Source organism: Cavia porcellus, unplaced genomic scaffold, assembly GCF_034190915.1.
Source record: "Cavia porcellus strain 051 isolate PalLab524CR breed Dunkin Hartley unplaced genomic scaffold, mCavPor4.1 scaffold_24, whole genome shotgun sequence".
Classification (NCBI taxonomy): Eukaryota; Metazoa; Chordata; class Mammalia; order Rodentia; family Caviidae; genus Cavia; species Cavia porcellus.
The window spans coordinates 2,804,841-2,876,929 of record NW_026947507.1 but is presented as its reverse complement, the minus strand read 5'-3'; the positions used below and the strand labels follow the sequence as shown (position 1 = coordinate 2,876,929).

At 39.2% G+C, this 72,089-nt stretch overlaps 1 protein-coding gene across 1 annotated transcript; it reads left to right on the top strand.

The window, feature by feature from the left end:
• Positions 1–23,587: 23,587 nt before the first annotated feature.
• Positions 23,588–54,582, top strand: Lonrf1 (LON peptidase N-terminal domain and ring finger 1). Its single transcript, XM_063234572.1, has 12 exons — positions 23,588–24,523; positions 34,015–34,133; positions 35,598–35,720; positions 39,544–39,693; positions 40,212–40,452; positions 40,558–40,654; positions 41,972–42,086; positions 44,779–44,900; positions 47,160–47,318; positions 47,428–47,590; positions 50,442–50,594; positions 53,250–54,582. Exons 1-12 carry the CDS (start codon positions 23,695–23,697, stop codon positions 53,409–53,411), a joined length of 2,433 nt encoding a protein of 810 aa, XP_063090642.1. The 5' UTR covers positions 23,588–23,694; the 3' UTR covers positions 53,412–54,582.
• The last annotated feature ends 17,507 nt before the right edge of the window (positions 54,583–72,089 follow it).

The window sequence follows — 72,089 nt, the reverse complement described above, 5'->3', positions numbered from 1 at the left end:
GAAAGCATTCGCTTATAACTGTTTCATTTAAAATTTATTTTCCTGAATATAAAATAAGTTTATATCAGAAATGAAAAACCTCAAAGAAACTTAAAGAAAAACATTAAAATTAGGAGTAATCCCATCACCTCTCCACCTGCACTCTGTCGTGTAGCTGTGTAAACAAATGAGATCATGAGATTACCATAATGTGAATTACTCTATTCTGTGAATTGTTTTTTCGTTTTGATTCTTAATATGTAGGGGAAATTTCCTCACATTGTTTGACATTTTTCTTTAGTAACACGTTATTGATTTCATAATGTTACACAGTAAAGACTGAGCAGTTTATTATAGCTTTTTTGAAAATATAAACTGTCTCTAGATTTTCATAATAGAAAATGATGTAAGGAACATCCTCCTAGGGAAATTTCACACATCTACAGAGATGAATACTGTATCTGAATTTGAAGAGCCGCTCTAAGGTTGTATAGGTGGTAATGATAAGCTATTTCAAAAAGAATAAGAGGCCATATGGCATTATTGTTAGTTTATCTAGACACGTGAGTGAATTCAACTAACATTGGTTGTATGGATTTAGATATTCTTTAGTTCCTGAAACCTTGTATCTGAGGTCTTCTTGTATATACACCTATAAAATTTATTATTATGCTGTGATGTATGTCTGTTATCTAATTAACATATTCCTTCTTTTACCTTTATGAGTTCTTAAGAATATGCTGCTTCGGTTTATCATTTCAAGCTGAAATCATTTGAGGTACTGTAAGTTCAGGAAGGCCCATTTGTCTACCTTTTCAGCAGCAAGCTGCCAAATTCTTACAAAAGGAAAATCAAATTCATTTAATTCTATTTATTGCTTAATAACAAATATATTTAAATGTAAAAATTTAGAACTGTTTTAAGTTCGATTTGGTCACATGCCATAACCCTTAATAAATATTATCTGCATTGCCATTATTATCTTTTAATTAATCATTTATGTTTGCAGTCCTACTGGAGTTAATCAGGCCCCCATCACCTGAGCAAGGGTGTGATGAAAGCTAAAAAGGGAAGAGACAGTAATTTAGAATACAAAGGGGGTCTAGAGGGTCAGAGCTCTTTTCAGACCAAGACCAAGAATCTCTGAACTTGTCACTCTTTATTGCACGCACACAGCTTTCCCACGGGGCATGCAGGGAGATCCTGGGAACAGAGGCGTGGAGAACACTGATGCTAACAAGATCCAGTAAGAGGCAAAGCATTCTTGTATGAATAAGCCACTGGTTAATGGGAAATTTATTTCCCCCTTGAGTTAATATTTACTTCTATAGAATTTTGTGCAAGAGTCAGAGAGACCTCAGGTGAAATGTTATCTTGCCTTTGGAGACGTCACAGCGTCACGGGTCATAGACATCTCTCTGGAGACCAGCAGTATAGGGAGTGTTCTATCATGCAACTGCTGGCTCATTAGGCAAAACCTGTTGGCCAAGAACAGACTCAGATTTTTAATGCAGAAAGTCACTGTATAGATTGTACCCACTCAGAGTGGCCTCTACCACAGTGCTAGGGATCAAACTGCATGCTAGGCAAGCACTCTACTGTGTCCAGTGTGGTCACTAGTTTTGAAAGTAGAAACAACTGAAATTTTTATTTCATTCTTATATGTTTAGAATTTTTAAGGGAAATTAAAATTATATACTTACAGCTATAATTTCTGTATACATTGCCTATACATATAGGTGTGCATATATCTATTTATAAACACTTAATATTGTACTTGCTAGGTATATTGGTTAGGATTAAAGATTGTGGTCTGTGATTGCCACTGTGAAGATGATTGGTAAATAGGTGATAGAGAATTTCTTCACATTCTTATAGGGATTCAACTTTTGTAAATTTTCATCACTAAAAAAGAAATCATCTTCTCTGTATATAGAGAACAAAATTAGATGTATATACACATTCACACATAGGAATACATATATTCAAACATATTCTCATTTTTCTGTACTTGATGTGCCAAACACTAGAGAAGAATATTGCTTCTCACTGATATATTTCAGCTTATGTTTCTTATTTGCCAGTTTTTAAAAATAGTGTTTTGGCATTATAGTATTCAGTTCAAGAAGACTCATAAATATTCTATCATCTTTGTGTGTTTCATTTAGTGCATTTTGCCCACTACTCCCAGTTTTGTGTCATCTGGTGACATCCTTGTAACTTCCACTTGTTCTTTTTAAGCTTGCTTAATAAGTCTTTGCTCATCTGCTTTTTAAAAGACCTTCGTCTATCATTTCATATCAGTGTACCTTTCATATACAGGTTAAACTGGGTAGTTTGATCCATTTGAAAGTCATCATTTTTAACTTTATAATTTCTATTTGTTCTAGTTGTGGCCTGCATACCTCTGATAGTAATTTTAATTATCCTATTGCATTTTTAGCAGCTTTAGATCCTTTTCCATGTCATTAATAGCACTTCTTTCCCACTATTTCAAGATTCTTTCATAATGTATTATTAATTCCTTATGTTTAAAACCTTCATACCTTAAAAATTTGGTTATCTTATATATCTTACATATCTTATATATCTTATATATCTTACATCTTTCTACAGTAAAGGTTTCTACAAAAAGACATATTCAAAGACTTATTTTTAATTTGTCTTCTTATGGTATTTTCTTTTCCTCTAAGCATATTTTTATACGGTTTAATTTTTTTTCTGATTCTTAATTTTAATAAGTAAAGATTTATCAACTTATATTATAAATCTCTATTTTTACCTCTCTTTGCATGTTGTCTGCAACTAAGCTCATTTTTCAGACGTTTGGTTAAGAGATATTTCAACTTTTTAATATATACTCATCCACTACAAAACAATAAATTATTTTCTGCAATTCCAATTTCTTATTTTCTGTAACTGAGAAAATGAGTAAATAAAACACAATTTCCAATAGCCTGGCTTCCTGTTTTGTAATTTTTTTGTTTTTTGTTTGTTTATTTGTTTGTTTTGGTTTTTGAGACTGAGTCTTGCTATGTAGCTCAGGCTGACCTTGAACTCTCAGCAATCCTCCTGCCTCAACCTGCCAAGTACTGGGATTATAGGCATGTGCCACCATGCCCAATTTATTTTTTATTTTCTTAAATCTCTTGACACATGAGAATAACCACACCCTTATTGAGACTGAGATGGTGATTTTTAAACTGTTTCTTCTTCTAGGAAACATAGTCAGGCTACATGTTGCAATTCCCTTATAAGAAAAGAATGCAATTAGTTGAATGTGAATGGGAGAGATAAATCCCCTTATGTCACCAATGGATTAAGGGTTATTTTGCTTAATTCAGATAGAAAGTATGCACCCTCAGCTTTAAATATTATCAATTTTTAGTTCTTAATGCTAGTGACTGGCCCTCCACCATGTTCCGGAAAGTGAAACCAGCAAGCACCGGCAGGCCTCAGGACCCTCCAGTGGCTGGACATGGCCTCTCCCAGCAGCTCTCTGTTGCTCTTCATGGTCTCTGGCTGCTAGCCATCCTCAGTGTTACCAGCCCTAGCTGCTTCTGTCTTACTTACTAGCCATCTTCTATGTTACCACATCTTAATGTACCAACTCAACCAGCTCTCCTCAGTGGATTTATGAAAAGGTACTACTTGAAGGGAGCTTTATTAAGGCTTACGCTACAGCAGTCATCCAAAGACGCTGTGGTACGAGTTATCTTGGATGGACCTCTGACCATACTTGCTGCAGCCAAAACAAACGTCACCTTGAGTGGCATGGGGTGTTTGATGTGGCCTTGGCCAGCAGTAAGGCATTTGGGGTAGCTGGAAAGAAAGAAAAAAAATTAAAAATACTTCTTGGGGGAGTGTCAAGCCCTTCTCCTGTTTAACTTTCAGATCTGACCAAGTAAAAGTGACCATATGTTATCGCCTTTTCTTATATCTGCTTATTGGGAGTTGAAGCTCAGGTTAATTTTGGAAGCCACTCATTTACGAGGGTAGAGCCTATGCCAACTTGGATCCTTAAATGACTGTAAGAAACACGACTGCCTCATATCCTCGTCACCAACCTCACATTGGCTTTGAAACTTTGTGTGATGAATGAAGAAACTTCCACTCTGTTAACTAAAATGTTGGGAGCTGTTTGCTTTAACAGCCAACATACTTCAGCCAGTATATGCTGTTCTTTTTCCACATGCTTCCTTCTCAGTTATTTTTTGAGGGTTGTGGGACATGGTTATCCTGGGGAGGAATCTTTAAGCAGAGTGACAATGCTTAGTCTTCTTTCACATCACTATCCCAAGGGTAGGATAAGATCACGTATTCTAGTTGAGCTACACAACATGCAGTTATGAGTGCTTTCTTACCATCCGTTAGCTGGTAAAGACGAACCCTGAGGAGGCAGTGATGCAAAGAATGCCTCTGCAGTTTCTATGCGCGCACCTTTATTTTGTAGGGTAATGGGAATTTTACCTTCATTTTTGGTATGTTTGGTACCAGTCCTTGACTTTAGGTGGTGTGTTTTAATTTTTTTAGTATCAGAGGAGATACCTATTGGAGTATATAGTCCAGTTTAGAGATGTGTGCTCTCTCCAAGTACGTCCTTTTTGATCACAATAGATGATGCCCAGCAATCAGAGAAGAATCACATGTTTCAATTAAGGTGTAAAAGAAGGGCAATATCAACTTTCCTGGTAAGATAACAATCATTTAAGAACATCTTTTCATCCAATGTAATAATGTTTAGTGTTTTACAGTCTGATATTTAAGTAACAGATAGCAATCTATTACATATAAGCAATATTGGACAGATTGCAAAAAACATTGTTGTAATTTATGTCACTGGTAAAAAAAAAAATCCACTATGTTATTCAGAAAAAAGTACAAAGGAAAGAAAATTAAAGTGGTAGAATAAAAAAATCAATCAAGGAAATAGTTTAGATTCATATAAAGAAATTCACAAGGACTAATAGATATAATTTGCATCACTTATTGCATGTTAACTGAATCCTTGAATATCAAATATCAAGTCTAATATTTTTTAAGTAAAATTACATTTTAGAAGTATTGAGGGAAAGGGTTTGAATAGCTTCTTTTTATTCTTCCTGCCTCTACTATCTTCCTTCCCTTTTCTCTATGCTGCAGTCACAATTGTTTTTATTGCAATATGTTTGCAATACGTAATTGATCATGGAGAATCTTAATACATATATATTTAAATATTATACATATATATCACACATACACCCATATCACATGTTATGCATATATCACATATACACATATAGCACATGCTATACATATGTATCACATGTTAATACACATATCATGTGTTATACGTGTCACATATTGTACATATATACCACATGTATACATATAGATGTCTCTCTATTACACCTTGACCGTCACTTCTACCTTTTCTACCTCTTCTGGTCTCCTTCCAATCTCCACAGACTCTGCTCCCTGTTTCCTATCATCTCTCCTTTATCTAACTCTTTCATTTACTTTTATTTTGGGTTTCTCCAGTTAAAGAGACCACATAGAAGTTAACCTTCTTTGTCACATGATTACATTTATACCAATATCTTGTTTTTAAGATTTTCATTGGCTTTTAATGCATGCGTAATAAAATCCAAATCTCTTTTACTCAAGATCTGGAGCCTGACTTCTCTTCAGCTTCTCTTTGTTCCACCTCCCCCCACCATTCCACGGACCGACCTGCCTTCAGTTGCTCACTGAATCCTTTCCCACCTCATATCCTTGGCTCACCCAGATCTCTTTGGTTTGAAGCCCTTCCCTGAATGCTATAGATGGTGCAGCCCACCTCACCACCTCACCACATGGCAACATCACCCCCTGAGAGGGCCCCTCTGAGCTCCTATACCCAATTAGTTTCCTATCATTAGGCTGCCAGTCACAGCAAAATATCTTTTGTAGCTCTGTGCCATGTTTGCTAGGTTGCTAGGTTAGCTAACCAGTGAACAGGCAGAGCCATGACTGTAATCCCAGCACTTGGGAGACCAAAGCAGGAGGATCATTGCAAGTTTGAGACCAGCCTGGGCTACAAAGTGAGCTCAAGGCCAGTTTGAACTGCAAAGTAAGATCCTGTCTTAAAAAGGCCCCCCCCAAAAAAATCAAAACAAACACCAGTGGAGTAGTGGAGGAGGTAGTTTCTCCCACCACACACACTGCAAGTCTATGTGGAATGTGATGGTACCTGTCTCAGAGCCTTGGTCATAGCACCTAGCATAATGGCGCAGACACACAGAGATGCCCAATAACAGATATTTTTAAATTGTAGCAAAATGTCCAGAATATATAACTTATCTTTTAAGTATATAGTTCAGAAACATTAAGTACTTTCATATTTTTACACCACCATCCCCATCTAGCTATCTAGCCATCCCTAGAATTTATCTGGCCAACATGCTCAATAGTATTTTTTAAAGAAACAAGTCATCCCTTTTGTAAGCTGAAGAATCTTTTGTAGTGTAAAGTAATACCTCTCTCAATTTGCTAATAGGAAGCTCAGACTTTTATATGTCTCAATTTCTTAAATAGGAATCACCTGTAAGGTAAGTGACAGATCTAGAAATATGTGTACACACATACTGGAAAAATAAATGATTTTTAGATGAAATCTGAGTGAAAAAGCAGATGAAAAAGTGAATAAAAAGACTAATTGTTATAAACTAGAAATAAGATATATATTAAATTCTCCTTGGGTTTAGGTATAGTAAGATTTTCTAGAAATGCACACGATTAAGAAGTTGCTTTCATTTTTAACATGAATCTGTAATAAACAAGTGAAGGTATTTTACTCTTAAACTATTCAAGAGATTGTGTGCCCTGGGAAGGGCAGCCAAGGTTTGATTTCTATGAGATGCTTCCAAAACTAAAATATAGTGTTGCTGACTTGAAACTCTTGTCAAACAAAACCCTGTGCTTTAGAGGAGGGACATACGCTCAGAATGGTCAAAGCATTCTGCTATTAGTTTGGAGGCTTGTGTAGGTAAGATATACCTCCACTCCCGCCTCAAATAAAGTTTCAGTGTAATAAAAAGGAGTCAGAGCAAATTAAAGGCTACAAAGGTGACCACACATTTATATAGTGTACATAAATACTAATTATAGTAAGTGCTGCAAAGATGAAGGAGACTAAAATAATCTGGTCTTGCAGTGGGAAGGCTTAATGAAAGACAATGTCTTCAAAGCACAGTGATTTAATATAAATATAAACACTTTCTGAGCCACAATTAGTGTTGTAGTCAGGGGTTGTACAGAGAACAGTTAGGATTAGGACATGGAGTTTATAATATTTTTATAACAGTCATCGGGAGTTAACACAGGAAAATGCAGGAAATCTATTCACAACACCAAAGACATAGATTATTTGTTCAACAGCCTAAACCCTACAGCAATGTCCCACATGAGTCCAGATAAAAACCCAGAGCTCAGGACAATGCCTCCCACGAGTCCAACTGGAGGTCCAGAGCCCACAGGAAGGATTCATGCCAGTCTCTTTATGGATCCGTGCCAGGAAGACCCAAGGGTCAGCGGTGGAAGCCAGAAAGCCTATGCCAGCAGGATGAAGGAGCTGTGCTAGTGGGATGAGGGTTCTACGCTGGAGCTGATAAGTCACACTCACAACAAAGAGCGGGGCTGTCCTGAAAGGCACCACAGCTGTCCTCAGCGACACAGAGGCCCTGAGCTCCTCCAACAACAAGCACAGTTGGGTACATGCCAGGAAGCAGCGTGACAAGTTCATCCTGGAGACCAAGCAGCACATGTCTTCCCCTCCGGAGCCAGGAAACAATGCTCTATGTGAGGACCAAAGCTTCTCCAGAGAACCAACAGCTCAGACAGCAACTCATAGGAGAACCCACAATGCCTCCTTAAAGCCTCAACCCTCCACACCTCCCTTCTTCTCCACCTATTTATCTGGCAACTTTCCTCAGGTGGAGCATCTTCACTCAATGCCAGGCTGATGTAATTCAGCTGGCGTTAAGTTGACCACCAGTTCTTAACCCATAACAATTAGCCTGAAAGTAACTCAAATCTACATAATTTCTAAGCTATTCTTTCAGACTTAAATTAAGCTCTGTAAATGCCTTAGAAATCATTGTTGAAAATATCTCCAAACAGTGAATTTATACAAGAAACCTTGATGAAGGTCAGCAGGTATTCCTCTGTGTTAACTTCTCATACTTGGATTTTTTTCTTTTTTAAATACTAGGGCCTTTCCACTGAGATATATGCCCCCCCCCATCCTTTTTGGGGTCTTGCTATCACTAAGTTGCAAGGATTTAAAATGTAATTCCTTACATCAAAACCTAACAAATGAATGAGGATTAACATAGGTTGTAATCAAAGCAAAAGACTGTGAGAGTAAATGAACTGATTACAGAGCTGCAGGAGGCGTGTTCTCAAGGTGAGCAGCTTCTTCTTAGGAAGGAAGCACTGTGGCAAGTGCTGAGCTCTGCAGTCCTCTTGTGTTCTCAACAGTTAGTGCAACATCCTTGGGCTCTTGCTTTGGGCATTGATGTTATGTAATACAAACATACTTATGTAAGGGGAACCATGCTGGTTGCTGATCAATGCCTTCAGAGTATGCATGGTTTGGACTTGGCTTTCTGTACTAAATACTGCTTCAGTTTGTACAACCACTTGAAAACTGCCTAAAAAGTAGCATGAAAGATCATAGCGTGGATATGTGTTTGTTTCATGTTCTTTTAACTGCACTTCCTCTTCCTGTTACATGTATCTATCTACGTCATGATGAGAATCTAATGGTGGATGATTATGGGGCACTTAGTTGATTTTTTTCCTCTGTCTAAAACAAAGTTATCTATCATGTTATTAAAGGTATAACCTATTTCTTTATTACTGTTGTATTTGGAGTTGATTGTCCCAGGTAGCCCCCGATCTCTAGTCTTTTCTTCCAAAAATTCTGACACATCTAAGTTGCTGTTAAAAATCTTGACTGGCTGGGCATGGTAGCACATGCCTATAATCTCTGCTTCTCAGGAAGCTAAGGCAAGAGAATAGGAAATTTGAGTTCAACCTAACCAGTTTACTGAGATCCTGTCTCAAAATATAAATAAAAAATGCTTAAGATTTTGTTCAGTGGTAGACTGCATCTTTATTCACTCCCCAGTACTTAAAAAAAAAATGGTTGGCTAAGGATTTGAATCTTAAAGTTCCCTTTTTTGCTGACTTTGTAACTTAGATTAAATTACTTAATACTGTTTTCTCCTATGTAAAATGCAGATAATAGTACCTATCTCAAAAAATTAAGTGAATTAACAAGCTACACCTGACCACTAACAATAGCTTGTTACTTATATTTTCTATTACCAGTTTACTACACAGACAGGTTTAATAACATACTCAAGTAGATCACACTGCTGGCTGTCTTGATATTGATGAGAAAATATTTTATTTCTAATGCTTCTTAAAAGTTACATACTAACTTAATTAAGCATGTAATTGTTTTACCAAATGTCTTATTTCAGTGGACAAAACATGCTGATTTAATTACATCTTCTTCATTATGTTGATGAGATTAGACTGTGGTGACCCACCCACACTGGACAGAGGAGATCCTCAGTGGTATGCATGTTACACACACTGTACCTCCCAGGTACACATCACTCAGGGTTGTACACAGGAGCACAGGGAACCAGTAGGAGCTGTGGAAGGCAGACTTTGGATTATCAAGAGGACTTGGTGTCTGCTGGCTGCTGTAGAGGATGTGACTGGCTGCCTTGAATAATTCTGCAAGCTAGCCAGGATCAGGAACTGCCTGTAGTGCCCTCGATAAGGGAGATTATTGGTCTAACAGACCTTATCCATGAAAGCAGCACTGAAATGGAAAAGTACAGTTAGAACATTTAAGGCTCTCCAACGTTCCCCATGTGAAGGCAGCACACAATACTGTCCAAATTCTAAGACTTACACTGTGCATGTCAACATAATGGTCTACTCATTCCCTTGCGTGCAAACCAGAGCATAGGAATGTCCCAAAGGTGACCATATGTCTTAGTTACTTTCTTGACACAATACCCAATATCCATAGCATTAGGGAGGAGAGTTGATTTTGGCTCACAGGTTATAGAGGTTTCAGTGTATAGTAACTGCTCTAAGGCAGGACAACGTTGCAGTGGAGAAACAGCTCATGCTATGGCAAGCAGGGAATAAAAAGAGAGATCAAGGGAGAAGGGAAGGAGATACACTCTTCCAGACTAAGCCTTCAGTGACCCACTTCCTCTAACTAGGCTTCAACTCCCAAGCCACAGTTAGCTATGAATTAATCAGTGGATTGATTCATTTGTAAGTATCATGCCACCACAATCCAGTCAATCCAAAAGCCCACCACAATCCAATCAATCCAAAAGCCCACCATAATGCAATCAATCCAAAAGCCTCAGGTCTTCATACCTGAGGTCTTAAGGGGCATCTAAGTGTAGGACATAAAACCGTAGGACATAAAAAAAAAACTAATATATTACACACAAGGCTGAAACTAGGTACAATAGGGGAAGAAGCAGTTATATGATACTTTAAGCCAATAAAGCTTGTGGTTTTATTCCTAAAATATGTGTGTCATTCTACACCTACAATCTACTTCCCAGTTTTGTGGTGTGTTACTGTGGATATGATCATTAATTAAGATGAAAAGATAGACATCTCTCACTCGGTGTAGACCCCTGGTCTATACAGAAAGATTTGTAATTTGTAATTCACCTACTGTTTCACAACCTTCCCTCTTTTGTTGTGGAAAACCGATTTTGTTTTCTTACATATTTTTAGCATATATATATTTGTTTTTATTTTTTGCACTAATAAAAAGCATTAGAAAATCAGCAGAAGCTCTACACATTGCAAAACGTGTCATCAGAAGACTAAGAATGAATAGGCCTTCTCTCTTCTGTAATCCATTTCCTCTCCTTCTGGAAAAAAAGGTTATTAGGAGACTCAGTCTCCTAATACTAGTAGTAGTGCTGTGATTTAGATCTAAAATGTTCCCAAAATCCTCATGTATGTGAAAGACGGTAGGATAACAAGGGTGCTCTACTCATCAGTGAGTTCCTCTGTTGATGAGTGGCTAAATGTGTTATTAGGAGGTAAGGCCTTGATGGAAGAGGCCATTTGGGCTGTGACTCTGGAAGGGTATGTTCTTATCTCCAGCTCCTCCTTTCTCTCTCTCATTCCTGGGTGCCATGGATGAAGCACCGTTGTCTCTGCCATGTTCTTCTGAGGTCCTGTTTCTGCCTTGAAGCTTGTTTACCATGGACTGAAGCCGTGCGCCAAAATAAACTTGTCCTGTAAGTTGTAGGTACCAGAAACCACTAAGTGACTAAAACAATTAGATAGAAATACTAAGGTAAATCTCTATGTAACATTATCAAAACCACGTGTGTATGAAATGGAAAGGTTTGACTAACAGGCCCAATGAAATAATATCTGGCATATAGTAAACACTTACTTAGATATTTGCTGATGAATTTAAGCCTACTATAGTAAATGTGATTACAACGAACCTGTACATAGACCCCAGAGATGAGCATGCTTTCTTTCTGACCATAAAGTCAGTTCTTCAGTTGGACCCCGATCAGTGTTAGACATGGATCATCTCCATTGCTGTTACTTGAGATGGTTCTGCTCTGTGACTTCCTCCTGCTCCAGTTTGCCCAGGTCCAGGAGTTGGTATTTTAGAAATGCACTTCAGTTGTTTCTTAGACCTAACTATGGTTTAAGAATCACCAGGCTAAACAACAAAACATGTGCACTTTGGAGAAATGAAAGGGAAATTAGTTCTGCTTAGTAGCAGAGGCCCACTGAGTCACTCAGCAGCTTCTCTTGCTACCACAGACCACTTTTCTCACTGATGTGTATGGGTGGACTTCATCATGAAGAGACCTGTTCCTGTGAATTGTGTTTTACAGGCTTGTTTCATTTTATTTTTTCTTTTATCCTTAGAATGCATTGTGCTTATTTTTATTTACTTAAATGTAAGGGCAGCTAAACTTGCTACACACCATAGGTTTCAAAGGTACGTCCCTCTTGTCTTTGATATGATACCCATGAACCCCCAACACCCTGCAACACTCTGATGACCACAAAGTGATCCTCTGAGGAGTGACCAGCAGCTCTTGCTGACACACTGTACATGCTGGGGAACAAGGACTTGCTTGCAAACACATGCTGCACCTATGTGCATAACCTTTGCCATGAACTTGCTGGTTCTGTTCCCTCCTGGACCCACTAAGGCTGCTTCTGCTGCTGCTGTGTTTACTGGCCCTGTGTCTGCAGGTCCCTGCAGTCATCTTGATTGTCATAGGGGATAAACAACATTTCCCATGAGGTAAAACATCTTTTTTAGCATCTGAAGGGGACAGAGCTGAAAGTGATGGATGAACAGAGTGAGTGGCCAGAGCCAAGGTGGATATGTTTACTCATCAGTATAGATGCCTGGCTTCACAAACTTCCAGAAAAGTTTTAAAGGTTACTGTGGCCTCTTCTCTGGGTGTTTCCATCATTTTTGACCAGGCCAACAACGTGGCACCAAACAGCGCCAGACAAAGCCCACAATCACCATGCACATGGCACATATGTGAATCATGTTCCCTCTCTTGCAAATCTCTATCAACTTACTTTCAGATATCCCTCTGTGCTTGCATATGGTATGCCTTTTGCACAGTTGTCATTGCAGTGTCTCTAGGAAGGCATTTACTGAGCATACCAATTGTATGCATTTCCTCACATGCTCCTGACTGCCTTTTATTAAGACAGCACTTCGTGGCTCTTCTACACCTCGCAAATCACATCTCACAGGCTGTCCCACACCCCCCAAGCCTCTCTAGTACTGTGAGGGAGCTGAGATCTCTCCTTGTTCCCCTGGTTGTGCCCAAGCACCGCAGGGGGCAGTGGGGAGGGGATAGGGGTGCTACTTACCCATCACTCATCCCTCGATGCCAGCTGGAGTGATCAGGGCTCAGAGATGAGGGGCTTGGCAGAAATCCTGAGATCCCATCTGCTTTTCCATTCTCAATCTTATCTGAAATATCAAACTACTCCTCTTTGGAGCCACCACCCACACCACCTCTCCGATGCCCATTGTGATCTATTGTCAACACACTGCTTTTTGTTTGTATCACCCAGTAACTGGCCCTCAGGCAGGGACAACACAGCAACCCTTCAAAGGAGGCTGACCACCCAATAGAGGGCTGGGTAGGAAGAGCACGTGTGCATATACACCCGCTCCACAAGGAATTAATCACCCCTTTGGGAAAACTACCAAAAGGCAGGGAAGTGTTTGTTCAGATTATAATTTCTCTAAAATGAAAAAGGCCTTAAAAATAATCTATACAAGTCCTCATCATACATGGTCTTGGCAAAATTCTCCCATGGAGTACAGAATCAGGGTGTCCTATCAAGCAGGTAATCTGATTTGTGATATTACTGCATAAACAGTGTTCAACTCGAAATCTTGACAGTTGCTAATTTTTCTGTGCCTTTAAAGGACTGTTTTTTTCATATAAACACCAAACAAGTTTGACTAATAATATAAAGATTCCCAAATGATCTTTTAAGCAAGTTGTTATGTAAATATACCAAGAGGAAAACTTCCTAACTCAGCTATTGCTGGCTGTATTTGAGCTATCAAGTTATATTTGGAGTCGGATGGCTGGCCTACATCAAATTTAGGAGGAGCAAAATTACAGATCTTTAGTTAAAATGCCTGGTGCTGCTCAGAATGGTTCGATGTAAATCTGGAAACCATTTTCCATGGGAGAGGCTTTAGTTGATGTAATAGGGAGCAATGGGAGAGTAACAAACGGATTCATAAATCCTAAGGCCAAAGGACATTTGAAGCAAAATTAGCTTGGGAATAAATGTGTTCATGCCATTCTTTGCCTTCTTTCCCCACTACTGGTTTAGAAGATAAGAATCAGAATCAGAAGTTTTAGGTCCAGAATTTTCACTATGACTAGATTTAGAATCCAATTACAGTAATGCCCAGAATTCTGGGGGTTCCTATGAACTGGTTAGAGAGGAAAAGTCTTTAAAACTTACACATGTACTAGGATACATTCCTTCGTTTCACATTGTGCTTAAACCTCCCTGGTCAAGCTATTTCTGTTGTATGACATTTTATTTACTTTGTGTTTGGTATCTTAAGAGAGTTGATGGGATTAAGCAGAAATATAAGGAAATTTAAAAAATCCTACTGGGTTACTTCAAGTGCAAGTTCAATTGCTGACACACACGCACCCGCCACCCCATCCACAAATTACCATTTTACTGTGTTAATTCTTGGAACCAGTTACCATAGTGTTATCTTATTGACTGAAATGTCAAAGGGTGTATCATGGAAAAGCATCATTGTCTTTCTTGACTAATTTAAACTTCAGCAAACCTTTCTTCTCTTTGCAGTGATTGTATTTTTCATGCTTAAATTTGCCCAAAGTCCCACAATATGTTTTATTAATTTTGTAACAAAAAGTTGTTATGGTCTGAGTATGATTACTCCCCTATTTTTATGTTGAAACCTACATATGTAATAGTATTAAAAAACTGGACCTTTAGGAGGTGATTAAGTCATGGATGGAGCTCTTATAAATGGAATTAGTGCACTTACAAGAGAAGCTTGGAAGAGGCTCTGCTTATCTTCCACCATGTGAGGATAGAACAACAAAGAGCCATATATAAAGAGAGTCCTCTACAGATAACACTTTGAATCGTATTTTTCCACTTCTAGAACAGTGAACAATACATCTCTGCTGTTTATAAATCATGCAGATAGCTAAAGCATTTTTGCTATAACAGTCTGAAAGGTCTGAGATATTAGTGTTCCATTCTAGATGAAAGAGTCCATTTTGTTGCTTACTTGATTTTACCTAAGTTTGAAAGAATATCACTCATCCAGCCACTTCAGAATTGGAAAAGAGATATGTGTGTTTCTCTCTGGTCTAAGGTCCTAAACAAGCCTGGTCTGAAGCATGCACTATATATTGAATGAAAATTATCTGTATTAGTTGACTTGGAGCATTCTGTATGTTGCTTGTGCTCCATTCTCAACTTTCTCAGTCACTAACCTAGTTGCTTATTCTATCATTTTGCCCTTTTCTTGATGCTCTGATCTGGACATTTTCATTTCACTAGGAACTGTTATAATACGGGTCTTGAGCATTCCCCAGAGACTCCGTTAAAGATTTGGCTGCTGGAGTGGTGGAAGCTTTGTGAGGCTGAGCCTGGCAGGAGGCTTTGACTGGACTCCACATGTGCCCTTGAAGAGAACCGTGGGATCCCAGGCCCCTTGTTTTCCTCTTTTGATTTTTTATAGCCCATGAGATGAGTATTTTTGCTTTGTCACATGCTGTAGTCATGAATGACATGCTGCCTGGGCACAGAACTAATACAACACAGCCAACCTATCAGGAACTAGAACCCCCCAAACTGAGCCTAAATACAACTTTTCTCTTTATAAGATGATTATCTTAGGTACCTGTCAATAGTGGCAGAAAGCTAACACATGCACTCTTCTATGATATGGAGCCCCCAGAGCAGTCCACCAGAGCATCTCTACTCCCAAGTCATAGTTGGCTTCCTACTTAATGTGCTTGATCTTCTTCATCAAATCCTCTCCTCACTCAATTAAACAACTCTACTCTTTCAGAGAAAACTGTAGAAATGTTCACCTTACTCCCATGCCATTCATTATTTTATAAATTGCAATCCTGAATTCTTTATGATTTATCTAACAGCTCAGATTCTTAAAAATTATACAGAGGTTGAAAATGTTTCAGGTAAAATTGTACTGTGTGCCCTTATCTTCTAAACTAGGAGACAGATCAAGTTGCATGATCTTGGGATGCACAAATGAGACAAAACCCTGTGTGGCTGGAAGACAGTGGCAGGGTTTTCCTTATGGATCTGAGGAAGCTGAATAGATTCCCATTCCTTGTGACATAGTGACCACAGCCATCATCAGCAGAAGTTGAGTGTATTAATCAGGTATCTAATTGCTGCACACAATACCTGACATTTACAATTTAAAGAAAGAGAGGTTTAATTTGGATCGTATTTTAAGGGGATTCCATCCATGTTCAACTGGTGCCAAGGCAGAAACATCGTGAAGGAACGATGTCATGGAGCAAAGCGGCTTAATATATGGCAGCCAGGAAGCCGAGCAGGGGAATATCACCAAAAAGAAGAGGCCCGGACCACAGAGAGGGCCCAGGGTCACCCCCCAAGACACACCTGGAAGTGGGCTCCACCCTTCTCCTGGAGGGCTCCCAAGTCAATCAGACTGAATCGATCAAGCTTAACTGCCACACTGAGCAGCCAAGCAAACATGTTTCTTCTGGATGTAGCACCATGGTCTCAATCTTTATTCAGTAGCCTTGGTCTTTAGTTCACAATTTTTTAATTGAGAACCTGCAGTGTTCTTGTGGAATGTATATTCTTTGGGAGAGACAAATGAGATAATATAAATAAAAACACAGCATTTCAGTGAGAGGTGCTAAAGATAAAAAGGGGGAGGAGACAAGGAGACCAGGCTGGTCACATGTGCAGGTCACAGAGGAGGAAACGTGTTAAAAAAAAAACCTCAAAAAAAAAAAAAAAATGAGGACGGTAGTCATGAGGCTGTCAATTGGAAAAACATTCAAGAGAAGAAGGATAGAAAGAACAAAAGCTTGAGTGGGCCAGTATCCCTCGAAAGGAGTGAAGAACAGGAATATGAGCTAGAGATGAGGTCAAAGAGGTTGGGGTGGGGAGCCTGCCAAGTTCTGATGGGATTTTCTTCTGAGCGAGTAGGAAGGAAAGGCTGTGTTTAGAGGAGCAGGTGGTTTATGCTCAAAGATGACACTTCTGATTCTGTGCAGAGGACAGAGGAGGGACTGTAAGGACAGACATAGTGGCTGGTGGAGGCTGTTGTAATCCAGGTGAGAGATGCTGGCGGTGAGGTCAGGGTGGTGGCGGGGAAAAGATGATTAGGGATCAGATTCTGATTTTTTTTTTAATGCAGCACCAAAAAGATTTCTTGCAGACCAGATGGGAGGTGAAAGAAAGAGAGGCGTTTGAGGATGACTCCATGATAGTTTAAGCCAACTGGGCTGGGGGAAAGGAAAAAAGAAGGAAGAGAAAAAGAAAAATAAATATGTACTTACATACAAGATAGTTAAGATAAATTATATTACTAATTTCTATTAGTTCATTGAAAAGATTTGTGCCTATATTGGTCAGTTTTTAATTCCTGTATCTTGTAATATGAGCAACTACTTTGAAGATAACAGCATGCAGTATATTAATCATTGTTACTTTCCTACTAACTTGTTTTGAAACTTTGTATCACTATTTATATTGTTTTTCTCTTTACAAAAGATATTTTAACCCAGTCAATGGTCTCAAATCTTAAAGGCTGTTTAAGAAATATTTTACTTGTGGGAAAATGGATGTACCTTTATGCTATGATGTTAAGTAAAATAGATCAGTCACACAAGTTTGAATATCACGTTTCCTCTTATATGAGAAACCCAAATTATAAATAAAGAGCAAAATAAAAGATAGATAATAAGAATTAGGGAGATAGATCTTTCTCAAATGGGAAGGGGATCAAGAGCTGGAGGGAGTAGGGAGAAAAACGAGGGTCAGGGGATGAAGAAAGAATTAAAATGTGTTATGCACATGTACCAACTCCACACAGGGAATATAAACACACATGCACTATGAACACATGCTCTAATAAAAATAAAAATTTAAGAAAGCATGCCAATAATAATCTACGTCTCTTCAAATTGCTAATGCTTTATTTACTTTTCTTAGCTTACATAAACACATATACAGATACTGTTTTCCAAATGTAATTTTTATACTTGTTCCACTTGCAAAGTTACTTCTTTTACCCAAATAATACCAAAGCTGCTTGAATTTTAGGACTGGGATGCTAATGGCTTGGGCCAGGTCGTAGTTGGAGCTGTGGGGTAAAAAGACAGTAAGAAGAGTCCCTTCTTTGTATTCTTAAAAGTAGATCCCAAAGGTTCCCCCGAATTACAGACAGAAAGTACAAAAGGCAAAGCAACTGCCTTTGTCCATTTAGCTGCTACTTCAAAGTATCACAGACCAGGAAGACAACCAATAGAAATTAATTTCTCGTGGTTATGGCTGCCCTCTGAGATCACGGTCAGGCTCTGCTACCAGCTTTCTTCAGGAATGCAGATTGCCATCTTTTTGATTTCTGGAAGACTGAGCTAGCTCCCTCATATAAAAGGACCAATCTGTTATGGATTAAGAACTGGTGGTCAACTTAACGCCAGCTGGATTACAACAGCATGGTGCAGAGCGTAGATGCTCCACATGAGGAAAGTTGCCAGCACAAATAGAGAGGTAGAGAAGGAGAAGGGGGGCGTTAATGTATTATTGCACTGAGGCAGTGTGGGTTCTCCTACAAGCTGCTGGTTGAGCCGTTAGATTCTCCTGGAGAAGCAGTGATTCTCACATCAAGCATTGCTTCCTGGCTCCGGAGGGGAAGACATGTGCTGCTTGGTCTCCAGGATGAACTCATCACGCTGCTTCCTGGCATGTGCTCAAATGTGCTTGTCATTGGAGGAGCTCAGGGCCTCCGTGTCATTAAGGATGGCTGTGGCGCCTTTCAAGACAGTCCTGTTCTTTGATGTGAGTGTGACTTCTCAGCTCCAGCATAGAACCCTCATCCCACTAGCACAGCTCCTTCATCCTCCTGGCATAGACTTTCTGGCTTCCACCGCTGACCCTTGGGTCTTCCCAGCATGGATCTGTAAAGAGACTGGTGTGAGTCCTTCTTGTGGGCTCTGAACCTCCAGTTGACTCACGGGAGGCCTTGTCATGAGTTCTGGGTTTTTATCTGGACTCATGTGGGACATGCTGTGGGATTTAGGCCCTTGACTAAATATTCTATGTCTTTGGTGTTGTGGATAGATTTCCTGCATCTTCTTGTGTTAACTCCAGGTGACTATAATAAAAATATTATAAACTCCTTGTCCTGATTCTAATTGTTCTCTGCACAACCCCTAACTACAACACAGTCCCACTTACGAAGGTTCTACACTTCTGATCCTATTACCTCCCCAAAACTCCACCTCTTCCTAATTCCATCACATGGGAGATTTGATTTCAAAATATGAATTTTGGGAGAATGTAAACATTCGACCCATCACAGAGGAGAAACAGAGAAAATAAACTGTTCTAGTGTGTTAATAGTGAATGGGTTTTTTTGTCACTAACAAGAATAAAAAACATTAAGTGACATCTTTACTTTGTGGGTGGGCTCACGCAGTAATGAGTGCCGAATGCCTTCATTAATGCCTTGGAAAAAGATGCAGTGATACCCCCAGATCTCTCAAAGAGCTCCTGTCCTAGAGGACGGAGACACATTACGGACAACCACACTTACGTATGCATAATATGTAAGACAGTACTGAGTGCTGAAGAAAGAGGGCAAGGGAAGAGGGTGGAGAAGTAGTACGTGGTAGTAGTGTCTGAGTTTATCCTGAGCTGATTTCTTCTAACAGCTTGATGCTGAGAAATGCATTCATTTTATCAAATGGACTACTAATAAAATATCAGTTAGATACTCAGAATTTCTAGACTCTTCAGAATATTAGAAAAGAACTTTTATGACTGGTGCCCTGAGTAAGTCTCTTAACCACTTTGGCATTTTCTTCATAGGGATAATAGAATATTTTAGTGGTGAGTAGCAAACTGTACTTGGCTGGAAAATAGTCATTGCAGGAAACTTGGGTTTTGTTTTTTTAAAGCAAAACAGAAAAAAGGATAGAAGTAATACAGAATTAAAAAAAACAGTAAAAAATCAACATTAGTTAATATATTGCATATTGTTATCTTAGTTGTCCAGCCTACAAGATGTAGGCATAAAAAATGATCAATCAAGCAATGACAAAATAAACTGTTCTTTTTGATGAAGTAACAGAGAATTAGTAGTATAGTTATCTACTCATAAGTGGAATAAATCAGACTCACATTTGTAAATATCATATTGTCTCCCTAGTGTACAAATAAATGATAAAATAAACAGAAAGAGTAATAAGATCCAAAATGTATAATCGATATTGTAATAATGAAGGGGAAAGGACAACCACTGGGGTAGGGGAAAGGAGAAATGGAGAAAGGAAAAGATTATATGTATGTAGGTATACACACACAACTGCTTGTATGTATGTGTAGGCAACTTGGTTTTGATGCTACTTAGATCACCTTTATTTAATTTACACAGGTTGTCCTCATTAGGGCTTTCACTTAGAACTGTATTAGAGCACTCGTGTGCTTTATTTTTAGCATCTTATATAAACTTCCCCACAAATGCCAATGCCCATTATATAACCATCCCCACAAAGGCTTCCCTCCAGCCTCTCAGGAATTTATGGAAAGGGCACAGCAGCGTGCATGGGCTAGGGGGCCCTCTCCAATGACCGCAAAAGTTCACGTCCTGAGGGTCGGTTCCTCTGCCTCTGGACAGGGCTAGGTGCACACCTCCAGAGGGTGCTCCCCAAATCTTCCTCTCCCACTCCCAGACTTCCCCTTTTGCTCCTACATTTTCATCAGGTGTTGCATGGCTGTGACCATGCCTAGGAGACTCTCTGCCTCTTTTTATTGTGTGCAAATCAACTCCTGGGACTTAGTGCCAGAAGCAAAAAACACCTTAGAGTTGGTTCTGGTTTCCCTGTTTTATAGATGGCCAAGGAGGCTCAAAGAAAGCCGGTGACTTCTTCCCAGTCAGGGTCATAAATACACTGAAGACTCCCTTTGCAGAATTGCTTCTATTGAACAAGCAGATCTATTCTGTTTCTCAGAACTATTCTATTAAACACTATAAAGTCAGAAGTATGAGAGGGTGGTCTTCAAAGCCATCCATGTGTCATGTGTAGAAATGCTGTTAGGTATGTGCTTATTACATGAAACTTTATGGCTTACTGTTTCCAATGTAGTGAATAGAATGTTACCAACCTGAAATGAATCAGGAAGTGGACATGATTTTGCTTGGCTATTTATTTACTTGTGAAGGTACTAAATATCGAACCCAGGGCACCAATAAGCACACACTACCACTGAACTACAAACACACAGCCCTGCTTAGTTCTCTAAAGTTTACATGTAATCTCTCCTTTTAAGTAAGAATGCAAAGAAATAGATAGTAAAGTCCCACATCGCCCCCCCCAAGGACGTTCAAATACACATTTTCAGCTGATTTGTGTACAAGAAAAGTGCTGTTCTGTTATTCTTTAAAGGGAGTTTACCTAACTATATCAGGAAAAGTCTTATGGTGGCATCGGGAGGGAGGGATAAGCAGGTGATAAGCGTTTTCCAAATTAGGAAACAGATATGCTTTTCTTTCACTCTCTTACATAACTGGTCTATTTTAGAAGCCAACATTAAAAAAAACTGAAGTGAAATACAAATCTCATGATTTTACTACTTTGCTAGCAAAGAATGACACAAACAAGTAATGCTCAAAGGGGAAAAAAAAGAAGAAGAAAAAGAAGAAGAGAGCTCTTGGAAGCATCACATTCCTCCTGGCACAGAGGCTGTGTGGCAGGATTCCCCCTCTTCATCATAGCCTGCTCTCTGTGAGTCAGAGACCAAAGTCTAAATTTTAGAAAATGAATGAAGACGCTCATTTTTCTCTCCTTTGAATTTAAGAAGCAGTTGCATCCGAGTGCATATCCCTTTTCGGCGGCACAGAATGACTGAAGAGTGTGACCTGTACAGGGTGGTGATTGGTACACCCAGACTTCCTGATTCCGAGGGAAACTGTGCAGCACACAAAGGCCACACTGGCAGCACAGCTCTTACATAAATAAGTTACATAAATGAGAACAAGTTATGTAAATGTATAAACCAGCAAACAGGAATTATAACCATTCACAAATGCCAAGGAAGGTAGGGAAGATTCCTCCTACAGCACCCCCGAGCCCCAGATTATTCTAATTATGCCATTTTAATTTCACATCGGAATCAGCGGAGGCTATTTCTCATAACAGGGAAAGAAAATCCAAAGGACAAATCATCCTTTATACTGTTTTCTGAACCACACATTTTACTGTTAGGGGAAATTCCATAATAAAACCTGATTTAAAGTAATTTGAAAAGAAATACATACATTGTCACTAATTCATTACACTTCCTATATAATTCCGTGCACATTCATTAAATATTTATTGTTGTACATTTTGCAAGCTACTAAGCACACGAATGCATCACGAAAGTTAAAGTGCATATGGGTATTAGTTACCCTGGTTATCATTTTCAAGTCTCAAGTATGTAGGCAGGTTTCTGAGTCATTTTTCATGCAGCTTGAGGAAAAGTAGTAATTTAGGGTTAGGGTTAGATTTGAAGTTGTGCTCATGAATTGATCCCAGGCTCCCCGCTCCCAATGATTAGGAGCTGCTTCTTGGCTAGCATTGCACTTTGCTTTAGATGCACTGTGAATAACAAATCTGTATTTTTTCTGGTTATGAAATTTGCTCATTGCGTAGTAAAAACATAGGTAACAACAGTTTTGAGCCTTGTTCTGCTTAAACAGGAATATTACTCAGTTTTAGACAGAATACGAAGGCTCACATTCCATGTAACCTTTATTTCCTTTATTTTGAAGCTCTCATGTAAAATATTTCAAAGAAATTTGACATTTTATGTAACATCATATGTTGTTTCCGGCATTGTAACCTAATAGTAGAAGGCTAGAGATTTTTAAAACTTTTGCAAAATATCGGCTGTGTGATTTTGGACAAGTAATTTTCCCTTGCTGTTTCCAAACATTTGAAAAAGAACCAAAAGGTTTTTTCAAGTCACTTCCTACATTAACAGTCCACCATCCTATAATCAAATATATAAACACTGTATTTTGAACCTAAAGGCGATGTAACCCATTACGTATAAACCCAGTCATTTTCTTTCTAGTCTGTTGGTAAAACTGCAGACCCTGCTTGGATTGCAGTGACCTGCTAGGACGAAACGTCGACGTCCTAGTTTCCCGCGGGCAGTCTTGCAGGGTGCAGAGCGCCCGAGGACGCTGAGGGCTTCCTTCCCGAGGTGAAGGAGGGAAGAGTCACACACCACACGCTGCACTAACTTGGCCCCAGGAAAAATCTCTAGCTCTCCGGAGGGAATCGCCCTCGGGATGGGCTTTTGAGTCTAAAGTTGACCGACTCCAGAGAGGTGAGTCACGGAGTCTCCACACTGCGCATTCCCGGTCCCTCTGGGCCGCCAGAGCCCACCTGACAACCCGGACGCGTCCCTGCGGAGACGGCGCAGGCCCCGGGCAGGCGGCGGATGCAGCAGGAGGGGCGGACGGCCCGGGCCTCCCTCCGGCAGGGCGGGCAGCGCGGCAGCGCTGGGGCGGGCGTCCGGCCGGCGGGCGGCGTCCCGCGGGGAGGCGCCCGGAGAAAAGGAGTTCCGGGCGCTCTCGGGCTTTGTTCAGCACCAAGCCGAGCCCTCTTTCGTGGGAAGCCAATGGCGTCCCCGCTGGGGGATCATCTGACCTCGCGTCCCTCGCCGGGAGGGGTCGAAGGGGCGGGGCGGGGCTCGGCTTCTCTGGAACTAGACCGCGGGCTGCGTCGGGGAGCCCCGGGCGCTGCGCCAGGCCCCGCCCGCCCGGCAAGCCCCGCCCCCGACAGGCCCCGCCCCCGGGGCTTCCCGGGTGCGCGCCGCCCCGCCATGTCCGCGCGCCACGCCCCCCTGCTCGCGGGCCGCGTGCGGAGCCGCGCGCCCCGGACGCTCCGGGACCGTGGCGGCGGGCGGCGGCGGAGGAGCGGCCCCCCGCGGGCCACGTCTTCCCCGGCCGTGGCGAGGACTCCCCCACTGGGGCGTCGGGCGATGGCCCCGGAGCCGCGGGGCAGGGGCCGCTTCTGGGAAGTGGGCGGCGGCGGCGGAGACCAACTGGAGCGCGCGGCCGCGGAGTCCGAGCGCTGTGAGCGGCTGCTCTGCCGCGGCGAGCTGCGGGCCCTGGGCGGCCACCTGAAGGGCGCGCTGGAGGCGTTGGCGGCGGCGCTGCGCCGCGGGGCCGCGGCCAGGCCCGAGTGCCTCGGCGCGCTGGTGGACTGCTTGGTGTTCAACTACCGGCTCCGCCACGGGCTGGGCTGGAGCGCGGCCCCGGCCGCGGGCGCCGGCGGGCTCCTCAGCTGCCTGGGCTGCCGCGGCTTCCTGAGCGAGCCGGTGACCGTGCCCTGCGGCCACAGCTACTGCCGCCGCTGCCTGCGGAGGGAGCTCCGCGCGCGCTGCCGCCTCTGCCGGGACCGCCTGCCTCCCGCCGCCGCCACCGCCGCGAGAGCCGCCGACGCTGGAGCCGCCGGCCCGCGCCCGCCGCCCCTGGCCACCACCCTGGGCGCCTCGGACTTCAGGACCAGCGTCGTGCTCAACCACCTGGCCGAGAAGTGGTTCCCGGGCCAGCGCGAGCGTGCGCGTGCGGCCGGCCGCCTCGGGGAGCTGCTGCTCCAGGGCCGCTACCGGGAGGCCCTGGCCGCCGCCTGTGAGGCGCTGCGAGCAGGTGACCGCTCGGGGATGCGGCGCGGGCCGGCCCAGCCCCACCCTCGGTCCCCCGACGGCCGGCCCGGGCTTGGGTGGGAGGGGGCGGCGCCCCGGGATGCTTCGGTCACAATGGGGATCGCCCTCGGAGCCGGCGGTGACGCGGCGCGGGGAGGGGCGCGGGGTTCCCTCGGCCGCGGCGGGCGCGCGCGGGGCGCGGGGCGGGTGACCCGGAGCGAGGCGGCCTGGGCGCGGGGTGGATGGGACTGAGAGAGTGTGAGCGGCCACGGGTGTTGCCGCGCATTTCCCAGTAATGGACAGCTCGAGTCCGGCCCAGAGGACAACAGCCCGGGAGGGATCTGGGTCCCCAGCTGAGGCCAGGCGAACAGTTTTTACCTTCCTGTCGCAAAAAGTCACCAGGGCAATTGGAAGCCGCGGGAGGGCAGAATTGCATAAGTGTGGGGGGGGGGGTGGCGTTGTGTAACGAGTGACGTCCGGTGGGCGTGGCGGGAGCTCGGCGCGGGCACCTCGCACTCGGAGGCCCGGCCAGCCCTGAGATCCAGCGTATGTTAGAGCTGCCCGAGTGGTCAGCTCTTGCCAAAAATGCCCGCAGATTTGGTTTCTCGCGAAAGTTTCAGTTTGCGGGTTACAAATCATATTTAAGTATAGACATTTACTTTCAAATGCACCTAGTTTTACAAGATGTAGAGGTAGAGTTTGTGCTGCACTTTTTTCTCTTTTTCTTTCTTTTTTTCCTCCCCTTAACATAAGCTATGGGGGAAAGGTTTTATAGGTCTTCTGTTTGTTTCTTCTCCAAGAAGCAAAGCAGCAACTTTGGCCTCTTGACCCTACGTTTGCACTTTTCTTAAAATGGTTTAAGATGCAAAGGAGAGAAGTCAAATTTAGGTAAACTGAAGCGTTCTTTAAAGCAGTAGTTTTCTACCAAGTTGGGATTTCAGCACTCCTCTCAGGGGACGTTGTGTAAGGCAGTATCTGAAGCAGTTTCTGTCGGTTAAGGGGGTGGCGCTGGTACTGACATCTAGTGGTTTGGCCAGGGGTCCTGTGGAAACATCCCACGAAGCACAAGACAGCTCCAACAGCACGGAGTTACCAGACACAAAAAGTCAGTAGTGTCACTGCTGATAAATCTGTTACGCATATTGGAATAATGTGGTGCTTGTGTATTGTCATTAAATAGTACTTAAGGGAGAAATCCTCTGGAAAATAAGTGGCTATCTAAATACAGTATGCACTGTTATTAGGCAAAACAGTAATTCAAAGTATATTTTGGGTCTTTCACGCTTGAGTGCTTAGTCATGCTAAACTAGTGACAGTACTTTGAGTTAATACCTTTAGAGTTCAAATTCAAACCTGACATATGTTCAGTTTTGTTTCAGTATTTTATGGAGAATAGGCAGCTACAAAATAGAACTATGGACCAAGAACAAAATGAAACTATTTGGTATTCAGAATTCTAGCGCGGATAACTCTTACCAGTCTCAGTCCGTGAAGTCAGAGTGGGGAACTGAACTTGAATGTGGTACCTGGCATGACCTCCACGAAATGAGGAAGCACAAGTCAGAGCATCACTGTCACACAGCTTGGTTTTGTACGAGCCTCTCTGTATGCTCCATTTCTCCTAAATGCTGACCCAGGGCTCGTCCAGCCTTTACACCTCATCCAAGAAATACATCAATTTCTAAGGAAGTTTTTTTGCTCATCAGTAGTGTATAATAAGAATGACACTAATAGCACTGTTAGGTACATTTATAGATGTTCTTATTTGATTTTCCCTTCAATCACCTCATTAGCTTATTTTTTTCATTTGTAGGTCTTTTCAAATAAATCACTAATTCCAATTTTATTTTTATTTTTTATTTTTGGTAGTGATTGAACTTGTGACCTTGTGCTTACCAGGCAGATGCTTGAGCCGCTGAATTAAATCCCCAGCCCAAAATCATTAATTTCATATATGAAAGTGTCTCAGTGGCACTAATGAAGCTGTGTTTTTGTTTTTGTTTTTTAACTTTTTGGATTCCCAATGTATGGTAGAAAAACCTATAGCTAAACAAACTGTAGTGGGTAAAGAAAGACGAGTATATAGCTCAGTGTTAGGAACCTTGCCTGGCAGTCCTCAGAACCACAGACAAATAGAACCATAATTTATGAGCATAAATAGAAATGTTAGGTAATAGGGGCTATTTGTACATTTTCAGGTTTTAACTTTGGTGTTACCAAGGTAGCTACATGGCATTTTAAATATATTTATACAGTTGTACAGTTTTAGTTATAAATACTGTCATTAATATTGAAAAAGATCTTCCTGTAATTTCTTCATATATTTCTTATAATGAAACAAATACTATTAGCTAGAAAAAAGGAAAAAAACCACCTCATTTACAGTTAGCCCACACAAATTGAGACTTATCTCTGTCAGCAGAAAAGGAAAGCTTGAAAACCATTGCCAAAACCAGAAGTTCCCATTGAGATTACATAAGTTTCTGTTGCATTGAAATATATTTAGATAACATTTAATCCATTGATCTCTTGGTATTAACTCTCAGATGTTTCATAACTTTCTTTTTAGTATTCAAAGGTATTATGTAAAAGTCTTTTCTGCATTGAGGCTTTATATGCCAGTCTATTGAAAATGATCCCCATATGGAATGTCCTGTTTTGTTCGAAATGATTTTTTACATGGACTTGCTTCCCTTCTTTGTTCCTGCCTTTGTTCAGCCTTCTTCTCCGAAGAAGACAATTGTATCATTTACAATTTGAATTGATTTTAAAAAATAATAAAAGTTATAATGGAGATGGCGTTTTAAATTTAAACTATTTGGGAAGGCATTGTCTTTCATATTAGTTGTGTAGTCTTTGAAACTTGTTGCCCAGTATTTTGTGTTATCTGTATCAGTTAAGCATTAGAGAGAATCCAGTAAAGTCCTATTGTCCTCTGGGAGGAAATGGAGGCCACTGGACACAGAGATACAGTGATGGCCTGGGACTAAAGCTCTGCATCCTGGAAGCAGACACCCCAGGGAGGAACGGGGTGCAGCCCTCTGTCCACCGTGACTTCAGGCCTGCTGCCTAACCAGGGTCTCAGTCTCTCTCTATAAAGTGAGCGTAGGCTCTGTTTTTTGGTCGTTGTGAGATCTGAATGAGTCAAAACATGGAAAGTACTTCAGAAAAATACCTTGGTGAATTTCTGTAACATATTAAAATATTTTTACAGTATTAAGGTTGTGTTATGGCTAGAAGATGACTTAGCTGAATCTAAACCTTGTTTTTGATTCTTAATCTTTTTTCTTTGCCTTACTACTACCAGAATAAAGGTTAAATTCTCATTCAAGTTTATACATGTTAATTAGCAGTTAAGGTTTTAGGGTATATCAATGACATAAATGCTGCAAAACTGTAATTAGAAAAAGATTGGTCAAATCATAGGTAAATATTAAATTCATTTAAAGAAAATATGAAGTTTATAATGTCTTCAGCAGCCCAGCAGGTTAAAATGAAGATATTTGAATTTAAAGAATCACTGATTTATGTCCCTTACTATGCAAGGGATTTGAAACATTGACTGTTATAATGGTGCTTTATAGCTCATAAAATATTTTCACTTCCATTATTGTAATTCACCTTATAGAATATCATGGGAGATAAAAGACAAATATTAATATCCATAACTCAGTAAAAGCCCCAAGAATTTCAGGTGGCTTTTATTAAGGCAATTAAGTGACCAAGTTAAAACTAAAAGCAGCGATTGTTTCTGACTGTGAAGTGGATTTAAAAAATTACCATATAAACCCCTAAGTATTATTATTCATTAACAAGTATTTACTGAGTACCTACTTTGTGCCAGGCATTGTTTCAGGTTCTAGAAATATAGAAGCGAGCAAAAATGAAATCCCTGCTCCTACACAATTTATATTTTTTCTTTTGTAATTGCAGCAAATTGGTATCTATTGCAAAACAAAAAGAAATACAAAAAAACAAAAGCAAAAAAAAAAAAAAGGAAAGAAAGTCAACCAGGGTTTGTTGCTTAAATGACTTCTAGTTAAACAAGCTTACATGCAGTGTATCTCTGATTTGTTTCTTTAATTCATAAAGTACTTTAAGAGTCTTTATAATGCCTCAGAGTTACTAAAAAGATCTGTTATGATGGCATATTATTACTGATGTGGAAGATTTAAAAATGTTATAAATAACCATGACATACCCTATTTTAAGTTAATTTTCATTTTACTTGTTTTTATTCATCAAATAATATCAAATATCCCAAAACGTAGTTATCTTATATTTCTGTTTATAAATTAACTTTTGTTCAGCATTGTTTTTGTGAGAGGGTTGAAAATACTCAAAATTAGGTAAATTTGTATAGTATTCTAAATGCATTTTTCAAAATTGGAATTGTGTATTATTACAGAAGACAGTTGACTTCAGAGAACTTTAAAATACAAGGCAGTCACTTGTGTGTACCCCTCTGCCTGCACCTAATGTCAGTCTTTGGTTTTCTTTCCTTGGGCCCTACTACACTGCTGATCCCTAAAGGTGTTTGCTATCTAATGTTTATGAGGTAAAGCACCAAAATAGAATGTATTCTTAGATGTCTTGTTTCAAGAGCTAGGCTAATTTTTAAATCACTGTGTTCTGTAATATTTTTAATGTTATCAACTATTATTATTGATAACAGTTGTGTAGCAGGTAGTGTGTTACATATTTGTATGGATTATTTTATTCATTCCTTACAACAGTCTTAAGATGTGTTTTATAGGGGAGGAGACTAAGATTCAAAGCATTAAATAAATTTCCCAAGGGGGATTGGAATTCAGATTTTTTTAATTCAGTGTCTATGATCTTAATCATTATGTCAAACTCTTATTCTTGAATATTATTAATCATTTATAACATCAGCATCTCTCATATTGCCTATGATAACAAATTGCTACCATACTGCACCTAATAAAGTAACTGAAGAAAAAATTTGACATTTTGGTTGACCATTGAAAATTTGGATAGCTTCATATAATAAGGTACTCAAAAGAATAAAAGTATATGAATGGGGCATTTTGTGCAGTATTATCCAGATACCTAAAAACAGTGTAATGCATCATTTAATAATAGAAATGCATTCTGAGAAATGTGTGAATCATTTTCTTAACATTTTGTATACTTAGCATACAAATCAACGTGATGCACGATAGCCCTTTGCATACCTCATCTATGTTATATTTTCTGGGCCCACCATCATAAATTTGTTCTCTTGCTGACAGAAATGGTATTATGTATTGTGCAACTGTATATGGTTTTAAAGATCAAACTTGCTGAAGAAATACATGCTAAAATAATGCTATTTTCGTTGTATTTTTCTAGTAAACAAATGAACAAAAAATACAGCTAGCTGGAATATCAAATGAAGTTCTTAGAACAGAAGTGTATTGAAAATTTTGTTGTACTTTTTCTATTAGCAAAACATTGGAGGTAACTTACATGCACATTAGGGAATTTTTAAGTGGATTGTGTGTGTATATATATATATATATATATACACTAGAATATTCTGTAGCAATTAAAATCGTGTGAACTAGTGACATATTAGATGGTATAATAAAAATACACACCACAGATGTAATTTACACACATACATGAATGCACAAAGTACAAGCTATATGCTATTAAATGAATTTTGCTATTAAATGAATTTAAATGATCAAACCTGCATGGAGTCATTTGTAGCAAGTATCATGCAGCCCCCCCAAAAAATGAAATTCATCAACTTGTCAGTGTAAAGAATCCCTTTATCTTTTAACCCTATAAGGAAAGTAACTTTGAAACAGCCAAACTTTTTGTCCCATTTTCTGAATTCTTTAGCTCTTTTGTGTATTCAACCATCAGACTATTTTGTAGAATTATTTGTTGCCCAATTTTAGATTTGCAGATAAAACCCAGTTATATATTTAAACTGATAACTTTATCTCTTGATAATATCAGGGCTAGTTATTTCTTTGTGATTGGAAAAGGATATTTTTAATTATGTCTTATGATTTTCAATTTTATGAGTAGACATTCTGGAACTTTGCAATCTGGGGAAAATCAATTTCTTGAATGCACACTAAAGAACAGCTTTACACCTATTGAGTGGTGCAAAACTAGGGAGCTGTGATAGGGAACCATGACTGGAAACTCACTTCGGGGCCCCAAAAGCCCTGGGTAGCTGCAGGCTAGTTTCTTGAGATAAGCTGAGTTTTGTTTGCTTAATGACTTACAATTACAAATACTCTCTTAACAAGTGAAAAAGGGAACTTTGAGACCTGAGGTGCTTAAAGAAGTTAGATTTCAGTATATTCAGGAAATTTGAACTGGGATTTGATACAGTGACAGGAAGGGTGGAAACTCAAAAACAGATTTTAGAATCGTACTATAAAATGCTATGCATACATGCAATGGAGGAACATAATAATAGCAGACAAATAGTGCTTTTGGTGTTCCAAACCCTATTCTAAGTACATTGCTCATAGGAACTTACTGTTAGGAATAACCTTGCCTTGAGAGGTAGATGCTGCTGTTAAAAGGTAGTGTAGATGAAACAGCCAGAGCTCTGAAGTTGGAATCTTAAAGCCCTCATTTATCAGCTCACCCTCAGCAAGCTATTTGAGCTCTCAGTGCTCAGTTTCCTTATCCACAAAAATGTAAACAAAGCTAGATCCACATAGGATTGTTTTGAAGAGTATAAATCATTTAGAAAAGAACCTGGCAAGTGGTGTTTCTTAAAAAGTAAAACTCAAAAAACCCTTTGACTTTATAACTGAGGAAAGAGCCAGATGACTTGTGATGTCCCCCGCACACAATTTGTGAGCACACCTCGCGCTGAAGGTAGGCACCCTGACATTCAGTCTCCCACTCTTGATCTGTGGAAGCCAATGAAAGCATTTTAGGAGGCAACTAAATCCTGTTGGATAGAAAAGGCCTCCAAAAAGTTATCCAAAGAAGGGAGCACTGAGTAGCGGATAATGATAAGGGGCTCTGTGAGCAAGGTAAGGAGGCATACTGCAGTTAGCTCAAGCCAGCCAACTTTGTTTTTTCCACTTCTTTAACAAACCGGAAATGTGCATTGTGTCAGGTCCTTGGCGCCATAGCTGGGCACCAGAGGTACCTGTCGTAGTGCACTACACCGATCCTCCCTGCTGACCTAGTCAGTGAAGGGCATTGTGCACCCCACAGCCCTCAAGGTCAGGTGGAGGCAGGGGGCAAGTATTGTTGACTAAAACTTAATGACACAGCCGGGGCTGACTGCTCTTGTAGAGGAAGTTGAGGGGTCTCACCTTTCTTAAAAGTTTCTGTGGGTGGCAGGTACCCTGTGTGCTTAGATTATTTAAAGGGCTTCAATTAATACATTGTGCTCCTTTTCAGAATTAAAGGTTTGAAGTAAATGAGGTTGGCCTGATCGCTTACACACTATTTATCTGATAGAGTCATGCAGGATAATTATTCCATTCTCGTTTGAATCTTTCAGTAAAAGCATTACCTATAAGGAGTTGAACGAGTGTTTTAAAATCTGCGTTTCTTTTCATCTCATTGTAGGGTATGCATCTCTTCTGACCCCAATAAATGACTTTTAAGGACATGCTTTAAAATATGTCAGTAGCTTGAGTGTTTCTACGTAGAGAAGAAAACCCCCTTTCTGCTTTGGTTAAAATGAAGAATGCTTTTTTCCCCCTTTTTATTGTGTTCACTAATGGAAGTACTGATAAAGTAGTTGTGATATTCTTATGTCTGTATTGTACAGTGATTGAATCAGGGTAATAAGTACATTCATCAATTTTATATTTTTTTTTCCAAAGTAAGTTTTTTCACTGAAGACCAATCTTCCCAGGCACCTTACAGAGCTGACTGAACAGTAAAGGCACAGAAAAAGACAGCTATTGAGCAGTTCTGAATGTGCACTGTGTCAGGTGTAGAACAACAGTAACTTGTTGCAAGAAGAAAAATAGTTGAAGTAAAGATGACCAGTCAGGGGTTGGGCTGCTTGTTTCCACAGTGAACTCCCTGTTGGTAGAGTAGAGCTCATGTCTCAGAGATGTCATAGAAGCCCTTGAACTGAGGGTGGAAAAATGCATGTCTGCCCCAGAGTTTGGTGCTGAAGCTTTCCCACTCATTCTTTGACTGTGTTCATGTACCACTGTGGTGGTGTTCTCCAGTTGTGCTAAATCAGTATTACATGGTACTATTTCACATAAAATTTCCTGCCTAGATTGTAAGCTCCTCAAAGGCAGGAATAATGTAATATAAGATAATTTTGGGCACCTACCAGGTCTGGCTTTGTGCTAGGAACTCTTTAATTCATTCCCTATGTTAAGGTCTTCATTTTTATGTGTTTTATTCAGAATGATTTTCATTTTAACAAACATGCCGTTTCTAGGCCTGTCTTTTTACTGAAGACGTGAAATGGTCTCATGAAATATCAATTGCATTGTTTTTAAAATCTTTTCTTTGGTGTAAAATTGAGCAAATAATATAATTCCAGTCCTCAGGTACTGACAACTAAAAACTAATTTATTGATAAAACCAGGATTTTTCTGTAGAAAACTAGTCATTTAAAAACTACTACACATTTAATTTTATTAAATTTATTTTTAGAAGCATTAAGGGTCTTTATGTCTTTGTTACAATGAATAAACAAGATTATAAACAAGATTTTTTGAAAAATTCAAAGATAAACATTTAAAAGAAGATTCAAGTTACTATTATCTGTAGATACGTTGAAAATTGATATTTTGGTTAGGTTTCACTGGTAGGATCATTGTACTTATTGAAATTGATGACAGTAATATAATTGAACAATCTAAGTGTCTTAAACTCTTAATGTCATTGGACAATAATTTAGTTTCTCAAGTACAGATGTAAAGATAGTGAAATTAACAGCTAAACTGTTTTCCCAAGAGCATTTGAAAATAAATATACTTTGAGATAGTCTAATGCTATTCCTGCTAATAGCAAGAATTAAATTTTTGACTTCTTATAAGCTGACTCTGATTAGCCGATTTCCTTGAGAGTCAGGACCATGTACCTTCATAAGATTGAGGCTTGTCAGTCCATTGTCACTATGAGATTTCCAGGTCAATAGAGGCCATTTTTGTAAATGTCAGAAATAGGATATAAAGCATAATATTTACCTTGAAAACTGAGAAGTCTTATAAACATACATGACTTTAAAATTTTTATAGACTACTCTTTTTAAAAAACATTATTTTTCACAAGGGTATTCGTATTATAAACATATTTCCGGTATTCTTAAAAAACAACAGTTCCCTCCAGTAAAATATTCTGCTTATGATAATTTGATAAGACTTACAGGTCAACATGTAAAAGGGCTGTACCAATCGGTACTTAGTTTATAAACTTTAGCTTGGCTGTTAACTCTGGAATCGCAACTCGTTTCTCAACCTACTATAATGTTTTGTGGATTATATAATCTTTCTAAAATAATCATATTCTTGCAAAATATTATTTCAGAGCCCAGTGACCTGACTCTGAAAATTTACAGAGCAGAATCTTATGCTGGTCTTCAGGAATTTAAAGCAGCCATTGAAGATTTAAATGCAGTTCTCTTTCAACTTCCACATTGGCCTGAGGTAAAACTACTGTCTGTAAATTGCATACATTTTAAGATGTCATCCATAGGGAATGTCCGTCCTGGTTATTGATTTTAACAACATGAATGGTTGGCTCTGAATAACATACAGCTTTCTAGAAATCTAGGATCAGTATTTTGAATAGATAATATCATCTGACAGTTTGTCAAATTATTAAAAAGCTTTGTTCCATAACCAAAGAACAAGCTGAATTCATGATACGAGGGAAAAACAAAGATACTATTATACAGAATTTTTACAAAGAAGCAAAGCTTGCCATATTGTGAAATTGGATTTCAAATGGACTTCACTGAAGAAGGCCTGTTAACGGAGAGCTGTGTCCTTGAGGCTGGCAAATGTTTGAGGTCTTTTAAGACAGTGAAGTGGCGAACGGTGATTGTACACAGTAGATGTAGGTATGCAACATACAATTTTCCCTAATTCTCCTTTGTATCAAATTGTGAAAGCAAATCAGTCTGATGCCTGTACATATTCTTTATGTGACATTTTCCCTTCCGTTCAAAAATGTGTCTCTGAGGACAGTGTAGAAAGATGGTCTAAGAAGTATGCATTGATGAGAAAAATGATACAAACATCCCATGATGGCATGGCATGGTTAATACAAAGCAAATTAAGAGGGCACTGGTTGGTTTGCAAGATTTAAGACTGTTGAAAAGGAAAGAATTCTCTTGATTTCTCATTGAAGTAGTGTAACTGTTTCCATTCCTCTTTGGCCATTTCAATGGTAGCTAAAAAAAAACTGTTTAAACTGAACATTCTTTGGGTTCCTCCAATGTTTTTTAATACTGATAATTCTGTGTATATAGAAAAAACTTTCAGTCCAATCACATAACAAAGATCTGTTTAAAGCTTACAGTTGACACTGTGTTGGACTGACCTCCAAAGTGAATTTTTGGCTTGTCCATGATAATTAGTAAAGTTCCAACTTTTGTCTTAGAACTTGCTGAGCTCATATTAAGAAGAGAAAAAGAAAAGGATTTATGAAAGTGCCTTATGTCTATGAATAATTTCTTGAGGAACACTTTGCCAAACATACATTCCCTAATGACCTGGAATGCATTTATCATACGCCTTGATATTGTAGAGAATGTCTTTTTCATATTTTAATGTTTTTTTAATCCTAATTAATATATTCTAAAGTCAGTACAATTTTGCGTATTATTTCCTTCAAACCTTGAAGTAGTTAACAAGGGGCGAGCATGGTGTTTCTGGTCTTGACAAGCTCTAACTTGTCATGAACTTTGATCAAGCCATTTTCTGGTTCTTGCTTCCCTGGGGATTCATTAGTGCTCATTCAGGAGAGTGTGTAGAGAAAGCTCTGAAATGCTTTGGCCTCCTTAATGTCACTCAGTTTCAGAATCAGCACTTTGTTTTCCTTACGTGATCATGATTCTGTTAAGCAGTTCCACCGGTAGAAGTTTTGTGTGTGTGCTTTTGTTGCAGGTCTACTTCAGGAAAGGGAAAGTGCTCCAAGATGCTGGCTTCTTAGGTGACGCCCTGCAGCTCTTTCTTCAGTGCTTAGCCCTTGATGAAGATTTTGCACCTGCAAAGCTACAAGTAGAAAAGGTAATAATTTTTTACTAACTGTAATAGTTCATGGTAAGACCAAGACCCAGGCCTTTAAAAAAAAAAAAAATGCTAATTAGAAAGTTTATAAAGGATCGTAACTGGTGAGTAATCAAGGAACAAGTTTGTTACTGTCCAGGGGTAGGTTGTTGGTGTTGCCAACAAAGAATTGATGTAAGTGCTAGAGTTAGATCATGATAGCAGAACTTTTCTGAAAGCAAATGTAGGCCTAGGAGACTGAGTAGATTGGTACCAATGCAAAAGCGAGGCAAGGCCAAGAGGCTTTTAGGGCAGTGTGATTCCATTGACTGCTTATTTGCTCCTCCCCCTGTGGTCTGATCTTAGGCCCTGTGGCGAGAGAAGTGAACAGCTCTCTCTTAACATGTGGGGTTCTGCGAATGTTTCTTTGCATGATGCCTCTGTTTTTAATTAGATTCATTTTTAATTAGATGCAGCCCCGGAACATGAAGGCTTAATTGCCCCAGAGTCTAAGTGAGGTCACTGTAGTGCTACACTGTGCCCACATTGGAGGTCTTTCCCTGCTCTAGGAACCTTGGTTTTGTCTTCCAGCTTTCAACCACAGAAGCAGAGTGCAGAGGTGGGCTAGAGGGAAGTTTTAGGGTAGAACTTGGTTGGTGAATGTATTTTACTTTAGCTAGTTTCCTGTGCCCTCAGTGACCTCCAAATCTGGCTCAGAGTTAATTTGACAAGTGATTTTTGAGGTCAGTAAATTTAGTATATTGAATTTTTAGTGAGATCAAAAAATTTCATTTACAAGTATTTTATTTTGCTTGATTTAGATATCCTATAATACACATTGAATATCCCCAGTAGTTTTGCTTAATTTAGATAATTCCTAACAAAGTAGGCATCCCTAATTTGGAAATAGAAATGCTTGCAAAATCTGAAACTTTCTTAGGGCAGCATGATGCCACAAATGGAAAAATGCCCCCACCATCCTCAGGTGACAGGTCATACTCAAAACATAACAGCAGTAAAAGTATTGTATAAAATTATCAGGCTAGGCGTAAAACAGATGAATTGTGTTCAAACCTGTGTGCCAACCCTAAGATACCATTATATTTATGCAAATGCCCCTCAAGGAAACGAATCCATAGTAGCACTTCTGATCCCGAGCATTTCAGAAGGATACTCAACCTCAGCGTTTGCTGGCATGATGTTCCGGTTCAGGAATCGTTATCGGCCCGCTTGCCTTTCACTGCAGCTGTAAACTTCGCTTACTTTTGATGATAGTGATGGTGAATAATATTGCCCCGGTCGACTTGTTTTGCCTTGCTTTTCTCAGTACTCCATGTATCACTTTCCATAGTTTGTTTTGTGGTGTGTTAGTAGCTATTAATGTTAAAAAGAGAAGGAAAGAAGGAAAGAAAGGAGAAGAAAGAGAAAAGGGTTCCCTGACTTTGGAAGAAATACTGGTTAAACGAGGTTAAGCAAGTTTCTTTACAATTTTATCAGCATTTTTAATATGCCGTAGTTTTAAAAAATGAACTCAGTTCTGGACAGATTTTTTTCACAGAGCATCTGAAAGGAAAAAGGTCTTTGAAAAATTCTTTGAGAAGACTCTACCCTAGTACAAATTCATAGTCTCAGGCATGATGCTCTCAGTGTTGCTCTAAAGACCACATTTGTCACCATCATAGAGTGGCTTTTTAAAAGAATCATTTGGAGAAGCTCTTAAACATAAAGATTACTGGGCCCACCTGACAAAGGTTTTTAGAATAAGAATATTCAGAACTGGGGCAGTAGTTTTAAAGCATCTTTGGAGCTCCTCATGTGAAAGCTCCTCTCTGTGAAAGATGAGAACTTAGGTATTTTTCACAGATCTCACCTCCCTTAATCTGCTAACGGATGCATTCTCACAGAGATTTATGTACATACACCTTTCAATTTTAGCCAAAAATTGTTTACTGTTGTCCATCTCTGACTGTCCTGTGTTTATTAGCATTATCTTCTTAGTAAGATTGTAAACTTTTAATGAGTTTATAATTTTACATTTTTTGTGCTGCTAAACATCTTACTGTTATTGTAACTAGTTGTTAGCTGGTTAGTAAAATTAGATGAATGTAAAAGAAATGGTACTTTAAAGTATTTTTTCTCTAATGTAGTGTTTTAAAATTGTGTATATACATATTACATAAGTATATATCTATATCTATATCCAAATATAGACATATAGATATATACCACCATGTAGTTATTTAATAAGAAAATGCATGAATTTTATAGTTTAGCATAAGTTTATATGTACACTTTGAGAAATGTATACAGCAACACGACAGCAGCCCATCAAAACAGGGACTATTTCCACCAGTCTCGAGTCATTCCTTCATCTTCTTATCAGTAAATACTCCGTGAAGCGCTGCTAGAGGTGTGTACTATTCGGGTTTCTGTCACCACAGAGGAGTCTGACTTACTCTAAGACTTCGTTGTGGAGTCATACAACGAATCCTCTGCCTTTTTTATCTCAGCTTACTATTTTGTGATACAGCCAGGAATTTTTCTGTTTTTTGTTACTGACCAAAAAGTCTATTAAAGGACACATCAGTTTATAGTATTCAGTAACAGTGACTTTCATTTGGATTGTTCCTGGTTTTTGCTTGTTTTGTTTTTTACTGCAATAAATGAGGCTACTGTGAACATTCTTGTACAAGTCATTTCATAAACGTGTTTTTACAGCTATTTGGCAAATACCTAAGGAGTGGAGTTGCGTGTTTAATACAGTTTTAAACCAGAGAAAATAAAAGAAATTGTGCAGCTTTTAAGTGTTACTTTATCACCTTTTGTGGTACCAAGGATCAAGCCTTATAAACACTAGGTAGTGTCTTACCACTGAGCTAGGAATAGGATATTGCTTGAGCATCCACTAAGCATGCATATTTTTATTTATAGTGTTTATATTTTCATGTACTGATTTGAAGATTATTCTGATTTCTGTGTATTGGAGAGAAGGTACAGCTGAAAAACTGAGCTCCCAAATACAGGTTTTAAGAAATGTTCTGACATACATATAAAATACAGCTTGTTAGATACCTGGGGCAGGGGGAAGTTGATTCAAACCTCTCTCCATTTGTTTGTTTGTTTTTCGAGACAGAGTCTCACTATGTCGTTCAGACTGGCCTTGAACTTTGAGTGATCCTTCTGCCTCTGCCTTCCAAATGCTGGGATTACAGCTGCCGTGCCCAGCTTCACATTCAGTTTGAGAATTTTAGATTTATTTCTTACATAAGCACTCAAAGTTTTGATTGTCTTTGTTTAATTTCTGGTATTATAGGGAAGCTGCTATTCAGTGCTCCTTGCCAAATGCTGCTGCACAGGTTAGGTGTTCAGTGATACACTAGATTTGGTATAAATACAGGGAAGTTTGGAATTTTATATTTCAACATACAAGTTCTTTAGTTCATACAAACATTCCAGTACTCCGAGTCCAACTTGAAAATACACATTGGTATGAGCCATGACCAGTTTTGAGGGGATAGGGCTCAGTAATATTTAGAGATACATATTTTCTACTTTTCTTAAGGACTCTTCTCTTTAGAATTTTTATTAAAAAGCAAACCTACCTTGGATACTTTCTCAGGTCATTTCATATTTCTCAAAATTCTAAGTTTTTTTTTGTAAGGGTGTAATTTGACCTCTTGAGTCCCATGTTGGTTTTTATAAGACTAGATTGTTGTTGTTCTTCTGCTAGTTAAAAATAATGTCTGCTGCAAACTTCTAAAAATTCCTAAATGTTGGATGAATTTAAATTGTTATTCGTATCCGATACTATGTATTTTTTATTATTTTTGTAATACTTCTACAGATTTTATGTGATTTATTATCACATGAAAACTTAAAAGAAGGCTTGAAGGAATCCTCCTGGAGTTCATTACCATGTATTAAAAGCAAACCTTTTGGTTTTCCATCAATAATGGATGAGTGTTACTCTCCCGGGGAGCTTAGCTCAAAGCAGGTAAGGGCTGAGGAGAGATCATCATTTTGGAAGAGCTATTTCTTTATAAAGGAGGACCTTTACTTTCCTCATGTGAACTATTGGGACCCACTTAAGTACTGATATCCTGTCTAGTTGTCTTAACAGGAGTTTGTCTACAGTCTTGCATTTATGCTAAAACTTCTTATGTAAAATATTTGCTCATTAATCACACAGTGTTATGTCACTTAAATATTAGAACACTTCTAGTCACTTGGAATATGTAGAACATTATTTTTATTTTAGCTTATTCAGTGTGTGAACAACTATATTAGCATGATTATTTCAAACCTCCTTTTTATATAAGTCAACTTGATTTCTAAGGCCCTGTAAGTATGGTTATAAAAGCACGAGGGTTCTAAAATTAAAAGTGAATGGTGTTACATGAACATGAAAATCAATATTATGAAATATTTGCATTTCACTTCAGTTTGATTCTTGATGAGAGGAATAAAGAATAGTGAAAAACAGGGTTGCCTTTGTTTCTTGTATTTCTGTAGGTGGAAGAGGTACCAGAGGACCCTTCAGAGGCTGTTAAAGGAAACTTAAACCGTGCTCAGTCCACACAGGCTATAAACTCTATGGAAATTCCTGCCAGAGAGGACCATCTTAAAAGGGTGTCCTCAGAACCTTTACTCTCTGCTCAGGAAAAAGGTGTTCTGCTGAAAAGAAAGTTGTCTTTCTTAGAACAGGATGTGATTGTAAACGGAGATGGAAGAAATAAGCTGAAAAAACAAGGAGGTAAAAATTGTATTTTATTCTCATATAATATAAATTTATTTCTTCAGAGTGGCCTTTCAACTTTTTTCTTAAATAAGAAACTCCTATTTATGTTTGTTTGAATAGAAAACTCCAGTGAAGTGTGTATGTTTTCATTTGCTTATGGCGACATCCCAGAAGAATTAATAGATGTATCAGATTTTGAATGTTCTCTGTGCATGAGGTAGGTATTTAAAATCTAATAGAAAATGAACATTTTTAAATATGTTGTAGCATAGGTAAAGATATTAATTAATAGCTTCCGTATAATACCAGTAATTAATTAAAGGTAACCATTTTGGCCTAAATAACAAAAGAGATGAATTTTGGTTCTAGGTTTATCTTTTACCCCTTAGAAAATAACAATCTCTGAACTTCAGTTTTTCTTGTTTAGAAAATAGGGTCAATATTTGCATAACCTGTATTACTGTGTTGTGAGAATCAAGTGGCTTTTAGTATAAACAGAACTTGGAGTGCTAGAAAGTACTACCAAAGTTACCGGTATTACTAAAACTTAGTTGTATCTGTGGTTTTAGATTTGAGTAAGAATTCTAATTATGTGTTTTATCTATTTTATATTTTATCTGTGTTTATATTAATCATAACCCTTTTCCTGTGCTCACTTCAGCAACATATATACTAATCATAAACCTTTTAACATTGGACAAGTTTTCCATTATATAGAATATCTTTGAATTTAAAAGACTTTCGAAAGAAAATTTCTCATTTATATAAGTTAAGGTAGGGTTAAGAATTCTTGGAAGAGTTTAGGAGGTCTGGGGCTGGTTGCAATTAGGCTGGGGTAATTAGCTGTATTCCTGATCAAGTTGTTTAATTTTCAGCCTTGATTTCATCCATGAGGCAAGGGGATTAGACCTTGATTTAAAGTACCCATAGACCTTCAAGGTTTCTAGGGAATGCCAAAGTGTCATATTTCAGGAAATAATTACAAAGTTAATGGAATCAGTTTTTCTGCCTTAAGTATTATATCTATTATTAAGCCTACTGGTTCTTTTAGGGTTCAAGAGTAGTAATTAGGTTATTCTTTTGATGATTTTTATATAGTAAGGCTTGCATAAACCTATTAAAAGAATCAAGTTGATAAAGTGGGAGTCTGGAGGCTACACATGAACTACTAATTATTAGTGACACATTTTACATCATTTATTTTGCACTAAGTTCTTGAAGTTTGGTGTGTTTTTACATTTGCTACATGTCTCATTTGCTGCATTTCAAGTGCTTAGTAGGCACATGTACCCAGCGGCTGTTACAGTCAGTGCAAGTCCAGGCCCTGGGCTGGGTGCCCTTGTTGATTGAGAACTTTGAAAAGGTCCAGGAGGGTTTCATATCCTTACCAGTGCCCCTTCCCATCTCTCCTGCCCACTAGCTTGCCTTCTTCCTTCACTAAGTAGTAATCAGTGTCATGTTTCCATTATTAGTGGAAGCTTTTCCCAGTGAATAGTTTAATTTGAAAACTAACATTTATTTTTGTTGATTTCAGATTGTTTTTTGAGCCAGTGACAACACCTTGTGGACATTCATTCTGTAAGAATTGTCTTGAGCGTTGTTTAGATCATGCACCATATTGTCCCCTGTGCAAAGAAAGCTTAAAAGAGGTAAATATTGTATTAGTACCTGTTTATTGGCTTTCAGTTTGGCAATATGACTTGATTTCTGTTCAGCCATAGAAATAATAATTATCATGTTCAGAATCAGTTAAATAATATGGGCTGATATTTTATTATCTGTATGTCAGTGTTGGAGAAAAGTGAAACAGAAAATAGGAAAAAGGAGATAAGTACTAGAGACCAAACCCTTTTGTACCTAATTTTTTGACAAGAAGAGTATGATCAGTTACCGGGTCAGGAGTAGCTTCCCCTTTAACGTCGAAATGTTGGGCAGGCTCTCAGGAGTGGCTCTTGCTCACAAGTGTGAATTAGAGGATTCCAGCTCCTTTAACACCTGCAGCACTGTTCAGCAGAACTTTCCACACTGATGGAAATGTTCCATTTCTTTGTTACCTAATACAGTAGCCACTGTGAATGACTATTCAAGCCCTTGAATTGTGTCTAAGCTGATGTGACTGAGAAACTGTGGTTTTGATTTCATTTAATTAATTTAAATTGAAGTAGGCACATACTACTAGTGGCTACCACAGTCCCAAGCACAATGCTGGAAGTGGTAGGTTGGCAGGAAGAGAAGAGGCCCTTCGTACAGTCAGGGATCAGCACCGATAACCTGTGACAGGGAAATCGCTAGGTCTCAGTGGTGTCTCCTGTCTGAGGGAGGACAGCACCCTTTCAATCATGCTTCAGTGAGCAGAGAGCAACTAGGTGCTGGCAGCCCTTGCAGTACTGAGTGGCAATTGCAGAGGGAGCATTGAAGGAGAAAGTGATTCTGTCTGTGGTGGTGGATCCAGATTGGTTACAGGTCACCCAAATAGAATAAAAGATTAATAAACCCATTTTAACAGTGATTTTTTATAGAGAGAACACAACTCTGCAGGTAGCATCCAGCTAGGGATACTGTTACATTTGGCATGTGTCATACATGCACACCAATGTGATATGTAAAACAAAGCACATACAGTATGTTTGCAGCCAGCAAACAAAGCTATTCTTGAAGAGTTTTCTATTTACTTTTTCAGCTAATATATTTGGTGTTTGCAGATAATGTTTATCCCATATGCAGTTTAAAGACACTGTATAATTTGTAAATTCTAAGTACTTATAATATGCAGTTTTTAAAATAATATTAGTATGTTCTATAGTTTTATATTTTTCCTGCTTGTCATTTTATTTTGCTTACTTTTTCATTTAAATAATTTCTAGAGCAGCAAAATAGTACAGTGATTTAACATTTTCCTATTGTTACATATATGCTATTCATTTTTAATGCTTTTATGAACATTTTAAATTAACTATATGCATCTTTTACTGTTGCCTTCTATTAAATTCTTGGGAAGTAAATTGCCAGAAACAGGGGCTGTACATAAAGCTTTTAAATTCAATTGCCAGGTTGCCTGCTTCTTCTCTTACCTCAACCCCAAAATGTTATGCAGACTTAGACTCCAGTCAGTAGTGTAAAGGAGGTCATATTTCCCCAACTTTAATTGTATGGGCATTAAATTTCCAACTTTATTTAATAGCAGATGGTTAGTGGGCTGCTTTATGATATCTGTATTTGATTAACCTTATGACAAACTCTGTTCTGTGTGCACCCTGTGCACTCTTCTGAAGAATATGTCTCCCAAGTCTGTTTTACCTGGTGATTCTTAAAATACATCCCTCTTACAGATCGCATCTGCACCACCTGAGAACTTGTTAGCAGTACAATCCCAGACCCTAGTACAGGTCCACCACATCAGAGTCTCTGGGGTGGCATTCAGCCATCAGCGTTGTAATGCACCTTGACTCTTCTCAGATTTGAAAACCACTTTTGTAATCACTCCCTCAAACTCTTGCATTTCATAGGCTGTTCTTCATTGGATAGCAGCAGAACTCTTACTGTTGATCTGCAGATTAACTGATGGCTTCTCTGTCTTGTGATTGTCTCCCAAGAGTTTTTCCTTACTATTTGTTTTTAATATATGTTGGGCATTTTTTGTGCACTTACTCTGCCCTGGGCACTGGCCCTAAGCAGTTTCTAGTTTAACAAAAATATCTAGTTACTCATATTTATGTGTTAACAGTACAGAGGGATGGTAAGTGCCTTTCATCTGATAAAGGCAATGAAACGAGAGTATTTAAGGAATAGCACGAGGGCCATTTTATGTACAGTGAGGACTGGATCATAAAGGTAAAGCAGTATCTTTGTGGGACTGATTGCTGGTGAGTGGCAGTAAAAGGACAGCTTGCTTAGAGAGTTGCTTCTAAAAATGGGGACCAAAAAATTGTTTTGCTTTTCTTAAATAAAGCAAATGCACTATCGTCTTCGTCTGTACCTTCTTTTTGTTTCTTGGTTAAGATGATAGTTTCAGTATTGAGGCGTGCTAGGTGGAAACTGACCTCTGTTGCGGGAAATGGCAGGGGCAGGGCTGCCTACTGACCATAAAGAATTTTTGATCATAGCAGGACATACTTTCATCTACAGTGCTTGGTTCAGGTTGCACCTATCTTTTACGCTCTTGGGTTCCTCAGACAGACTGTCTTGAATAGTATCATCATTCTAATGTTCCCTCTCACTCATTAAACTTACTCAGAATCGACTATGTAAGTATAAAATTGAAGCTTTCCTATATCAGTTAAACTCTTTTGCCTGTTTTATACTAAACTACTACTGGAGTGTAAAGTAATATTTTTTTTTTAGTATCTAGCAGATAGGAGGTACTGTGTCACACAACTGTTGGAAGAATTAATAGTGAAGTATCTGCCTGATGAACTGTCCGAGAGAAAAAAAATATATGATGAAGAAACTGCTGAACTCTCACAGTAAGTTTCTTCTCATGAAAATTAATTAAACTGTGAACTACGACTCCTGAAAATAGCAATTCCCACAGTAAGCTGGATCCTGTCAGTTCAACCTAATCTAGCAAAGACACATTTTAAACAAATACTGGCTAGCTTCCCCTGTCCCCAACAGACAGTTCTTTGAAGAATTTGTTTGGAAGCATCTAGAGCTTCAGATGGTCGGGTGATGCAGTGTTTGAGGGAGCGGAGAAACTTCCTGAACTGACCTCAGGCATTGGAGTGGGGTGGAGAAGGGAGCAGGTAACAGTAACGCAGGTGCTGACAGCAGCTGTCAGGTGTCAGGCCTGTGGAGGTGGAAGGTTGAGAATAAATGGACGCTGTTAGCAGGGGGTGTTTGGCCAACTGGAGGTTTGGAAGTGGGGATGAAGACTTGGAATTTGGAGGAATGACTGGGGTGAATTGTCCTTGAAGATACCCACTGGTAGCAGAGCTGCATTAAGGTAAGGTATTGAGGCACCCAGGGAGGACTCGGATGTAGCAGTGTGTGCCGCAGGCTCTTAGGAACACTGGACTTGGCTTTTCTTAGCCTCTATGTTTTTCTCTCGTGCTTTTCTCCACTAATGTCTTCTCTCAATTACCAATCACATGGATCTCTGAATTTATTTCTCAGGTTTTTAATTTCTTAACTTTGTTTCACTATCTTTTAACCCAATACAATAAGAGCAATATTGTAATCTTATGTGCTATTTTTAACTTTTTGTTTCTGTTATTTTTCAAAACATAAATTGGGCGTTTTATATGTCTTACTTTATTAGTCAGTTGTACCTGTAGACTTTTCTTTTCCACTGTGTGCTCATCAGAGGTCTTCACTAAAAGCTACTCTTAGACTTTTGAAATCTTCAGCACAGTAATAGAACCAGATCGCCCACAGCAGAGCAGAAAAGTGGAGAGCTGGGTGTGCTGGAGAGAGGCTGGGGCAACCTTGCTGCTTCTGAAAGGGGCTGTTTTTAACATATATTTTAAACATTTTATTAAATATATTTTAAAAATATATTTTAACATTTAATAAAATGTTATTAAATATATTTGCATAGCTAATTCATAGTAATTTTAAAATTAAAAATCAAGCAGAAGAAAGGCTATATTATGTAAAGGGAATCACCACTGGTATTTTGGCTTATATTGCATTCTTAATACTATATATAAGAAACATTTTAAACAAGATGGGGTCATAGTATTCATTTCGTTCTATAGCCTTCTCATTATTACAGTTATTTTTAAGTTAATGTCATATACAACTTCATTTAATGGAAAGTATACTATTCCATTTTAGGGATGTACCATACTTTTATTAGTCTCCTCTTTTTGTTTTTTAGTTTAGATTACTGTGCATGGTTCATATAGTTCATTAGGATTATTTCTAAAGGGAAGCCTTTTAGTTTCAAGAACATCTCCGATCAAAAGCATAAAATTTCCAATATATAATGCCACATACTTTTAGGCTGCTTGTACTATTTCAAACTGCCCCCACATGGGCAATATTTCCCATACTCTTGCCAAAACTAGGCATTGCTTCTTTTCTTCTATTACTATGTACCAACCTGCTAGTAAAAAATGTTGCATCATTTTTAGTTACCTGGAAAAAATATCTTCTTGAATTATGTTTTTTGATAGTTTGAGAATATCTTAATACCTACGAATTTTTTGGCCAGGCATGGTGACACACAACTGTAATCGCAACACTTGGGAAGTGAGGCAGGAGGATCACTACAAGTTCAAGGCCAGTCTGGGCTACAAAATGAGTTTAAGGCCAAGCCTAAACTGCATGGTGAAACCCGGTCTCAAAAAGACCAAAAATAACCCCCCCAAAACACAAAACAAACAAACAACAACAATAAGAAAAATCTCTGTGTATTGTAGGAGTTCATTTTTTCTTACTTTACCTAAGAGTAACTGTTAGTTTTCTTGTGTGTAAAAGCCATTAACTTTGTGCAGTATTTACAAATATTTTAAATAGATCTTTAATACAAAGTACTAGTTATGATAAATTTTCTTTTGATTTGTAAAGGAGATTAACTGTATAATAACCTGGTATCTCAAAATTCAGACTTACTCTTACAAATGAGAGAATCACAAACAAATTTTTAGAATATTGTAGCAATATGAGCTTACTAAAGGGGATGCTGCTTCTTGTTTTTGCCAGGAATTAAAACCACTTGAGAACTGATTTATTTTATTTTTATGTCTTGACCTGTAATAATGAAAATTCTTTTCCTTCAGCTTGACCAAGAATGTTCCAATATTTGTTTGCACTATGGCCTATCCCACTGTGCCTTGCCCTCTTCATGTATTTGAGCCAAGATACAGGTTGATGATTCGAAGAAGTATACAGACTGGAACAAAGCAGTTTGGAATGTGTGTCAGTGATACACAAAACAGGTATGATTTTTGAGAACTTAGATGTATGTACCTTGGAATTTTGTAAGTATGGATGAAAACATGCATTTGTATGCTTAAACTCTCATACTAACCAGAGTTTTTCTTTTAGCTTTGCAGATTATGGTTGTATGTTACAAATCAGAAATGTGCACTTCTTACCTGATGGAAGGTCTGTGGTTGATACAGTTGGAGGAAAGCGCTTTAGGGTTTTAAAAAGAGGGATGAAAGATGGATATTGCACTGCAGACATTGAGTATCTGGAAGACGTTAAGGTATTTAAGGTTTTTATCGCCTATCATACTCTACTCTGTCTTGGGAATTGGTGCAAGCATACAAGCTGTTATTTTCAAACATATGAACCAGTTCTTATCAAAGACCCTCATCAGTGCTACTTAGGAGGGTTAGCTTTGGTTTACAGTTTTCTTACCTTGCATTTGCATCACACATTTAGGAGAACTTGGGGAGACTAAAGCTAACAACTTCTCTGTTTCTGCACCTTTACCCACCAGCACAGTACCTAGGTTGTATGTCTGTGTCTGCATGCTCGTGTTACATGCATGATAGTTATTTAACAGTAATACGTGACTGAACTGAATGTCCAAACCATCTAAGTTTTATAGGGCTGCTAATTTCTGGCTTGTTTCATTGAGCTTATTAGTAGGAAACTTAGGTAATTAGGTTAAAATTTGATGTAAACACATAAAATCCTTTAGGAATATTTTTGTATATTAAGACTATTCCTGTGCCAAAGATACATTAGAGAAAATTAAATTGAGTTAGACACTGTGTTAAAACCCTAAGGCATCACAGATAAAGCACTGACAGCGTATAGATTGCTGATATTTTATCTGAGTAGAGTTATCTTCCTTCAGTAGGGTTAATGTGTTTCTTTTTATATTTCCAAGACCCAGTTTATCAATTATAATTAGTTGAAACGCTAGGAAATGACTTGTGGTGTTATAAATATCAAATCAAAGACAATTTTGGGATGGGAAGGCATAAAAAAATCATAGAGCTTATACTATCTATAATTATAGATCGTATACTATAGATCTTACAGATTGTCACCCATCTAGTTAGACCATTTATTTCAGTCAACATTTATTGGATGTAGCTATAAGACATTTTCACAAACATTATACCTTGAATTTTCACAATTCTGTGAAATAGCATATGAAGAAAATACAATTCAGAGGTGTTAATTAATTTTCCCAACCTTCTGTATGTGAGATGATTCAGAGCCCACACTCTGACTCCCACTTCTGCACTTTATTGTGATGCTGTCTTGCCTCTGTGGTGATGAATTGGCTCTGATGCTGCCTGTCTTGTCATGTTACACAGGCCATGGGATACTTTGCTGTGGGTAAGAGCCCAAAAATAATGTGGCTAAAATTTTGAGTTGATTGAAATAGGTTGTGTTCTAGGCATGCTAGATTAATGGTATTGATTCACCAAAAGCACATTTTAATTTTATGCAATTTTCCAGCTTCATTAGAATTCATGAAAAAATTCTTTGAGTCTGTGGTATAGGAAAACACACAATAGAGTAGCATATTTAAAACTTTTTTAGATATTTAGTACTTGATTTGATATTTAGAAAATTCAGTTCTTTATGTAGTTGTGCTTTTAGGAATGTCTGATGTTTTATCTCAAGGTGTCATCTATTGAGTGATTTTTCTTGTCCTGTAAAAGCTTTACAAATTTGTCTTTTTGCATCTAGCTTTTTTAGGGGTAGCACTTTCTTATGACTTCCAATGAAATTTTAAGTTTGGTTATATTATTACAGTAGTAATCTTAGCTTTAAAAGCTTCCTTTTAAAATTTCTGTATGCTTCTTGACACTCCCTCAGCTCGGACTCAACTCTTACCAATCCTTGAATTTTGTGAGGATGTAAAGGAGGTTTTTTTGGTGTTTTTTTTTTTTTTTTTTTTTTTTTTTAAGTGATCTAGCAACTAACGAGTTTGTTTCTTGCTCATAAGAAGTCTCCTGTGTATTAGCTGGTAGCTATCTAACAGTGTAGTCATTCTGAGACCACAGTGCTTCAGTCTTATGGCCCTTACCTACCTTCCTCCTTTCTTCCATTCCTTATGTCCTTCTTTTAGAAAAACAATGCATGCATAAAATTTGCCATTTTTACCATTTTTAAGTGTACAGTGGCATGAAATATATTTAGGTTATGCAAAATGCAAGTACTTTTTAAAGTTTTGTTTTAATTTTTATTTCAGTTTTTTCAAGTAAAATACATTCTTTTGTCTCTTGTGTGCATTAACTGTGCTGTCTATATTTCAAGTCTTTGTTGTTTTGTATTAGTCATCCTTGAAGTAGGAAAGGCTGAGTCAGCCTGCTGTTTGTTCAGATGAGTGAATGTATGTGAAATGGAGCACTTCCCGACACGTAGCAAATGAGAGATTAGTGTGTGCTAAAGCAATCAACAGAAAATGAATAGGTTCACTTGAATCTCCCTTCTGTGCTCTGTGAGAGTCCCTTTCTGGATCCGAGGCCACAGGACTTTGCATTTAGTCTCCACGCTTGCAGTTTGGTGACTTAATAGTCTGAAGGGTGCATGGGAAGTTATGGCAGAAGCCAGAGGCTGGAGTCTTTAGAGCAGAAGTAGCCAGTCATTTTCTCTTGATTTGCCAACTTTGTATGCCGAAACATTTGTTTTTGGTTTGAGCCAGTGTCCTGGTGAAACGGGTGAGTGTCTGTGTCCTGCTGCTTTCTGCTGTGTGCTCTGCACCTTGACGCCCTGCTTTTCCTTCTGCTGTAGCAGATGTCTCTGCCACTTCCATGCTTCAGTGTTTAGAACACAGAGGAAATTCCAAGTGTGTGTTGCCCTTTGAGCCAGCTCACGGTCAGCCTTTCTCCTCTCACTGGGGGCTGTGGCAGAGTCTGTGATACTGCACTGCTGAGGAGCAGAGTCAGGTGGCGGCCTGCTTCTTTCTTTAATCAGATGCTTAGCATTAGGAGATGCTGAACTGTAGCTACCATAAGGACAATATTCTCTACTAATCTAGCACTCAAATGGATATTTGCCTGTTTTCTGATACATTTGCATTTTTTAAAGGGTTAATGATGTGGACAGGGCGATTAGATAAAGACCTCTTACCAGGTGTTATCTTGTAGGTTGAGAATGAAGATGAGGTAAAGAATCTCAGAGAGCTTCATGATTTGGTTTACTCTCAAGCCTGCGGCTGGTTTCAGAATTTAAGAGACAGGTTTCGAAGCCAAATTCTTCAACACTTTGGATCAATGCCTGAGAGGGAGGAGAACCTTCAGGTATGGTGGCCTTGATACCTCTTTCAAACAACTTACTTTCTGTAAATCCAGATGAGTAGCTTTTTAAGTTTCTTTTTACCTTTTTCACTTTGATGGCATTTCCTTTGACACCCTTCTTAGAATTATGACCGTATCCTCTAAAGCAGTGGTATCCATTGCATTTTATATAAGTACAAGATGGAAATAGCTATCGGGTAGCTGCCTGTATAAAGACGTGCCAGAGAAAGAGAGGGTTCTGTTCTGAAGATGGCATTAAATGTGAGACAACTCTGCCTCTAAGCCCATTAGCTGTTGCTGTTTATTTGACAGTTAAGATGTATCGTTTTCTATATGTTTTAAAAATCTTTTCTTCCTTGTCCTTTTTCCCCAGAATCTCATCCCATAGCTTCAATGCAGTTTTATCTGTTCACATTTAATTCTTGAGACCTCATAAAACTATTACCTGTAAGGTCTTGCTTAGGTATTTAGAGTTTACCATTAACCTTAACTTAGTTAACATCTTCTACACTTTCTGTGCATGCACATCTGGGTAGAGGCCACTGCAGAGGCCAAAGGAGGGTCCCTGTCCTGGAAGACCTGCCTGTAAGATCATCCAGACATTTAACTTTCAGCCATAAGCATTTTGAGTTATAATAAGGGAACAGATTCATAAAGGGCTGGCTGTAAATAATGCCGTGAAGATGGAGTACGATGGATCCTGCTGCGATGCCCACTGCCTCTCCCAGCATTTTCCACAGTTGGTCTAAGTCTGTCTGAATCCTCACTTGATCTTGAAATTTCAGTATCAGGCCATCTCCAAATTGAGCGCCATACGCATTCTCTGTTTAGCACATTATCGTTGCTACATACTTGTTTCATCCTAGTTAATGAAATCAAATCAAAACCAAATAAATAAATCTCAAATCTTAAAAAAGACTGGAGAAAAGCTCAGTATTACTTTCCTGTCATCTTCACTACTTTCATCTGCCTCTGCACTGCACCTCTAGCACTGCATTCTGCTGTGTGATACAATTCAGGATTCAGTTAGGAAAACAAAGCAGCTCCTTTTCACGTTCCAGGAATGCAGGATTTCTGTAGGACATACACTTTATATGGTAGTTGGAAACCTAAAAGTCAGGATTACATATCCATAGATCAAGAAGCCGGTTATTACCACCGACCACCTGGGACAGCAAAGCAAGTGCTACTCAAGAAATTGTGGAGAAGTGTCGTACTTTTTTTGTTGCTGAGACAAAATACCCAGTACCCACAAGTTAAGGGAGGAAAGGATTATTTAGCTTCCAGTTTGTAGAGGCTTCAGTTCATAATCAGCTGGCTCCAAGGCAGAGGAGCACATGGCAGAGGGGCAATTTCATGATGGTGGACAATTAGGAGACAAGATTCTTTCTGTGTCTCATATTGTACACAGGCTGTCTACCCAAGGGTAGGTGTGGCACTCGCACCCTTAATGCCAGCACAGCACTAAATCATACACTCTAGATTCAACCATCTCTGAAAAAAACCCCTATGACTGCATGAGGCTTTAGGGGGACATCTAGACACAGCCATAGTGGAAGTGGCTGTGATTCTTAGGAATGTCTTAGGAACTGAAGGTGTCTCCACCAGTGTACATCAGCCTACAGCAGTGGGGCAGGTGGCTCTCAAAAATTTTCTGGGAAGCTGCTGTCCTTAATCTGCAACAGTATCCAGAGAATAATGACCTCTTTTCCATGTCTGCTTTCTCACAAGATGTTTCATCAGCAAAGTCTAATCTGGGCCTTTATCATGAAAGGAATTCATAAAAATGTAATTGCTCACATCTCTCTAGAATGTAGAAACAAACAATTGTGACATTGATTTGGGAACCTGTAACATGCAAATGTGGAAATCTAATTTAGCTGTAGGATCTGTTTATTGAGATCACTGTTGAAATTTCTTTTGTCATTCTGAAATTTGATGTTTCAGGTACAGTTCAGTGAGCAGTTGGGGGTAGGAGGACACATCTCTTTATGTAGATTCTTGTCCTTCCAGCAGCAACTTGCCAGCCCTTGCAACCTCAGAGGTACCTCTTTGCTGGAGATATGTTTATTTATCAAAGTAAACTGGAAATCAAGATAACTTTTTCATGTCTTTTTATGATTTCATTTTTTTAAAGGAAACTTTTATCAGTTACCTTTCCTTAATTCTTTATATACTTTAAGAAAGCAGTTCTCAACCAGGAGCAGTTTTGCTCCCTTGGGATATTTAACATGATCTGGGAACCTTAGGCTGCCACAATGAAGAACTGCAGCTGCCATCTAACGGGTAATGGTCGGAGATGCTGCTAAGTGTGCCACAGTGCACAGGACAGCTTCACACCACAAAGAAATACCTGGCCCCAAATGTCGTTAGCTTGAGGCCTTGTGACAGTGCAGCACAGGGAAAAGAACTGTAGCCGTGGAGTCAGCTCTGTACTGGAATGTTGGCTGTGCCACATAGGAGCGGAGAGGTACTGGAAAAGTGCATTGTATTTCAGGTATCAGCTTCCTTACTACTAATAATTGCTTGTCCTACATGATTGTTGAAAGAACTTTAAATAGCACCAGTACAGGTAAAATGCTCAGTAAATAGTGGCTTTATGGTTGTTTAAATTCTTGCTTTCTTAATACTACCGATCCCACTGTTGATTATTTTTAGGCAACCCCTAATGGACCTGCATGGTGTTGGTGGCTTCTTGCAGTTCTTCCTGTAGATCCTCGGTATCAGCTGTCGGTGTTGTCAATGAAATCTTTGGAAGAACGCTTGACAAAGATACAGCATATACTGACATATTTTTCTAGAGACCAATCTAATAAATAACTACTTAGATCTCATTTTGAAGTTACTCTAATCTGGCTGTAACAGCCGGATTGTCCGCTGCCTTTGCACATCCAGTGCTGGTTTGAGAAATGTAACGAACCTTTTTGCTTCAACCTCCTGAACCATGTGGATCTGCAGATGAATACCTTCAACTAGGATTTAGACCACTAAGAACTTGCACAGAAAAACACACAGTGAATGTGTGTCAAACCTCTACATTGTGATAAAGTTGCACTATGTACCATATACTAAAATGAATTAAGAACTCTGTGTATGTATGTACTATGTGGGTGCGTGTGTATGTATGTATGTGTGTGTGTCTGGATAATATGTGTGCATTTTCTCTGGCTTTAAAATTTAAAAAAAAAAAAGCCATAGAGAGCAGAACTTGCTGAGGGTCATTTATTGCCTGGTTTACAACAGTAGCGATATAAGTTTTTGCAAATTGTATTTGCCTCAAGTTTCTCTGTCCTAATGCTTATATTTGCACAAGTATGTAAAATATGGTACCAAGTATCATTCTATGTTGGAAATACTGCTCTTGCTGAGCTGTCTTGACCATTAACTATGACACAGTTTCTTATTTATGGAAATACTTGCATTCCAGCAGCCAGCAGGCTCTGGATGCAGAACCTAGAGCCAGTTTTCAGGAACAATTGCAAACCTGACATGGTACTGTGCATCTATTCATAAAACACTCAAAACTGTGAAATTATGGTTTACATGTAATTGTACATAAAGGTAAATGGAGGACTCAATTCAGTACCAGTTAGTTTGTACATTTTAGGGGCTTTTCACATTAACTGCCCATCTGTGTGATTTATAGTTTGACATGACGTGTTTAGGATTACATAGGATAAACCTATTAAGGATGAGGAAGAGAAGAAGCTTATCGTAGAACTAAGCTTTTAAAGTTTGTTTTGTTTTTTAATTCTGGTCGTGGTGCAAATGTGAGTTATGCCTTATTCATATCACAGGTAGATCACCATGCTGTGACATGGTTTATCTTCATGCTGCCCTGGAGACTTTTGTAATTATTTGTTGCCAATTTGTGACTGTCTCTATTAACTTTCTTTTATGTAAGTAATTTGTAAAAGTTTCTTAAATTTTTTGCTTTTGCTTATTTAATTTTGAATAAAGCTAAATTCATAATTTTTTCTTAAATTTTAAATCAGTGTCTAAAGATATCAATAGATGAACCAAAGTACATAAAGAACAGATGAATTTTGTTTATGGTTTTGTAACATGAGATATAAGCTGTGGTTTTCAAAATACTTTGGGGGATCAGTTTTTGAACAGAGAATACATTGTCTCATAGACTTTGTGTTCTAGACTCATTCTCTAAAGCATTATTTTCAACCTTTTAAAACCATTTCTCTTTAAGAAAAAGACACCCCCACCTTGTTTTTGCAATACCAGGGATTGAACCCATGTTCTTCATCCTGCACTGCATCCCTAATCCCTTTTCAGTCCTTTTTAGTTTTTATTTTGAGATAGGGTATATTACTAAGTTGTTAAATTGGCCAAGCCGGACTCGTACTTAATGATCTTCCTGCCTCAGCCTCCAAAGTGATGGGATAACAGGCGTAGGTCACTATATCTGGCCAAAGATAAACGTTTGTACACATACGCAGCTTCACTTGATACTCCTTTTTGTTACAGACTTGACCACTTCTGCCCTCAAATTTCCTACCTAAGATATTCCACATAAAAATAATCTTTTAATAGTAAATGTTTTATTACAAATTGTATTCAGAAATGACTCCCTGAAGAACCACTCAGCATCACACAGAAGAAAATGTTCAGTTGTTTGGCAGAAAACATAAAGATGGGGCCATTTGGCCAGGCATGGCTGCACACACCTGAAATCCAAGCACTCTGGGAGCAGACTCGGAACTCTGTCTCAAAATAAAGATTAGGAGAATTACTCAGTGTGAAGTTCCTGCGTTCAGTCTCCAGTTCTAATCAAAAATAAAATAGAACATGCTGTTTCCTCAATAGTAATTTATCAATAGTTTCTGAGGTATTAAACTTTCTTGTAATAAAAGCTCTTAAAGCTATTAAATGCTTGTTAAAAGGGACTTGTTAGTATAGAGTTTACCTATGTACATCTCAGAATATATCAGCAAAAGGAGTTCCTTGATACTGAAACCACATCTTCAGTATATGGTGTGTACACACAAAAATGAGCATTCCCCATATGCACCCATGTATATGGTTGCAAATTACGGATCTTTTTTATTTAATTTTGTGATAAATGACCTCTGCAGAGATTTTATGTACAGATTTTTTTCACATTATCACTCTAGGTGTCTGAGTTAGACCATGAGGTCTGTATTCCAAGCTGAAGTTGCTAGTAGTCTTCATGCCCCTAAATACACATCAATTTCTCCCTCAAGGTCTTTTCAAGGTCCAAGATGGGTACCTTCAGCTCAGGTAGTGGATTTCTGAACTCCATAGCATTTTCCTCATATCTTGCTTATGAGCACTTATGGCAAAAACTGAAATAAAGATATAAATTATCATCTATATTATCTAGCAGTTCAGGTGGGTTTAAGTGGTCATAGGCTGACCACTAAATATAATTGAAATAAATACCAGTGCTTAGCAAGGAGGTTTATTAAAGATAATTGGACTGAGAAATACCTTTGTCTCCTCTGCTTTCATAAATTAGGAAAAAGAAAATAATGGTGAAGATGAGATAAGAAATGTGGGATCTGAAACGTGGAACCAGGGCAGAATGACTGCTGAAATGGAGGGCTATGGTCAAACGCAAGGGACTGCCGGGAAACTCAGGCTAAGAGAAGGTGTGATAAATCCTATGGAGACTGCCTGAAACAGTTGGCCGTTTTGACCTGCCCAACTTGCAGAGCAGTAGATGGCAGTAGCAGTTACTCTCACAACAAAGCATTGACTGTGGGTGTTAGACCGGAGAAGACCCACAGGTCTTTCCAAAGCTTCCAACCCCAAGTAGGAGGAGGAGTCTCCCAGGGCAGAATGCGCCAACATCTGCATAATGACAGGAAGGTAGGCTATCTTTGGCTGAACCAGTAATCCCAAGAGGTTGATTTAAAACAATAAATTCTAAGAATCTGAAAGTAAGACGTTTAACATTCTTAGGTCTGAGGATCTTGTGTTCCCTCAAAAGATCTGGGAATGTAAAAACCTTTGGACAGTTGTAGTCGCAACTAGAAGTCTTCAATAAACATTTGTTGAGTTAGTGAATTAATCATGAAAACAAAGTCTATGGATGAAATAAGCAGAAGAATGAATACAGTCAATGAATAAAGTGGAGATTTAAGTTGGTATCTTTTGGTAACATTATTCTGACAATCCCAAACAAAAGGATGGGGAAAAACAGAAACATGGACAATAGATTCTTCTTTAATACCCATCTCATAGTTTCTTAGGGAGAGTACAAAGGAAGAAATAAATATTACGGGTAATTTCCCTGTGTCAAGACTAACAAAATGTTCTGGGTGCATTCTTATGAATCAAATTTCCATTTAAAGAAAAATAAGGCCAATTTACACAGACTGAGAGCAAACAACAGTACCTTAATTGTCTGATATTGACCAGCAACAAGATGACACGCTCACTGATAGAAATTTAAGGACGTAATTTTCTTCTGTACGTAGCAATACTTAACATTTTAAACATTTTAATAGAGAATTCGGATGAAGCTGAATAAGTGAGCTCTCTTAGACCTGCCTTTAAATCACATGGGTTCACTAAGATTTTGAGTGGGGCACAATTTAGGATTTTGAAAAGGATGTGAATTTAATTTCAAAAGAATGTACACTTCCATTTTGAGATGTGGCAAGCATTATGTTTAGCCCCCAGAAAAATCCTGTTAAGAGGTATTCTTACACAGATGAGGAACCAAATACTAAGAAGTATTTGTCCAAGGATTGTGCAACCATGGTGGTGTAGGACTGGCTTTGAACCTAGAGTGTCTGGCTCCACCTTCCTGCTGTATCAAGTAATAAAACGTCAAGGTAGATCCACGAATGTTGGGTGCATACATGATTGATGATTCCCTGCCATGGCAGGTCTACACGTCAGAGTGCATTTTACAGCAGCGGAATGCGAGCATGTTTTTACACAACTTGTTAACATTGTGGTCTCTTCAGGCTCAGTCCTGTATTTTGGAAAGTGATTGATAATCTTTTTAGAAAGTATATTGTACAAATTGTTGAAATTCATTAAAATGTGCATATTTTAGACCCAGCCCAATTTTGAAGGAATTAAAGATGTAATTAAAATCTGAATGTATTACAATAGGTACTATTTTATTCACATATCTAAAACAACAAAAACCTAGAAACAACAAAGCCTACTAAAAATGGCAAATAGAAACTCAAATGAGTAATATTCACCCACTAAAATAGCAGGAGACACTGGTATGTAAAATGTAAAATTCAAAATTATAATTATACTATGATTTCCACACTGGATCCAATTAAAACTTAGAAGATATGCACATATCAAGTCAATAAGATTGACAAAGACTATACTTTTCCTTAGATACCCTATATGTCTTTCTTGCAAGGAAAGCCAGCCATTGAGAGTTAACCTGCTCTATCTATGATTATATTACATAGGGTTTTCAGCACAGGAGATGGTGACCATACAATGAAGTCTTTATGTGTTGTGGTTGCATTGATAAATTTTGTTGTATTTTGCATACATAAAACCTTGATGGCCTAAAACTGGGAACTAAAACAGTAATGAGTTCCTGAGTAGGTATAATGCTTCAAAAACACCCTCAATGTATCGTATCGTTCTTTCACAGGTTAGTAACAGGAGATATCAAGAGAAGCCAATGTGATAGATAACTCATCAGAGTGATAAGAATGTTAAACCATGGGAATTAGAGTGATCTTAAAAGTTTTTGAAACAGGCATAATTTAGAAAAGAAAGTGACTTTTCAGGGTGGTATTTTTACAACTTAACTGCCATCAATATCACACACTCTAGAAAATTATTATCCCCAGTAGCTGTATTTCAGAGGATGCTGTTTTATATGACAGTGTGGGTAGCAAAAAAACGAAGTTTAAATCCTGACTCTCTTACCAGCAAACTGGTTTAGCCAGGCCTTTTCATAAGTGTGTGTCTCACTAATCTCTTCACCAAAATAGAAATTGAAGACAATGTGCATAAACATGCAACAAAATAGCAGTGAACTGAAATGAGAGCGTCATTATTACTGTTGCTAACTCCATAGCGATGAAACCTTGACATGGAATTGTTTAGAATGGTTAAACAAATGTGGTCTGAAAGGGTAAGGATGCAGAAACGCCCCAAAGGGAAAAAGTTCTATGCTGTTCAACCAGGGACTGAAAAACAGTACTGCCCTGACACTGCCTAACGACACTGTGCTCTCTCTAGCATTCAGCAGATGAATCAAGAGCTCATCTTTAAAGAAGAAAGTGCAAGAAAGCCAGGCAAGTTTCTATCGTTATTACATAATACACTCACAACTTTTGTTTACAAGACAAACGTGAGCACCGTCATTGTTTTCAGGGTTAGCTTCCAGCAGTTATTAAAGCAGTATTTAACCCAACATAGCTTTGCCTATGAAGTGAATAAAGCAAGGCTGAGAAATTCGAGACTGGAATTCAAGTTAATTTTGCATGTTTGTGTCTCAGAAACAATGCGGATTGACTTAGAAATCTGCTCAGGAAGCAAAGAAACAAGCACTCTTGTCTTGCTCAGAGTCAGAGGAGCTAAAGCTGAGCTGACTTCATGGCCCATGCAGGAGCTCACGTACAGTGGTCTCCATCACTGATGAATCACCTGTGTGGACGCAGAGTAATTCGTTGCAATGTTTGTAATCTCTTTATATTCCCGTAACTGTTAACACAACTTCAGGTAGATAACCAGCTTTTACTTTTCTAACCTCAACATTTAGCGCTTTTTGTCTCTGGCTTGGTTTAAAACCCAAGCCGTCAAAAGGTTTAATTGGAGTTATGAGAAGATCAAGCGAAACTGTGTTTTGACAGGGATAGAGAAAAGATTTCTGAGGTCTCTGAGTCTTAGGAGGAAGCAGGACATCCCTTAGGCTCTATGGTAGGTGTCCTTGAATAGCAAGATCTTGGGGGAGAGGAGGTTGGTTTCTGGTGCAACCAGGGATATACGAGGCAGAGGACTCCAAGTTGCCGCAGACCACATCTCCCTCCCCAAGCACAAAGAATGGTGTGGAAGCAGCAGAGTCCACAGGCCTGGAAGGCATCTCATACATTAGGATGACCTGACAACTCTTCACCAAAGAAAATACTTTGGTTTTCCTCCGCCCTCCGTTTGGTACTGGGATTGAATCCAAGGTTTCACACACGCCAGGCAAGTGTTCTGTCACTGAAACTACACATTTCTAGCCCTAAAGTTTTTTGTTTGTTTACTGTTTGTTTTATGTTTTCCAGACAAGGTCTTACTGTGCAGTGTAGGCTGGCCTTGAGCTCACTTTGTAGCCCAGGCTGGTTTTGAACCTGCAAAGATCCTCCTGCCTCAACCTCCCGAGTGCTGGGGTTACACACATGCACCACCGTGCCCAGATAAACTTTTGATTAAAAAAAATAAAACAAGGGTTTTTGTACAATTTTGTTGTGAGATGAAGATAAACTATCAAAAATGAACTTCTACATCCTGCCAATGTATACACTCAGTCAGAATTGCTTGATATTTTTAAAAAATGATGAAATGCAACATTTCTTGTACACCTGAATTTGCAAATCGAGACCCTTAGTAGTTATGTTCAGGGATTTAAGCAAAACAAACAAGTATCAATGGAAATAGGAAGTGGATGACTAATTCAAAAGATTACACTGAAGTGGCAGTCAATGGGCCTCCTAATTGAGATACATGAAAAGCAAAAGGAAATAAGTATCCAAAGTTATCAAACCTAAGTGACCACTAGCCATAGGAGAAAAAGAAAATAGTACTTGTTTGGAAAAGAAGATGAAGGTAATATGATGTAGCGCTTTGCTAAAAGTGAGGTTAAAGTATATCAGAGTGGATATGACACACACCAGGACTTGCTCTTCTCATGCGGGGGAAGAATGCTGCTTTTCTTTGTTTTTTTTTTCTTAGAAGAATACAGGAGATAACAAAGAGCTTCTGAGTCATAAATCCTTACCAAGAGTCCTTGGGCTCATTGTATATTTTCCCATTTTGATTGGACAATGTAGCTGGTTGGTGTTGGCCTCAAAAGTAAAAGCAGGTAAAGAGATGAAATCAAGGCCTGCCTGATGTGTTTTCACCCAGTCTGGTAAGCGATCCATCGCAGTGAGCTGTCAGGGATCCTGTGCGGGTCTGTGTGGTCCTCAGGAGGGGGCCTCGCGGTCTGTGCTTGCACAGATGGAGATGTAAGGGTCCCCCTCCTTGACTGGTTGTGCAGGCCAGTTACTCCTTCCCCATGCAAGGACTCTAGAAAATCAAGGGTATAAATTAGAACTAGATTCTCAAAGTGTGAGGAAAAGATGCTTCCCGAATTCTTCCTACTTTTTTTCATCTTTCAAAAACTCTCCATCACATGCATGGCTTACATTAAAATCCAAATGATAAGGATTTCCAATGTTACATTTCCAACCCAGACCTTTCTTCTGAAGACCCAAGTCACTTACGTAACCTGAATAGGTCCTCTGAATCCTCCACAAATCCCTTAGACTTAAATATCTAAAAATACATGAGCTCAAATTGTGTTCACTTTCCTAAAGTAATAGTGTCTGCACCTAGAAACTCTTTAGTTATGTTTTGCCATTTTCTCTCACTTTACTGCCATCCTGCCAATTTTCTTCTTATTTGTCCTTTTTTCTTTTTTTCTCACCATCACCTATTCCCCAGCCTGAAGTCAGACACGTATCTACAAATCGGGTCAGGTGTACTTGAAAGCATAAAAAACTTTCCAAGGGGTAGGGGCATGGGTAATTTGAAGAAAATGAATATTCATATATTCAATGTCCATGAATTTTCCTTTTCCTAAAATTGAATTTCCAAAGAATTCACCTGTGAGGGAGGGATACTGTAACTCAGAAGAGGCACCAAGGACTGAGTAACGTTGAGTCAAAATTCCTTTCATTTCCAAATACTTGTACTTTAACTACATCTAAGGGCTCTTAATGCTTAAAGTTTTAAAAATGAAATATAAGAATAGATTACTTATGAACCCTGTATCATTCCTTTAATACATAAATAATACGTATCTTTGTATACGTAATTGATGTGGAAAAATCCCCAATGTTTTCAGTAGTAGACGCATAGTCTATAAAATGTATGTTTAATTCTGTAAAAATTTGCCAGATAGGCCTCTAACGTCGGTATACCATGTACACTTCACAGCATATGACATTGTCAGTTGTTCTACATGCTTTCCAACATTTCTTTTGACAGTATTGATAGTTTTATGTATAATAGTATAAAACATTAATTCAGTACAATGTAATTTGCAACTCTATGATAATTATTTTTGTAGAGCGTCTTTTTGTGTGTTTATTGCCCATTTTTGAAATATTTGTTAAAATCTTTTGCTCAGTTTTAGTTGGGTCACTAGTTTTCTTAGGAATGAGTCATAAGTTCTTTAAGTGTGATGTTAGATTTATACGCTATACCTATTCCTAGTCTGTGGTTTGCCCTTTATTCTTTCATAATATCTTTCGAAGAACAATCATTTAAAGTCCATTAAACTTGAAGTCCACTTTGTTATTTTTTCTCTTTTATAGATCCTGTTTCTCATGTTATAATTAAGAGCAACTTGATGCACGATTCATTTGCAATTATTGATCATATTGTGTTTATCAGGAACTTACTAGTTTCTATTTCTAAGTAATATCCCGAGATACAAAAATAACACACTTTGCTTATCACATTGAGTTGTTTTGAGTTTCAAATTGTTGTGACTAATGGTGCTGGTTTATGGGTTGAATTATACATCCCCCAAATTCATATGCTGAAGTCCTAACTCTCAACCTCAGTCGATATAAACCTATTTGGAAATGGAAGCTTTGGGGATATAACTAGTCAGCGTGAGGTCACAGGGAAGGGAGTACAGCTGTACTCCTACATAATTGCTGTCACAGAAGGGAGGCACCGAGGGGACAGTGTGTAAGGACAGGGAAGACCGGAGCAGATGGCTCTGTCCCCAAGGAGCAGAGGCCGGGGGCTGCAGCTACCGCCAGGGACTGCCTGGGACACCAGAAGCTGGAAGATCTTCCCCTAGAGCGCACAGAGAGCGAGGTCCTGCCCGCCTTGATTTGGAGCTTCTAGCCTCCAGAAGTGTGGCAGTAACTTTTTGTTATGTAAGAAACTACTTTGTCATGGCAGCTCTAGCCCACTTTGAAGGCACTGATTTCAGACTGACCAGAAGGAGGGTGGTGGGAACCTGCTGCGGAAATAAGGCTGAGCGGGTTGAGAACTTCCCTTTTCTCTGTGTGGTGTTCAGAAACTGGGGCTGGGGAACTTTCAGTAGAGATAAAGTTGCCCAAGACGAGGAAAGTACAGACTCAAAGATGACGCGGCAGATCAGGATCAAAGTAAGCCTGCCTTTGACTTCAGGATGTCTCCGTAAACCCAGGAGAGCTGTGAGACATGAGCCACATAGATAAGGACATTTCTATCCCTTTGAAAAGGTCAAGCCCTCCAAAATAGAGTAATTACTCAACAAGTACCTATAAAATGACTGGATATATGGATATTGAGATGAACAGATTACTCCATGTTATCTATCACCAACTTGGGAAGATTTTCAAAATTACAAGGTTAATAGCTTCTCTAGAGACATAGAAATTTTATAAAGTCAAAGTTATCCATTTATTAGAAAGGTACAGTCTGGTGTTGTTTGGTTTTATTTTGTAATTTTGAGACAGGGTCTTATTCAGTCTCTAAATTTCACAGGTTAGGCTCGAACTTGTGATCGTTCTGCCTCAGCCACCCACAGTGCACGGTCTGTCCTTACGTTATTTTCTGTGAACTTTGAGCATATTGTTGACAATATATGGCGTTAGGTATATCAAGTGGGGAAAATTTAAATCCCTTTAACTATGACAGCACTATTTCTAGAGTTAGATTGTTGCTTCCAAACAGATGTATCAGCATCTACCATGTGCCTTGCTCGGAGACAGCATTTGGAATACTGATTTGTGTTGTAAGTTGGCATAAATGATGCCGTCTTGAGCCCTGCATTTAACTAGTGCCCTGTATTTGACCTAGAAAAATGGAAACTTACTCAGGGTATGAGTCCCATGAGAAAAGCAGAATGAGCTGTACCCACAAGAGAAAAATTAACCTGCTCGACAAAAGAAGCAGGATACAGGTGACAACCAAAAATTATGTAAGATTCTAGCTAATTGTTTCCAACAGGATGTCTCTTGTGATTCTTTCTTTTAAAAACTCTGTAACTTTCCAGTTAGGGGCCAGTTGTTTGGACCCTGAGACGGGGGTGAGGGTGGTAGTGGTGGTGGTCTGGTCCTGAGCTCAGTTAATTAAATTCCAAATTTATCAGTTTGGCTGCTTGGATTCTATATTGTTGTTCACGAACCACCTCAATATCCACCCTTGAGAAAATTGTAGTTTAATATGGAAAACGTAAGAAGGCGGGAGCCGGGAAGCACCTAAGAATAAGCCAAAATGTGAAAAGTGATAAGCTCTAGGGAAATGAGTTACATCTCCTGAGGGGAGACTCTTGTCTCGGGTTCCTAAAACCTTCACCAATAAAGGAATTAGAGATGAAAGCTTAGAAGGAGAAACAAAATCACTTTGTTGAAAAGAGGATAGAAATAAGGAAGCAAAATCACTTTCTTGGGAAAAGGAGAGAAGTAATCAGACAGACAGACAGACAGACAGACAGACAGACAGACAGCTACCCTGCAGGAATGAGGTGGGGGGCCCCAGCTGGAACTCCAGCGTCTTGGTTCTACTCTCCTTTATTTTGCAGTGAGAAAGGGACTCTTCCCCGCTGAGAGTGTTATAATTTGACTGACTATTTTGGGCTCCACGCCCCCTTGATCTGGCCACTGTCCTTTCCACTTCTCCTGCGCTCATTCCTGGCTTTGGTCTCTCTGCCTCGTCACGGTGTTATCTATGAGAATTATAGCAAAGTCTCACATCCAAGACTGAATTAGTGAAAAGAACACATGCGCATGTGAGTGAGAGAATAATAAAGTGTATCTGTGTTCACACTGAACATCTGGGTGTCTGACTGTGAGGACATATTTTATGCACCAAGTATTTTTATGATACAGCCCCCTCCCACTCTGTCTCCTTTGTGCTTATTGGAGGTAGGCAGGAGAGATGGACCCAGGACCCCGGCACTGAAGTGAGCCGGGATGCTCATCCCATGTGGATCTGGGCAGGGGTGGAGGTGGGCAGTGCCCCATGCGAGAGAACACGTGGAGGTCTGTGCTGCTTACAGCCTGGCCAAGGGGACAGCGCTGACAGGAATCAACCCACTATTATTGTCAGGTATTTAGTTGTGATGGTTTGCTTTATGTAAACTGTCTGGGCTTAGGATTGTCCAGATATTAGGTTAAACTTTATTTTAGGTAGTTTAAAGATGTTCGTGGATAAGATTTAAGATTGAATATGGTAGACAGAGAAAAGGTGGTTGTCCTTCCCCGTTGGCTGGAGGCCTGGACAAAACATGATTGAGATAGGAGAAATCATTCTCTTTACCTGACTCCAATAAAACATACATTTACCTCCTCCCCAAATTATTTATTCTACTGATTCTCAAACCATTCATTACTTCTGCCCATTTATGTGAGAGGAATCACAAAACACAATATGGATCCATGACCTATCTTTATGGATATGTCTTGTTTCAGTATTATGTGAAGGAATCTCTGTAGTGATCTATACTTTGATCTTTTCCTCTGTAACAGGCTACTAATTTTAGAAACATTGATTTGTGTCTTCTGGATAATTTGGGCTATTTCCAATTTGCATGTTTTCTCTGATGAGAGATACATACAGGCTTTAGGGGAGCACTCCACACACAGAGGAGGTTAATAAACCCCTGAGTCTTCATGTAGAGGAATCATCATTACTGGAAGCCCGGGAATTGTTTGGGGGCAGAGCCGTTTCATCTGGGTTCAGTTAATGAGAGGACTGCTCTGTACTATCACTCTCCAAACTCAGGATGCTTTTCAGTTATGTGTCTACAGGGCGAGACTGAGATATGTCTGCCTTTTTACTGCATGGAGCCAACCAAAATCTTTAGGATGAAGTAAATATGAGTGTGGTATCCACGTTTTGACTCTAACGTTCCACATCTTAAATAAGAATTTAGTGATGGAATGTTCAGATAGAAATTGGACATGACCTTTCTTGAGAAAACAGAATTTCTTCACAAGATTGAATTTTCCTGCTGCTCTCATAAAATTGCGTCTAGAAATCCCTATACTTTATTTCTCAATGGATTATTCGTCTAATTTCACAATTAAAATTTTTTCTAGTTTAATTAATGTTGCTCAACTGTGTCTCCCCTTTAAAGATACACCAGTGCCCTCTAGTGGCCACGAGAATCAAGTGCGGGCTGGAATACCAGGCCTTCTGGAAACCGTGTCCGCGGGTTTCCCTGCACAGACCTTGGATGGGCAGATGGAGAAAACCGAGAGTTTCCTTGCCAACATCTAGACTCAGACTTCTCTCTTGCCTCCTGCTGGAGACTAGAGAGATCTGAAAATGTGGCGAACACCGCCCGCTGCCTAAGAACGCAGGTCCAATTGCACCTCCGAGGGTACAATGAACTCCTGCCAGTCTCCTCGCAGATTCTGTGCACCCTGATTTTAGGTCATTGTCTTGTTGGTTCACTTTAATGTCACTGTAGTACAGGGAACACTTTTAAAAAACAATGAAAAACAAAAAAGAGCAAAAGGAAATCTTACGATTGTCTTCCATGATTTCAATTAACCAACCCTATAAACATGGTTTTAGACAGATGAGGCTTCTTCATACTACACAGATAGAAACACAAAGAAGAACACGCTGCTGCTGGCATCTGCCTCCTTTTCTCGTTTGTAGAAATCTCAGTTAATAAATCCGTAAATACATCCCAAGCTTCCAAAGACCCAAACTTTGTAACAATTGATACTGACATATTAATAGCAAATTTAAAAAATGTTACAATTTAAAGAACACCGGAGGCACATTTCCCCGCTAGCTATACTGTGCTTGGTGGATAGTTCCTTGATACTTCTGTCAAAGTATAAAAAGACTGAGTAGACAATCAGAGCGAATTTTTGACAGTTCTCTCATCCTTGTGACATGTGAATCTCTGCAGGCTCCTCAGATGTCACGGTTCCCTCACTTTGTCTACTAATATCACTGATTACACACAAGTTTTAGGCTGAGGCAGCTCACCAGGGCCTCAACCAAAGTCAAGTATTCAAACTCAATGTTCAACATAGTCAGAAAAATGCAAATTAGGTAAACATGAGATATCATTTTATTAACCTACTACATTGAAAACCAATGAAAAAGGTCACTAACATCCAGCATTGGCTGAGCTATGGAAAATGAGCCCTCCAAGCTCTGTTGAGAGAGCAAACTGGTGTGTTATGAGGAAGGGGGAGATTTAGAATTTTAGGTGAAAATGTTCATACTCTGCAACCCAGAAATGCTGCAAATATCTTCAAGGAGAAGGATCCTTAAGTGTGTATTGCAGTATTGTTTGCGATGCCAAAAACTTGAAAACACCTAAATGCTCCTGGGTAAAGGACTTGACAGTTAAATACACTGTTTGGTTCTAGACACTAGAGCTGAACAGCTTTTAAACATGAACTGTTTCCGCCGACTGGAGCGGCCCACCCCGGCGTCTCAGGCCGCCTCTGCTGCTTCTTTTCTCTCCTCTCTTTTAAAATTCTATCAGACAAGAGATTTTCCCAATAGATTATCCTCTTTCTAATTTTCTTTTGTCTCCTCTTTCATATAGCTTCTTTTATGTTCAAGATTTGTGGAATTTCCTCAACTTCAACCTTCCAAACTTTTGATAAATTGCTATCTCCACGGCCACTTTCATAAACTCCAGAGAGCTGAAGTTTTTCTGATGTATGTATTTGTCTTCTGATGTAAGCTGTTGTCTTCTGATAAGATTAAGTGTAGCTTTGTCCCTCCCCTCTGTTCCCCATTTCTGCGTTTTGGGCTTCATTCCTTAGGATGATGCCTTTGCTCTACCCGTGATAACCTTAGTTTCCTGTGGAGGTTTCGGAGGCACCCAAGCGCTGCTTCACAGGGGACTCACCAGGCAGCCGGCCTCCCGCCCCCACCCGGGGACTCCTGCAGGGCTGGCTTGGTCCAGCACGTTCCAGTGTCCCCAGAAGCAGTGTGTGAGCAGAGTGTGGGCAGGAGATCTGCCGTTCAGGGTCCTTCTCCTTGTTCTCCTTTCAGTCAACACAAAACTAAACCAAATACAAAAACAAAACAAAACAAAAATATTCTGGATCTGTGTCCCTGAAGTCAGAGCCTTGAGATTCAAACCCTTCCGGAGCGACCCCTTCACTCCCATGGTGGTGGCTGGGCAAATGGGTCACAAGGCCCCGTCAGGGCGAGACAGGGCAGCCCATGGATTCCCTCATAAAATTTGTAGGCTCTGCTTCCTCTCATCTGTTGGGTTCTGTCCCCCTCTGTTCCCCTTCTGTCCTTCTGTATTAGTTGAAAGCTTGTCTCTATTTTTCCTTGTATCTGTGAATTAGTAGTATTTCTTAAAATCATTTCCAGTTTAGTGAATCTTTTTGAAGTAAAAGGGATAAACATATCTGTTAATTTTGCTTTTAGACGCCTAAAATTAATCTCTTCCCACTTAGAAATGGGATTAACAATGAAAGAAAATCGCTCACTGGGGCTATGCCTCATTGGGCCACTAGGTGGTGCTGCCACCTTGGTAGAAGGAAACCAAGCAGATTCATTTTCTACATGGTTTAAAGACTGTTCACACGTCAGCAAAAAAAATGTGCTCTTAGATATAGCCACACTGTTTCTTAGGAACTTTTTTTTCTTTGTTATTGCAATAGAATACTTTTCGATCAAGTTTTTGGAGACTGAACTATGAACATTTATCTTAACACATTGACACATCTTATTTAAGGATGGTGCCTTATTCTGCAAAATGCATTGCCTGAACTTCACAGAGTGTACTTACACACACCTAAGAGGTAGAGTCTACTACACATGTAAGCCATATGTATTATGCCTTTATGGTATAGCCTATTGCTCTAGGGCCATGATGAACAAAGCAACCCAAAATTAAACCAAGCACAAGAGACAATGTACCAACAAGAGACAGGTAAACACAACACGTATCATAAAGCTCTTGCCAGCATGTATGATAAAGCTCCTCTAAGACTGTGCACTGTTTAGCAGCAAACATTTTATGAGAAGTACTCTCTGAAATAATGATAAAAGGACAGTATAGTAAAAACATAAACCACTAACACAGTCATCATTATTTTTATGAAGTAGTACATTTTATGCATGACTGCATATTTGGAAGAGTGGTCACACCAGTGTCACTAAAAGTGAAAGTCACACATTGCACTCTGATGTCAAGATAGCCGCATCATCACAAGGCCATATGAATTTTTCAGCTGGTTCAAAATCTCTTTGGGACTGTTATCACGCTACGGTTGGTACATTGTGTCACCTTGAGAAGTGCAGAAATTTAAGCAACTCGGCCGGGAGCAGGGTCCTTACTTTTTGAACATCCCCCTCAGCCTGTGCAAGAGGCCGGCAGGGACATAGTGTGAGTGTCAACCTGCCGTGGAGGTGGGCAGGTGCAGCCTGCTTACAATACAGGGCGGGAAAAGAGGCTCGCTCTCCTCCACGCTTTGCTCTTGTTGCTTTGCTGACTTTTACCACCTTGAACTGTTGCCCCTGGGCCACATCACCCTGACTTGGAGCCTTTGGTTATGCACTGAAACCTTCACAACTGTGAACTAAATAAATCCTTCCTTCCTTAATTTGGAACACTGGGTATTTTATCTCAGCAATGAGAAAAAAGTAACTAAGACAAAATTTGGTACCAGAAATGGGGTCATTGCTGTGATTATTCCTGATCATGTGATTCAAGAGCCTTTGGAAATGGCTTGTGGGAAGAGTTTGGAAAGGTTTGGTGAAGTTGACAAAAATAAAAATAAAAATAAAAAATAAAATTGGGCTGGAATGTCTTAGACTGTTCTGTATGGGAGATTCTGGTCAGAGTTCAGAAGACCAGAAGGCTGATAGAAATTCTGCCAGTAAAGACCAGGCTTGGGAGATTTCTGCTGGGAAGGAGTGCATTGGGTGCTAGACTCCAAATGATGTATATTACAGCTTGGCAAAAAGTTTGTCTCTCTTTTGCTTGTGTCTGAAGGCTTTGCTTGAGACTAAGATTAAGGACTGTGGACTAATCTGGCAGAAGAAACTTCAAGTCAGTCTACTATTGAGGCAATGTCAAGGCTATTGTTGGGGGCTTCTAGTCAGATCTATTTTGAAAATCAAGAGCAAAAAGCCCAGCAGAATGATTTAAAATTGTGTGAGTTTGGCCAGAAAGAAAGCTCCAATAAAGTTGTGGACTACAAATATAGAGCCGAGGAGATCTTGATTGCTGAGAAGGAACAGGAGGAAATAAAAGGCAGCCTGAGGGTATCACAAATGCTGCAGGTCCTCACCCTTTACAGTCTCAAACTGCAAAGGTGCAAGACTTGCTTTGAGGAGAAAGCTACAGACCACCATGTTCCAGAATGGCAGCAGCTCAGAAGATTTGCTTCTCACAATTGGATTCAGAGTGCCCAGTGATCCAGGCGCTGTAGCCTTACAGCCAACAGAGAGGAAAGGCCATTACTCCTCCAGGTGGCAGCAGACCTTGGCAGAATTCACATGGTGCTTTTAAATGCATGCAGAATATAAGAGTTATGTGGTCAAACGACTTCCACCTTGATTTTAGAAGGCCTGGGAGGCCAGGCAATGTATCCTTGAGAGAGCAGTGTGTGAAGCTATAAATGTGAAGCCTAAAGTTCAGTGAAGACCCCAGAAGTTTTAGAAAGCCAGAAACATGTATCATCCTAGGAAAGCTGCAAGAAAGTTGCAAAACAACCCTACAAGAGAAGCCACTGGCGCTGCAGCCATCAGAAGTGCCGTAGGAGCGAGTCACTCAAACCTTTTGGAACTCAAAATTTGCCGCAGATTGCTTCAGATGCTACATGTAGAACTGCAGGACTTAATGTTTGCCCTGCTGGGTTTTGCACTTGCTTTAGTCCCATTTCTTTGTATTCCCATTTGTAACTTTTGGAATGGGAATGTTATCTTGTGCCACTGAATGCTGGAAGTGTTTATGTTTCTATTTGCATAGGGTCTCAGAGATAAGAGTTTGTCTTACATCTCAGAGAAGATTTGAGGCTCAAACTTTTCAGTAATGCTGAAACTGTTAGGTCTTTGGCAACTGTTGCAGATGGATTAAATGTCTTTTGCATAAAGGGATGTGCATGAGTCTTTGGTGGCCAAGGGCAGAATGTTATGTTTCTAATGTAATGGGTTGAGAGACACAAAAAATGCAAGGTGGAGAGAATCTTCGAATAAATATTAACTTTTCAGTAAGATCACTTAAAGGTCAATATAATTTCTAGTTCCATTAGTTGAAAAACTAGTTATTTCTTCTCACTCCATCCTTATCTCACTTGAATGGTAAGTTGTTTTGAAGTAAGACAATGACCATGTTTTTAATAACATGAAAGTGGTTTTTATGGTAGTTCTGTGGACTGTGCAGTGTGGCTCAATTGAACTTGAGCTGCTTGACAAAAGCAACCAAGTGTTACACACACAGCAGATCACACCAAATGTTGCTGGGGAGGCTGGCCAGGTCACACTGGCTTCCCCTTCTGTGTAAATTATCTTGGACCAGTGGAAACAAGGTTGGTGCCATCGGCATTCTAACTCTGAGCTGTCACAAGTTACTTTGAACGGTAACTTAGAATTTATGGCACAGTCCCCAAGGCATGACTTGGTAGCAGATGATTGTACTAGCCAGGATTGGAAGGTGAGAAAAGACAATGTGGTGTGTGTGTGTGTGTGTGTGTGTGTGTGTGTGTGTGTGTGTGTGCAATACCTAGGCTCCATATCTGGATCTGGAAGACAGAAAAATGTGGGCAGTGCAAATACCTACAAGCTGAATAAATCAAGGAAAAGGAAAGATCTAGAGATGAACTCAAATCCCTGTAAACCAGGCTGTTCCAGCTAAACCTGGAGAGAATTGGAGGGACTCTGAGTAATTGCCACAGTCAGTATAGATTTAAATCACTTCTCTTCTCATTTCAAAAGAATAAGATACTTCTGATGCTGATACTGCATTCTAGGACAAATGTAAATACATGAATTTTCTAGTTCAACACATTTTATTGTCACACCTTGGTCCCATCTCATTTAACATTTTCTGTAAGTGTCTCACTTAAATTTAACTTTTTACAACTGTCCCAGCTATCCATCTAACAGACTAGACCAAATATATGCATCCAACATGTGTTCTCTAAGCAGCTTCCACGCACTGAGTTTGAGGTTGATCCATGAATCATAACGTGTAAAAGGAATGATAAATACCTGTTATGATAGCAATAAAGAATTTCACATGGTTCAAAGTGCTACAGAAGAATCAAATAGGATGTGGACATAAAGAACAGGTCCAGGAGACCTTTGTACATGGAGTGGTTGGGGAAAACA

Coding starts and splice junctions, on each gene's coding strand:
- Lonrf1 (XM_063234572.1), top strand. CDS start 23,695: ATGTCCGCGCGCCACGCCCCCCTGCTCGCGGGCCGCGTGCGGAGCCGC. Junction 35,721..39,543: donor CAAAGCTACAAGTAGAAAAG/GTAATAATTTTT, acceptor ATACTTCTACAG/ATTTTATGTGATTTATTATC. Junction 44,901..47,159: donor GAAACTGCTGAACTCTCACA/GTAAGTTTCTTC, acceptor CTTTTCCTTCAG/CTTGACCAAGAATGTTCCAA.